This window comes from Panicum hallii, chromosome 8 (genome assembly GCF_002211085.1).
Source record: "Panicum hallii strain FIL2 chromosome 8, PHallii_v3.1, whole genome shotgun sequence".
Lineage (NCBI taxonomy): Eukaryota > Viridiplantae > Streptophyta > Magnoliopsida > Poales > Poaceae > Panicum > Panicum hallii.
The window spans coordinates 23,299,819-23,371,907 of record NC_038049.1 but is presented as its reverse complement, the minus strand read 5'-3'; the positions used below and the strand labels follow the sequence as shown (position 1 = coordinate 23,371,907).

At 43.9% G+C, this 72,089-nt stretch overlaps 1 protein-coding gene across 1 annotated transcript; it reads right to left on the bottom strand.

Annotated features, from left to right (window-relative positions):
* Positions 1-56,701: 56,701 nt before the first annotated feature.
* LOC112903687 lies at positions 56,702-60,715 on the bottom strand. Its single transcript, XM_025972913.1, has 4 exons — positions 60,571-60,715; positions 59,537-60,241; positions 57,736-57,896; positions 56,702-56,731 (listed from the first exon to the last, which is right to left on the bottom strand). The coding sequence occupies exons 1-4, from the start codon at positions 60,713-60,715 to the stop codon at positions 56,720-56,722; spliced, it is 1,023 nt and encodes a 340-aa protein (XP_025828698.1). The 3' UTR covers positions 56,702-56,719.
* Between the last annotated feature and the right edge of the window lie 11,374 nt (positions 60,716-72,089).

Sequence of the window (72,089 nt, the reverse complement as noted above, 5' to 3'; positions counted from 1 at the left end):
TGATTAGTGGGATGTACCTTTGGTGGCTTTGGCTTGGTTTTCAGTGGTCTCATGATTAATCCTGATTAATTATTATGTAACCTGGGTTATGGTAATTCATCCACTTGTAGTAAATAGCTTTAATAAAATTTTCCAAGATTAAAAGCTAATGCAGTTGAGTCAGCTAACCCTAGAGCCTCATAATTCGTGTTATACTTGTTGAGTACAAGTTGTGTACTCACACTTGCCTTCTCTACTCTTCTGTTCTCTCTGGGATATCTTCGACTGCTGCTTAGTACCAGGCGATGTGGAGGACTACATCAGCGGACTCGACGATTTCTAAGCGTTGTCTCCCAGCCGACGTCCCTGTGGCGCCCTATTCTTCATGTATTTATTTTACGCTTCCGCATTCCTTGAACTGATTCTTGATTCAGTTGTAATAAAGATGTTCATTTATAATTTATACGCTTTTATTTCGAGATACGTGTTGTGATATCTTGATGATTCTGTTGTACATATGCGTGACTTGATCCTGGCGCATATATGATTGCTCGATTTATGTTCTTATAAATCGGGTGTGACACACATATCATAAAGCCTCAAGACGATTGAGCTATACCCCGACGATGCAACCCCTCTTGCCTTTTTGGTAAGATTATCATAAGCTAAAGTTTCTAATTAATTAGCCAAGATCAGAGCCATGTAATATTGTGGTTGCACTATTTTCCTGGGTAGTTCTCCATGTTCCAATTAATGCAATGATCTTAATTATCACCATAAAAGTATTCCAGAACATGAGTAAACCAGTGTAGTATGATTTTCAGGTTATCCTATGACATTTCAGGTATTTGGGAGCAAGACACACTAGGTTTAGTGTAAAGTGGTGTTTATTTTTGTGAATGTGTTTAAAACTTAAATGCAAGTAAAAGGGTATTTTTGTAATTATGGAAAATTAGGGTTCTTTTGTAAATGTGTTTGAAGGTAGGGTAATTTCAAATTGTATGAAGGTTAGTTTTATAAAGGCAAGTATTTACTTTTAAACCACTGTAAAAAGTAGAATTATCCTAAGGTTGCATTTGGAATGTGAATTTTAAATAGGTTTTATGTGAAATTTGATAGTTTGTCGGATTTTGAAATAGTTTCAAAATCCTAACTCTTTTGAAGCTAACCCTTAAAGCAAAGTTGTAGTTATTTCTAAACTCTACATTTTTTCTTTTGGGCATATCTTCATTTGGGATATGGTTTGAAAGAAAATCATACTTTACAGTGAATCCCTTGAACTTTTGAAAAATTGCGAACAAGTCCCCGTCATTTTCCTCTCTCTCCCCTCCCTCTTTGTTTCACTGATGCACCGCCCGCCGCCCCTCGCCGGCGATCTCCCGGGCTGCCAGCTACCCCTCGCCGCCCTAACCGCACCACCTGGCCCTCCAGCTCGCCCGCCCACTGCTCGCCCGACCCCCGCTGGCTTTTCCCCGCCCTGCCACGTCGTGCCGCCGTCGTCCGCAGCCACCAGGCCACACCACCGGCCACCACCAGCTGCTCCCTGCTTGCCCATGACTTCTCTTGGTCTTGCAGCGCGTCCAGGAGCCTTCCTCAACTTCTTTTCCCTCCTCGCGCGGCCGCATTTCACCTCCTCATTTTCTTCTCCGCTCGACTACCGTCGCCACAGCTCCGCCGCAGTCCTGCTCGCCGCCGTTAGCCACCTGTACCACCCCACAACCACAATCCCGTGCTCCACCGGCACCACTACATCCCACTAAAGCTCCTTGACCAGCTCTTCTCCATCCCCTCGCGCTCACGCAACCAGAACGCCGCGCCGGCAATCCTGTCCACCACCGCCGGTCGGCCTCATCGTCGTCCTGATGCTCCGCCCTCTCTTGGCCCTCACCGAGCTCACCACCAGCACTACATCTATGCATAGAAGCTTCCTGGACACTTTCCCATCACCTTCCTACACTCCGTCCGCCGGAACGCCGCCGCCGCATCGGGACCTCGCCGCGCCGGCTCGGTCCTCCGTCGATCCGCCGTCTCTGCACCTTCCTTCTTCGATTCCTGCCACCCTCGAGCCCGCTGTGAGCTCCTGAACCTTTTCCCCCACTTCCCCCTCGCCGCCGGTGAGCCTCCTCGCCGGAATTTGATCGCCGTCGTGCTGTCCCTTGGTTCAAACCGACCAGGGACCCAATTGCAAGTGTTCTTTTCTTTCTAGGGTCTTTTCTGTGAAAATATTAAAAATTGTCAAACTAGTTCTGTTATACTCTAGGAGTTTAGTTCTACAACTTTTGTTACTAAAGTTTAGTTTGAAACTTAATATTTTAAGTTCTATTTTAAATTCTATCAAAAGTGAATCTTTTAGGTATCTTTTACATGTTAGCTTTATTTCATGTAATTTTTGGTATGCAACTTGTATGTGATATGAGTGAACTTATGTGCAAATTTCACCATTAGTATTGCACTCTAACTTGAACAAATGGTGCAAAGTAAGCTTGAAATGAAGTAAATTTATTCAAGCCTGTTACTAATACTTTTATTTTTAAATCTTTTTACCATGTGTTGTTCTGATGTTGAGTAATTCCTAATAAATTTTGAACAATTTTATAGCACTGTTTAACTTAAGGTTTTGATTTAAACTTGAAATTTGAATTTAATTCAAATAACTTAGTTTCTGCTTTCAAACATTTATGAAAAATTTATGGCAAGCTCATCTAATAGAAGTAAATACAATTACCAAAATTCAAAGCTAGAGCCTCTGTAGATTTCAAACTAAAAATAAAATTTTTTATGTTAAGTTTAAATTTGTTCATTTTTATACCACTATTCTGTTAGGTTTAAAAATATAAAAAATTAATAGAAGTCTTGTATTAGCTTCAGATGTGTGTAGTTAAATTCCTAGCCTGAGTACTCCTTTGTTTGAAGCTATAGAAATTAATTATGATGCTAGTAAAGTTAATTGGTTTAAATTATAATAAGTAAATTTGAATTCTTGGAATTCAAATCCATTGTTTTGTGATGTATTGAGTGTGAGTTTTTGGATTGCAACTTAATCGTGAAGGAAAGTTATTGACTTAATAATCACTTAATTTAAATCATTGCATATCATGTAGAATCGACGACGCTTGAAGACGGAACCTACGAATTGGTCCCGGAACCCGAGCAGGGTATATCTGAAGACCAAGTGAACGTCACCGAGGATCTTACTGAAGCCCCGAACCAAAGTTCGGAAGTTGTTGACATTCCTGACCCCAGCCCCACCCAAGAAGGCAAGCCCCGGTGCATAACCCAGTTTTTCAAATTATGCACTTATTATGTTATATATCTATATTGGGCATTAAGTTTTAGGAGTTGTAATGAAACCCTAGATGCATGAAACTTAGGAACCTATGTAATGTTTTTCCGAGTCTTTACCGAATAGGTGCTCTACTAATAGGATCGGCAGAAGTCGAGTGATTTCCTGTCACTCGCGGGATATAGGAGATGATTGTTTATCTTTCTGCAATCACTATAAGGATAACGGACGGGGTTATGTGTGATATCATGACTTGAAAGAATACCCCATCTGTGTTGATTTAAGTTTGATAAGGTCGCAGTGTGTGGTAGTGGTGGTCAAGTGTTTGAAAGTACTAGCCACATACCGTAAATATGGTACGCTGTAAGCCTATTACCTGATTGGCCCAGCAAGTGGACTTACCCTGCCACTCGAATTTTGGTTTTTGTCACACACACGCATCGATGCGTGGGAATACGTTCCACGTAGCGAACGGGAGTACGACCGTACAGTTGCGTTGTAGGCGTACGTCCCGCACAGTGAATGTGCGTATGATCCTACAATCGCTTGTGGTGGCCCTGATCCACGACCTGGAATAACATGGGAATGGTTGCCCGGAAAGTTAAGTTTCCGAGCGTGTGAGTTAGGAACCCTTGTAAGGTTGTGAAATTTGATTCAGAATTGTCCGTTTCTTGCGGAGATTGAGACTACTTGATACTTCTACCACATAGAGTAATAACAGTAACAGTTAATGGAATAATTTTGATGTATGCTTAATATCTACCTTGCTTGAGTAGTATAGGTGCTTACCTACAATGGTTAAAAGAAACTAGAATCTGAAAGCTAATATATAAAAGTAAGGACATACTCTTTGTTGCTTTTCAGCAAAAGAAAACTAGAGCCATTTAAGCTATCATGGTCTAGTTATGGGCTAAGTATACCCAATGTCGGGTAAGCCTTGCTGAGTATTAGTATGCTCAGCCTTACTAGTAATATGGATAGTCTGACTTGGCCGGGCACTGTTCCGATTGGCTGGTCCGTGGAATGGGATTCGTCCCCGACCGGCAATGACCTTTCAATGTAACGCCATGCGTTGGGCTAAGTATGGTGCCTACCTCTGCAACGTATGTAGTCGCGTTGTTGCTTTCGCTACTAACTCTGAATACTGCTTGGTAAACTTGAAGTTTCAAATAATGCTTGTATAAATTTGTATTAGCTAGGATGAAATAAAACCCCTGTGTAATAGTGTTTAATTATCCTGTGGTGTAAAAGTTGCCAGCTGTTGTAAGGCTGGACTCATCTTTGTACAAGGTAAATCTACATCGATCCTGTGTAACCGTGGTTGAATAGGGCGCTTGAGCCGGAATAATTCAAGCCGTTCTGCCACAGCTGGTATCAAAGCTATAGGTTTACGCTTACAGCCAGTACTAGTGATATAAGGGTGCCCAGGATTGCAGCAGCTCTTAAAAATGCTTTCAGAATAAAAAATTTGTTTAACAAAAGAGTTTATAATTCTGTTGGACTCGTTAAGGTTTGTGCTTAGATCGTAAAGCCCTAAGGGTTTATATTGGAGTTATCAGTGGCTACTAATATATATATATATATATATATATAGTACTACTCTAACTTCCAGCACTACATTTCTGTAAAAACTTACTTTCGAGCACAATCAACTTTATATTTTGTAACGACGCATTCGACGATGAGGTAAGAGGGTAAGGATCCTCAGCCAACTAAGAGAGCTTGGCCTTCCCATCGGTGATGTGAACCGAACGCTGTTTCTCAAGCAGTGGCTTACTTGAGATGTTGCCAATATACCAACGATAAGTTGATTATATTGGGAGTATATGGTTAGGCACAGGGTATGGTGATCGCTGTTCATACTCCCATTTCATACGGTACCCCCGTGAATACGTTGCAGATGTAACGTATGTTAACGTCGTCCGTACGGCGGAAATTGTACGGATACTATTTCTATAGTGAACAGTAATGTTTGGGGACGCTTTCATGATGTGCTGGCATGAAAGGTTTGTGATATACAACTGTGGTTTCTGCAAGTACATTAACCATGATTAATAGGTTAAGATGAATAGGGTTTATCGACTAGTTATTATAGAGAGAGACGTATGTATTGTGACACCGAAATTAACCACATAAGTCCAAAAATATTTGGCAGTTGTTTTTGGTTGTGAGGTCGAGTAGTACGTGCATGCATAATCCATGATCAAACAAAGTGAATGCATTGAATGTGTTGTTCTTTTAAGAACATCCATAGTGTTGTCTATCCGCAGTACAGTCTCGATATGATCCTTGCAACAGCCTTAGTTGAGTGTCTCGGCATCTCTTGTTTCATTCTCAAAGATCTATAGCATCCATTTGAATTCCAGCCTTTACTGTTACCAGAATCGGTTGTCTCGTTCCATTGACCTTGTGAGTTCTCGGCAGGGTAGTTGCATTTTAGCCATCCCATGCATCTAACTCACATTTATCGTCCCAGTCTATTCAACTATTTGTTGAAAACCTTCAATCTCACCATTTGAATTCTTGCTTCAGATGGCGGAATTTCCAAAGATCTTTTGGGACCACGAGGGACATGCTTGTACCAATGCCTTGCATTGGGAGGGTTTTCCACGTCTTTTGTGGGAGTCACTTCAATTATTTTGCTACACCGAGCCCCCGCAATATGATGGAGTTGAGTATAGTGAAGAGGGTGTTCCTCGGTGCAGAGTGAAGATGACTATCCCTCAACATCCTTTTCGTTCTCTGTGGCAGCCCATCGAGATTATTGTGGTTGGTTTTCGCCTCATTGACACTATAGAAGTTGCAGCCCTTGAAGCTTTCAACATTTTCTGCGACCAATATCCAGAAGAAGTTGCCGCGTATCCTATTGGCCTATTTCCTGCTATGGATTCTCGTGACCCCGAGTGGGTTTTCCGAGTATCACATTGTGGCCATTTGCTGGGAGATCTGGCCGAAGAGACGTTATGTACTATGATCAGATTCATGAATGCATAGCACCACTATCAGATACTTCAGCACCGCGGTATGAACCAACTGGCCAGCATAGCTCAAAGTCAACATAGAAATATTGACCAACAGGTTACTCAAATTGAAGAGCTCCAAGCCACGATCACTACTAAAGATGAGGTTATCGCACAGCAAGACGAATGTGGCAGAACCAACCTGAATTACACCAGCTCAAGTACGCAAGTCTGCTCTTGCAGGCTCCAACGTGCTTCAAACGGTATAATCCTTTGGCCTGTCGGGTAACGTCCTGATAAACCACCGATTGCAGGATCAAACAAGGTACCTCGCATGAAGACGAGTCCAGAGATACGAGAGCCATCACATTTTACATCACAGGCAAAGATATTACATGAGAGTTCAAAGTAACATCAGTTTTTTAACTGATGGCAATTATTACAAAACAGTCTTAATCTTTGAGTAAAAGTAGCGGAGTTTATAACTCGGGCTCTGTACACGTCGCCAGCTCAGATATCATGCTAGCCCTAGCATGATATCATTCAGAGGGGTCTGCGTTGGTCGGGGACGGGTCCCACTCCATGGACCAACCATCAGGCAGAGGGTAGGGCCACGGTACAGGAAGAGATGAGTCGTCAGGAGGATTACCTGAACAAAAGTTACAAGGCAAGACTGAGTATTCTAATACTTAGCAAGGCTTACCCGTTCATGGTATACTGAGCCATGTAACTAGACTTATGAAGGCTTTTAGCTTTGGGTAAAGTTTTCAGCTGAAAAGCAATAAAAAGTAGGTCCTTAATTTTAACTTTTAGCTTTCAAATTCTATGTGATTATCCATTCTAAATAAACACCTATAGCTAATCAAGCATGGTAGAATCTTTAGTGAAACATTATCTTTGATAGCCATACCGTTACTCTTGTTACTCTATGTGGTAAAGGGATCAAGCAGTCTCAATCTCCGCGAGAAATGGATGATTCCTGAATCGAATTTCAGCCTTGCAAGGGTAAACCTAACTCACATTCTTGGAACATCCAACGATTGTTCCAAAGCAACCGTTTGCCTTTCATTCCGACTCGTGGATCAGAGCCACCACAAGCGATTGCAGAACCATACGCACTTCCAAAGTGCAGGACGTACGCCTGTAGCGTGACTACATGACCATACTCCTGGTTGCCCAGCAACACGTATTCCCACACGTCGAATCGAGTAACAGGAAGAACCAAAATACGAGTGGTGGGAGGTATGTCCACTCCTCGGGCCGATTGGTTACTAGGCTTACTGCTTACCATATTTCACAGCATGTGGCTAGTACTTTCAAATGCTTAACCACCGCTACCACACACTGCGACCTTATCAAATTCAACAACATAGACGGGGTATCATCTCAACCATGATACCTCACAAAACTCCCGTCCGTCATCCTTATAGAGACTGTAGAAATATAAACATTATAACTCCTATAAAGCTCGCGAGTGACAGGCAATCACTCGACTTCTGCCGGTCTTATTAGCATAGCTGCCATTCGGACTCAAGTTCTAGTGTTCAGTACATCAATTCCTGGAATTATGCAACTAGGGTTCCAAGCAATTCCTAAGAACTTAATGCATGGAATTACATAAATAGATATAGATTGCAGTACAATTAAAATAGTGAGTTATGTCCGGGGCTTGCCTTCTTGCGTAGGGTTGGGGGCAGTAGTGTCAAAGTTTTCCGAACTTTGGTTCGGAGCTTCAGTTAGGCCTTCGACGGCGCTCTCGGGGTCTTCAGAAACTTCTACGGTTTGATCCGAGATCAGTTCGTAATCACCGTCAGCGAGAGTAGTCGGATCTACATGATATGCAAAGATGTAAATTAAGGGATGCATATTCTTTTATTTTATTTCACGATAAAGTTGCAATCCAAACAGCTAACACACAAGAACTCATGAAACAAAAGGGGGTTTCAGTCTTGAATCATCATTTATATTTAACTTATGACTATAGTATTGAATTTACTGAAAACAGGAATTAAAACATTTAAGTTTAGATTCAATTCCCAATTTAGATTCAAATCTTAGGTAAATAGTATTATAAAGTCTTGAAAATTTAATCATAGACTAATTATCCACATATTAGATTATGACAAAAAGATCTAATTAATTAAGCTTCAATGGACATGCTTAACTAATTCCATTTCAATTCAAATTTGAATTGCCCAATTTTAAAAGAACTCAAGCTACAAACAATACTAAGTTTGAAAATTTTACACCAGTTCATACATAATCCATAGAAATTACATACCAAAAATCATAAGTAGCAAAGTTAGTATGTAGAGGCTATGCATATTAAACTCTTTTACCTTAGATTTAAAATAGATTAAAAAATACTTAGTTTCAAACCAAACTTCTTTAATAAAAGTTGTAGAGTTTGAAATCTAGTTTCCAACAAAATTAGTTTGACAATTTTTGGAATTTCCTACAAATTTCTATCAATTTTACAAGCTAACTGCATGGCTCACATGGAATAGCAGAAATGTTTACACAGAGGTCCCTAGTGGTACTGTTTCTCTGAGTCTTATGGTTTGCAAACAGCCCCCTGGGCTTTTGCTCCTTCTAACCCGAGGTCCTCGGCCAGAGGTGAAAAGGGGGGGGGGCAGTGGTTGGGCGGCCATGTCCGGCGAGGAAGGTCGCCGGCGGTGAGGTCTGAGGGGAGGGAGAGGTACCACGGGGTCCTTGTACATCTTTAGCTGCACAGGATCGGAAGAGGGCGGCCTGTTGTGGCAGTGCAGCAGAGACCAGCGGCCGGCGGTGGGGGAAAAACGTCGGGGACTGTACTCCGGTGCCCTTGGGTGGCGAAGGAGTGGTCGAAAAGCTTCCTGGCGGTGTGAGGAGGCTCGGTGCGGGGTCAATTGGAATTGGGGGAGACCGGAAAGGGATGTCCCACGGCGAGGCCGAAGGCGGCGGCAGCACTCGTCGGAAACAGGGCTCCGACTGAAATTGGAGAGCACTAAGGGGTCGGTGAGCACAAATAGGGAACGGGGAAGCTCGCGCGGTGGTCGATGGGAGCGAGGGGTGCCTGGTGGCGGCTGCCCACGGCAATGCCGAGCATTGTCGGAGTGGAAGGAGAGGGGCGGCAGTGGGGTTTAGGTCGGGCGCTCGGGAATTGGCAAAGGAACTGGAGGAATGGAATGTAGGGACTCATGTAGTGCTGGTGCGCGTGAGAGTTAGAAGTCCGGGGCTTCGCTGTGAGCTCTCCACGGCGGCAGTGAGGTGGCGGCCGACGGGTGCTCGGGGAAGCCGTGGCGCGCACGGGGCAGGATAGCGAGGAGGAGCTACAGCGGCGGGCAAGGTTAGGGTGACGCGTGGGGAGGAGGGGAGCAGGAGATGAACGGCGGCGACGATGGCAGAGCGGCGGCCAGGGCGAAAGCTCTGCGCCGGCGGCAGAACAGGGGAGCAGAGCTGGAGAAGGGGCTCAGAGGAAGAAGAAGAGAGGGAAAAGGTCCGAAGGACTGATTTAAAATTTTCAAAAAGTTCAAGGGCCTCTCGGTAAACTAAAAATTCCCACTGATATAGAGATCAAATGAAGGAAAGTCCAAAATGAAAGTTGTAGAGTTTTTCAAGCTCTACAATATAGCTTTAGGGATCAAATTCAAAAACTCAAAGTTTGTAGCTTTACATGATAGGTTTTGAATAAAGGTGAAATTTGAATTACCTTTGTCCTTACCAAAGTGAATTTGACCAAATTTTAAACACATTTGTAAAAGTTCATGGAAGGTCATGATGACTTGTACTCTTACATATTAGCCCTCATGTAAATATGAAAGTTACTCTTACACATCAACTATTTTGCATAAAAGACCCTATGGCTTTTGTTTTATTTACACTTGGGTCCCTGTTTTTACTCAAAGGCTTATTTTCCTGAGAATTTAATCTACCTTTTACATTTCCTTCCTTATGGTAACATAATTTTAACACCTAGCATTATATTTCCCCTAGGTTTTAATGCTATCTTCCACTTCACCCTATTTACATTCAAGGACCTATATTTTATAGAAATTAGAGATATACCCCTAGCCTTTTGTACTATCCACATATAACATAGCAAGCATGCCTATTTCACACTAGAGTCTAGTGTCTATATCTCTTATACCTGAATGTCACAACGAAACCATCACCCGCCGTGAGGATCAGATCCTCGGCAGTGATACAGTGATTATCCAGCGCAACACCATTATTGAGTTCCTCCAGGAGCAAGTCCACAACCTCACCCTTGAGCTAGACGATGCCATCGCCCACATCAATGTGCTCCATGAGTAACCGGCACCTCCTTATGTACCTGAGGAGCCTGAAAGTGAAGATGAAGAAGAAGACCCGGAAGAGATTGAAAGAGTTTCTGATCTTGATTCCGAGCATGGAGATCCCAAACCTAATCCTCAGCCCAATTGTTCTTATTCTGGCAGCCAGTTGTCTGTGGGCAACCTCGACGATTTCTAGCCTTTTTCAAATCATCGACCTTCTAGATGCACTCAGTGTAGGATAGTGTGACATAGGGAGTGAGCAGTCTAGTTTGACCTAAGGGCCACTTATTGTATTATATGTGGCATGTGTAGGCATGGCTTGATTGTAATTGGTAGACTACCAAGATGTAACATAATGACCACCATTTATGATCTATAACCTGAGTTCCTGTCCGGTTATCTTTTGAGCTATCAATCTGTTGCACTATCTCCATATGTTTTATTTTTATGTGGTATATTTTTGAAAATGGAAGCAAGTATTGATGATTTCTAACTGATATCTTCCATTCTTCAGATGGTTGGCGCTACGCGTGGAACCCCTGAAAGTTTCAGGCCGGACCAGGCTAGCGGTTCCCAACAACCACCCCCAGCACCACCAAATCTAGCAGAAGTGATGGCACAGCAGACTGAACTACTTAATCAGCTAGTGCAGGCATAGATGAACCAATACCATCACCAGCATCGAGGTCGAGATGAACCTCCATCGGCTAGTTATCAAGATTTCTTCAGCACCCAGCTGCCACTTTTCCACAAGACTGAAGAGCCTCTCGACGCCGATGCATGGCTCTGTACTATTGAGTCCAAGTTTGCGCTACTATCCGCACCATGTTCAGAAGCAAATAAGGCACTTTTTGCAGCACAACATCTTCGCGGCACTGCCCGCATTTGGTGGGATCATTATTATGCCATGCAGCCAGAGGGACATGTAGTCACATGGGAAGAGTTTGGGACTGCCTTTACGGCGCATCATATTCCTGAAGGACTTATTGAGCGAAAGCTCAATGAATTGTTAGCTCTTACTTAGGGAACCCACACCGTAATGCAGTACGCACAGGCTTTCAATCACCTATGTCAGTATGTGGGTTACCATGCAAACACTGATGCCAAAAAGCGAGATCATTTCTGTCGTGGCCTGAACACCAAGCTCAAGGAACGACTGAATCTTGTTAAGACAAACACCTTCAATGAGCCGGTCAACATGGCGATTACTCAGGAAGATTGCATTTCAGCCCATAGGGCTGAGAAGAAGCGAAAGATACCCACTGGACCCTCGAGTGTTCAACCCCCGAGGTATCGGTTAGTCCAGAATACAGCTACACGAGCCCCGCCCCGAAATAATCCATCAGGAAGATGGATCACCATACCTCCTCAGCAGTCTAGATTCAACCGGCCGCCTATACCGCAACCTCAGCAGCAGTTTAGTCCAAGGCCGAACTTACCGTAGTTCAACCAGGGAAACAACAAAAATCGTTGTTTCAATTACAGCAGCTCATCGCATTTTGTCAGGAATTGCCCTCAACCTAGGAAATCATTCCAAGGACAGACGTCCATCCCAAGCAGCAAGGGCTAGGGATGTCCTCTAGCTTGATCCCTTCTACAGCATAGGTACAAGAGTTGATACACTTCCGTTGTGAAAGATAGAGAATGGTAGTGCCTTGGTAGGGTGAGTCTATTTCAACTACTCGGGAAGAGATATCTAATGATACTCGGTGCCTAGTCATCCAATCCATGCCTAGTAGGATATCCATTCCTTCTAGATCTAACACAAGTAAATTTGTCTTTATCAGATTGCTACCCAACTGAATTGGCACATTTCACAATGGAAGTGTATCAACTCTTGTACCTATGTGAGTACCCAGATGTTTTTCCGGATGATTTGCCTGGGATGCCTCCAGATAGGGACATTGAATTCATTATAGAGCTACAGCCCGGCATAGCCCCCATCTCAAAGAGGCCATATCGTATGCCACCTAATGAGCTGGCAGAATTGAAAATTCAACTTCGAGACCTCCTTGATAAAGGTTTTATTCATCCAAGTGCTTCACCATGGGGATGCCCAGCCCTATTCGTGAAGAAAAAGGACAATAGTCTAAGACTATGTGTAGACTATCACCCTCTCAATGCGGTAACCATCAAAAACAAATATCCTCTTCCCCGCACTGACATCCTGTTCGATCAATTAGCCGGAGCCAAGATATTCTCTAAAATTGACCTTCGCTCTGGATATCATCAGATGAAGATTAAGTCTAGTGACATTCCAAAAACGGCATTTTCCACCAGATATCTGGATATGTCTTTTGGTCTTACCAATGCACCAGCATATTTCATGTATCTTATGAACTCAGTCTTCATGCCCGAGCTCGATAAATTTGTTGTGGTATTTATCGATGATATTCTGATCTATTCCAAAAACCTAGAAGATCATACAGGATATCTCCATGTCGTTCTTCAGAGATTGAGAGACCATCGTTTGTATGCCAAATTCTCCAAATGTGAGTTTTGGTTGGATACCGTTAAATTTCTAGGTCACACCATCTCCAGTGACGGCATATACGTCGATCCGAGTAAAGTACAGGAAGTACTAGATTGGAAGCCCCCCACTTCAGTCCATCAATCCGTAGTTTTATTGGTCTAGCTGGCTATTGTCATCGTTTCATCCCTGACTTCTCTAGAATAGCCAAGCCCATGACAGAATTACTGAAGAAAGGAGTTAAATTCTCCTGGAATGAGAAATGTGAAGAAGCATTCCACACCTTAAGAGCACATCTCACTACTGCTCCTGTTTTGGCTCAACCAGATAATTCCAAACCTTTTGATGTTTATTGTGATGCTTCAGGCATCGGACTTGTTTGTGTACTTATGCAAGACAACCGAGTAATTGCTTATGCATCACGAGCACTCAGGACTCATGAATAGAACTATCCTACACATGATCTTGAACTTACAGCTGTTATTCATGCACTTAAGATTTGGAGACATCATCCGATGGGTACTAAGTGCAACATTTATAATGACCATAAGAGCCTCAAGTACATTTTTACGCAAGCAGATCTAAATATGAGGCAAAGATGTTGGTTAGAACTTATAAAGGATTATAATCTAGAAGTGCACTATCATCCAGGCAAGGCCAATGTGGTTGCGGATGCACTTAGCCGCAAGGCGCACTGCTCTTGCTTATCAGTAGAAACCTTTAGTGAAACTCTCTACTAGGAAATGAGAAAACTCAATCTCGAGATAATTCCTCGAGGAAGTTTAAATCATATCACAGTTGAGGCTACACTTAAGGATAGCATCGTCATGGCACAACAGCATGATGAAGGTGTCAAAATCATCAAGCAGATGCTAGCCCAAGGAGAAGAAAAGTACAAGTGTTTTCAAGTGGATCACAAGGGGATTTTATGGTTCAATGGGCGTATTGTTCTACCCAAGGACCACCGGCTTGGGATCAAAAATGCGATGATGCATTCCACAATCTCAGAGATCATCTTACTATTGCTCCAGTTTTGGCTCAACCTGATGTGTCAAAACCCTTTGACATCTATTGTGATGCATTAGGAACTGGACTTGGTTGTGTGCTCATGCAAAACCACCGAGTAATCGCATATGCATCACGGGCACTCAGAGTTCATGAACCGAACTATCCTACTCATGATCTCGAACTAGCAGCTGTCATTCATGCCTTGAAAATTTGGAGACATCTTCTAATGGGTGCAAAGTGTCATATATATACCGACCACAAAAGCCTCAAATATATCTTTACCCAAGCAGATTTGAATATGAGACAAAGACGCTGGTTAGAACTGATCAAGGATTATGATCTAGAGGTACATTATCATCCAGGCAAAGCCAATGTCATTGCAGATGCCCTCAGTTGCAAAGCACATTGTTCTTGCTTATCTGTTGAAGCTTTCAACGAAACTCTTTGTTGGGAAATGAGAAAGCTTAATCTAGAAATCATTCCCCAAGGTGACTTGAACCATCTTTCAGTTGAAGCCACGCTTAGGGATGACATTGTTCTAGCTTAGCAGCGTAGTAAGGGAGTTAGAATCATTAAGCAAGAGATAACACAAGGAGAAGGGAAATATAAATGCTTCCAAGTGGATCCAGAAGGAGTATTATGGTTCAACGAACGTATCGTTGTACCCAAGGACCATAAGCTTCGTAAACAGATATTGGACGAAGCTCACCTGTCCAAATTCTCTATGCACCCTGGCAGTACGAAAATGTACCAAGATCTGAAACAAAACTTTTGGTGGACTCGTATGAGGCGAGAAATTGCCAAGTATGTCTCAGAATGTGATATCTGCCAAAGAGTCAAAGCCAGTCATCTGAAAACTGCTGGTATCCTTCAACCTCTACCCATTCCCTCTTGGAAGTGGGAGGATATCAGTATGGATTTTATTGTTGGTCTGCCTAATACTTCTCTGAGACATGACTCTATTTGGGTAATCGTGGATCGATTAACCAAAACTGCACATTTCCTTCCTGTGCACACTACGTATATTGCCAAAAAGTATGCCGAGATTTACCTAGAGCAAATTGTTCGTCTTCATGGGATACCTAAGATGATAATTTCTGATCGTTGAGCACAATTCATTGCTCGGTTCTGGGAGCAACTTCAAGATGCTCTTGGAACTAAGTTAATTCGAAGCTCTGCATATCATCCTCAAACGGATGGACAAACTGAACGAGTCAATCAGATTCTGGAAGATATGCTTAGAGCCTGTGTCCTTCAGTACGACAAGAAATGGGACAAATGCTTGTCGCTGGCAGAATTCTCTTACAACAATAGCTATCAGACCAGTCTCAAAATGGCCCCGTTCGAAGCATTATACAGTCGCCGCTGCCGAACTCCTTTGAGTTGGTCACAAACCGACGAACGTAAAATCTTTGGACCCGATCTAGTCATTGAAGCAGAAGATAAAGTGAAGATTATACAGATGAATCTGAAGGCAGCCCAATCTCGATAGAAAAGCTACACTGATATACGAAGAAGACCTTTACAGTTTCAAATCGGAGACTTCGTATATCTTCGAGTCTCTCCTACCTGAGGTGTTCAAAGGTTCGGCGTAAAAGGAAAACTTGCTCCTCGATACTCGGACCCTTTGAAATCCTTGAAATCTGTGGACTCGTAGCTTGCCGTCTTCAACTTCCTTCTCAGTTAGCGGCCATTCATAATATCTTCCATGTGTTACAACTTAGGAAGTGTGTTAAGCTTCCTACCGAAATCATCGATTCCCAAGCCATCGAAATCGAACCTGATTTGACCTATACAGAACATCCACTCAAAGTGTTAGACACCAAAGAAAGAAGCACTAGGAGAGAAACCACTAGAATGTTCAAAATTCAATGGAATCATCACACCGAAGAAGAAGCGACCTGGGAAACCGAATCTTATCTTCAGCATAAGTTCCCGGACTTCTTCCAAGCCAACTTCCAAAATTAATCATCCAAATTCCTCTGTTCCGGAATCTCGGGACGAGATTCTTTTTAGGGGGGAAGGCTGCGACATTCAATTAATTGGAAAACATGGACACTAGGTTTTAGTATGATATATGTATGCTTACTATGGTATATGTGGGTAGTACAAAAAGGCTAGGGGTATATCTGTAATTTCTATAAAATATAGGCCCTTAAGTGTTATTTGGGTGAAATGGAAGGTAGCACTAGAACCTAGGAGAAAAATAATACTAAGTGCTAAATTTGTATCTTTATAGGAAGGAAAGTGTAAAAGGGAGGTTAAATCTTAAGAAAAATGGGGTTTTGTGTGAAGATAGGGACCTAGGTGCGATTAAAACAAAAACCATAGGGCTTTTATGTAAAATAGTTGATGTGTAAAAGTAGCTCTTATGTTTATTTGAGGGCTAATGTGTAAGAGTATAAGTCATCATGATCTTCCATGAACTTTTGCAAATGTGTTTAAAATTTGATCAAATTCACTTTGGTAAGGACCAAGGTAATTCAAATTTTACCTTTATCCAAAATCTATCTTGTAAAGCTGCAAACTTTGAGTTTTTGAACTTGAGCCCTAAAGCATTTTTGTAGAGCTTGAAAAACTCTACAACTTTTATTTTGGGCACTTTCTCATTTGAGCTTTAGATCAACGGGGAATTTTACTTTACAGAGAAGTCCCTGAATCTTTTCAATTTTACACATGAGTCCTTGGACTTTTCCCCCTCTCATCTTCTTCCTCTGAGCCCCTACTGCCCTCTGCTCCCCTTCTCTGCTTCCTACTGCCGCCGATGCAGCACCCCCCCCGGCCGCCGCCGTGCAGGGCGGCGCCATCCACCTCCTGCTCTCCCTCGCCACGCGTCGCCCTGTCCCACCTCCCACCGCCCGTGTTACCCTCGCTGGCCATCCCTCGCCCTTCCACATCGGGCAGACACTCCCGAGCGACCGCCATGCTTTTCCGACGAGCTTCCGTCGCCGTCCTTCCTTCCCTCTTCAATTCCTTTTGCCCAGAGATGTGTGAAGCCATCCGCCAACCATTCCTCCACTTCCCAAGCAGACCCCGCACCTATCCTCGCCGGATTTTGGCGTTTTGCTTCGGTTCCGAGTGCCACCGTCGACCTGCTCTGGTGGGCAGCTTTCTCCCGGCCCTTTGGGTCCGTTCTGGGTAGCTTATGGGGATAAGGGCGAGTGGTAGATCGTGGTTGAGCAGGTTGGGAGGTTGCTCCGTGCCTTGGGCGGCCGGAACGCGTGCTGCCACCATGGCCGAGCTGTGGCCATGGGGCGCCGCCGTCGAGCCGCGAGCTCCGGCTGTACCGAGGCTTGGCTGGGCTTGGGGCATGCTCTGGGAGCGATGGTGGTGCTCCCTAGCCGTCTTTTTGGGAGTCTATGGCCCTGGCATCGCCGGCCACCATGGCTGGGACTTGACTCGTCGCCGGCCGCAACGTTCCTGGTCAGCAAGGGGAAAAAGGGGTGGAGGTAGGGATGCCCTTGCGTGGGTCTGTACGCGGGATTGCCGTGTGGCCGGGCTCCGTCTCGGGCAGGGTCACAGGCGGGAGCAGGCCGCCGCGCCTACCTCGGCGTTCGGCCTGTGGCCATGGGATGGGGGGGGAGAAGAAGCAGAGGAGGCCCCACCTGTAAGAAGAGAGCAGAGAGGGAGGGGTGGATGTATAAAGGAGAAAGAAGTCCCAGGGGGGTTTTCTGCAAATAGCTTTAGTTAGGTTTCTTTCAAATGGCTGAAACATGTTTAAACTCAGTATAAATTGCAGAAATATCCAAAAATTGCAAAACTAGTTTTGTTGGAAACTAGATTTCGAACCCTACAACTTTTATTAATGAGGTTCAGTTTGAAACTAAATACTTTTGTGTCTATTTTAAATCTAAAATTGAGAGGTATTTTGTATTTAACTTCTACACCTTAGCTTTATTTCTTATGATTCTTAGTATGTAACTTCTATAGGCTATGTGTAACCTTGTGTAAAAGTTTCAAACTTAGCTTTGTTTTGTAGCTCAACTTATTTTGAATTTAGGGCAATTCAAATTTTGAAATGAAATGAAATTAGTGAAATGTGTTCCTTAGGCTCAGTTAATTAGATCTTTTACCATAACCTAATGTGTTGATGATTAGTATATAATTAATTTTTCAAAACTTTATGATCCTATTTACCTAAGTTTTGAATTTAAACTTGGAATTTAAATTCAAATCCAAATGTTCTAGTTCTTGTTTGCAATAAATTCAGTACTATAATCATGACTCAATTATGAATGGTAATTCAAGCCTAAACCCCTTTTATTTCATGAACTCATGTGTGTTGACTCTGTTGGATTGCAACCTTGTTGTGATGTAAGATCTTAAATTCAAATCTCGTTTTACTTAAATTGTTGCATATCATATAGAACCAACGATGCTCGACGACGGAGATTGCGAGTTGGTCTTAGGGCAAGACCAAGGGTGTTCTGAAGACCCAACACAAGTCATCGAGGAACTAACTGAAGCCCCGAACCAAAGTTCGGAAGCCTCTAACACTCCTGCCCCCAACCCCACTCAAGAAGGCAAGCCCCGATGCATATCCCAGTATTTCAGTTTATTACAATTTCATTATTATATTATATATCTTGCATTACGTCTAGGAGTTGAAATGAAACCCTAGTTGCATAAAATCTTAGGAATCCAATGTATTGTACCCGAGTCCTTATCGCTTAGATGCTCTGCTAAATAGGGCCGGTAAAAGTCGGGTGATTTCCTGTCACGCGCGCGATATAGGAGTTGCTTGCTTACAATTCTGCAACCACTATAAGGATGATGGACAGGGTCATTTGTTGTATCATGACCTGAAGGTTTACCCTGTCTGTTGTGTTAAAAGTGGTTAAGGTTGAAATGTGTGGTAGTGGTGGCTAAGCGTTTGAAAGTACTTGCCACATGCCGCGAAATATGGAAGCGGTAAGCCTAGTACCCGCATGGCCCGGCAAATGGACATGTCTCCACCACTCGACTTTTATTTTATGTTTACACGCATCGACGTGTGGGAGTACGTTCTGCAAGGCAGATAGGAATACGGGATCATGTAGTCGCGCTATAGACGTATGTCCTGCACAATTGGTGTGCGTACGGTCCTGCAGTCGCTTGTGGTGGCCCTGATCCATAACCCGGAATATGAGGGAAACGGTTGCTTCGGCTCAATCTTTGGGTGTTCCAAGCGTGTGTGTTAGGTTTACCTTGCAAGGTTGAAATTCGATTCAGGAATCGTCTGTTTCTCGCGGAGATTGAGACTGCTTATCCCTTTTACCACATAGAGTAAGAAGTGTAACTAATGATGGAACAATTATGATGGATGATAATCTCTATCTTGCTTGTTTAGTATAGGTGCTTACCTAGAATGGATAGTCAACTATAATCTGAAAGCTAAAATTTGAAAAATAGGTCATACTCTTTGTTGCTTTTCAGCTGAAAATAAACTCAGAACCTTTATAATGCCTTCATGAGTCTAGTTACGGGCTAAAGTATACCCAAACTCGGGCAAGCCTTGCTGGGTATTAGAATGCTCAGCCTTGCTAGTATCTGTTTCAGGTTTAACTTTCGAGAATCCCATGGACAACCCTGCATGGCCAACGTCTGTTCCTTTTGGCTGGTCCGTGGAGTGGAATCCGTCCCCGGCTGGCAGTGACCCTCCTGAATGACACCGAGCTTTGGGCTGAGTACGGTGTCAACTTTCGTGATGTGTGTAGCCACGTGTTTATTTGTTACTTCCACTGTAAACCTGGACAAGCTGTTAAGCTTGTCGTTTGAACACTGTTTGTATAAGTTTTACTATCAGTTTGGAACAAGGTTTGTAATAATATTTGTATATCTATAAATTAAAAGTTGATGAGCTGTTCTGTGATTGTAAACTCGCCTTCGTGCGAGGTAAACCTGCTTCGATCCTGTTGAACCGTGGTTGTATCGGGCGGAGACCCGACAGATCAACAGATTGTTCCGTTTGAAGTGCGTTGAGTTAATGCCAGCTGTATAGCGATCATTAGCGCACTTGAGCCGGAATAATTCAGATGGTTCTACCACAGTAATGGCTCCTTGACATGGTGAATTAATCTCAATAACTCGGGAAGAAATATCTAGCAGTACTCTATGTTCAGTCATCCAATTCGTCCCAAGTATAACATCAATACCCTCTAAGTTTAGCAAAACCAAATCAGTTTTGATTATTTTGCTGGCTAACTAAATTGGTACACTTCTAATCATTTGATCGGAAGTGATCTTGCCTCCAGGAGTAGAAATCATATATGAACCCTGGGTGTGACAAAGATCAAGTCCTATTCGGGTACCACAGTTGTTACTAATAAAACTATGAGTTGCTCCTGAATCAAATAATGTAACAACTGGTTTATGGTGAATAGAGAATGTACCCGACATGACAGGGGCTCCGTCCGGAAGTTCTGCAAGAGTGGTGAAGTTAATTCGCCCTTGCCGGACTTGCATTATCGGCCTTTTACCCTTGTTCTGGTTACCCTGATTGGAACTTTGTCCTTGGTTAGGTTTCTTGGGCCGCGGACAATCCCTAATAAAATGAGCCGTACTCCCACAATTGAAACAGCGATAATTGCTGCCTTTCTGTGGGACTTGTTGCACATTTGGCCTTGGGCCGGATTGCTGTGGTTGTTGCGGAGGTACGGGAGGTCTATACCTTCCTTGTTGTTGGGGCGGCCTGAGAACCAGTCTGCCAAATGGGGCATTCCTCTGTGGCGCTCTGATTTGTGTATTAGGAACAACCCGATACCTCGGTGATTGAGCACTCGAGGGTCCAGTAGGAGTCTTTCTTTTCTTCTCAGCACGATGTGCCAGGATACAATCCTCCTGGGTTAAGGCCATATTAACCAGCTCACTAAAATTATTAGCCCTAACAAGATTCAGGCGCTCCTTGAGCTTGGTATTAAGGCCACGACGAAAGCGGTCTTGTTTCTTGGCATCATTGTCTGCGTGATAACCTGCATATTGGCACGGATGATTAAAAGTCTGTGCATACTGCAATACCGTATTAGAACCTTGGGTAAGTGCCAAGAACTCGTTCAACTTTCGCTCCAGCAATCCTTCAGGAATATAATGTGCCCTGAAGGCAGTCCGAAATTCATTCCAGGAGATGACATGTCCTGCAGGCTCCATGGCGTAGAAATTATCCCACCATATACGAGCAGCACCGCGAAGTTGCTGGGCAGCAAAAGAAACTTTACTCGAGTCCGCACAAGGTATAGTCAAGAGGGTGAACTTCGATTCGATGATATGAAGCCAGGCATCAGCATCCAAAGGTTCTTCAGCCTTACTAAAAAACGGAGGTTGGGTACTGAGAAAGTCCTGATAGCTAGCCACTGGAGGATTGAGGTCATCACGACCTCCTCGGGACTGTTGACGTTGTTGGTTCTGCTGTGCTTGTACTAGCAGATTGAGGAGTTCAGTTTGCCGCGCCATTACCTCGGCTAGGTTGGGAGGTGGCGGTGGCGGTTGTTGAGAACCACTGGCCTGTTCTGCCCAGAAGCCTTCCGGGGTTCCACGCGTGGCTCCAACCATCTGAAATAAAGGAGACGTCCGTTATTAACCACATGACCTTACTCCCAATTTTAGAAGATACAATATTCAAATAAACAATGCACATATTCCATTCAATCATCTCATTTCAGAACATAAAGATAGGGAACAAGAGGATAAAACACGAGGCTTATATTACAACGTAGACTTTGATGGTTCTCCACATCATACATCCAAAGGATCCATACACCGGCCATCTATGTTACAACAAATGGCGCAAGGTCTAAGTAAGTTACGCACTACCTAAGGCATTACACTTCTCACAGGTTACATCTAAAAAAAAGTTGACGATTTGACAACTAAAAATTGTCGAAGTTGCCTACAGAAGACTGACTGCTAGAAGAGGAATGGTGGGGGCTAAGAACAGGGTCCCCATGCTCAGAGTCAAGCTCCGAGACTCCCTCAATCTCCTTTGGATCTTCTTCTTCAGCCTCAGGTACTGCGGGTGCGACGGGAGGTATTGGTGGCTGCTGCAGTTCTTCAAGATGAACCTAGGCATCATTAGCTTCAAGGATCAGATCATGGATTTGTTCCTGAAGGAACTCAATGATAGTATTACGCTGGGTGATTATATGATCACTTTTGTTGATCTGATCTTCTCGATGAAGGATGGTCTCATCCCGCGCTGCGATGATCTCATCCTTCTGAGTCACCAAGGCTCGAAGTTGATCAACTTGAGTGATTTGTCTATCAGCCTCCCTATAGTGACTTCGCGCAGCATTGATCAACTGACCCATTTCATGACGCCGTAGCAGTTGATAATGATACTGCACATTCATAAACCGCATCATACCTCGAAGTGCTTCTTCCGTTGGACCTTCCAATTTTTGACTCTCAGGGACTACCCCGAGATTCCATTCTGGCTCGTTGGGATTTGTCGTAGAAAATAAACCAATGGGCTGTCCTGCGACTTCCCTGGGATGCTGATTCTAGAAAAGATAAATTGCTTCCAATGCTGCTCCTTCAATGGTATCAACTATTCGATAACCCATCATGTTAACTTCAATGGGTTGCCATTGTGAGCGAAAAGGATGTTGAGGAATGGTCATTCTGACTCGAGCTCGATGAACGCCTTCTTCTTGATATTCAACTGCATCATACCGCGGAGGCTCTGTATAGCAGAATGACCTTAAAGATTCTCAAAGTAAGCAAGGGAAACCCTCCCAGTGTAGGGCATTTGTATGGAGATGCCCAGCCGGATCCCAAAAGACATTAGGAGGGGCTGCCATCTGCAACAAGACTGCAAATGGTGAGACTTTTTACCTTGCTGATAAATCACAAGATAAAAGGAAGCGAGATAATCAATTCTGACAACAGCAAAGACTGGAAATCAGATGGATGCCTAAGGTACTTACGATACTCAACTTAGAACTACTATAAAAATCCCATTAACCCATTCTAAAGATAAAAAACATACTATTCATCCTTATCAGAATTAAACATACATTGCATTCTTTTGTTTGTCAAGGGATTATGCATGCACGTACTATTCGTTCTCTCAACCAAAAACAACTGCCGAATATCTTCGGACTTACGCAATTAGTTTTGGTGGCATAACTCATACGACACTCCCTAATAACTAGTCAATAAATCCTACTCGTCCTAACCTCTTAATCGTGGTTAGTGTACCTGCAGAAGACCACAATATATATCCAATAAACCTTTCATGCCAGCATGTCATGAAAGCGTCCCCAATTATTACTGTTCACTATAGAAACAGCATCTGTACCATTACCGCCGTACAGACAACGTTAGCATACGTTATCGAAACAACGTATTCACGGGGGTACCGCAACATGCGGGGGTATGAACAGCGATCACCATACCCTGCGCCGAACCATATACTCCCAATATAATCAACCGAAGTTGGTATATTGGCAGCATCTTAAGTAGGCCACTGCTTGAGAAACAGCGTTCGGTTCGCATCACCGACGGGAAGGCTAACTCCCTAGTTAGCTGAGGATCCTTACCTCCTTACCTCACCATCGAAGGTGTCATTACAGAATGTAAAGTTGGGTTGTGCATGAATTTAAGTTGTGAATGAAAAGTAATGCTGGTAGTTAGAGTTATATATATATACTATAGCCACCTCTAATTCCCTTAAACATCACCCTAGGGCTTTACGTACTAAGCACAACCTTAACGAATCAACGTAGTTTTGCAATATACTTGGTTAATCAAATTTTATACTAAAAGTATTTTTAAGGCATGTCACATCTCCAATGTACACTTGTTAGCTCTGATACCAGCTGTGGCAGAACCAACGTGCTTCAAACGGTATAATCCTTTGGCCAGTCGGGTAACGTCCCGATAAACCACCGGTTGCAGGATCAAACAAGGTACCTCGCACGAAGACGAGTCCAGAGATACGAGAGCCATCACAGTTTACATCACAGGCAAAGATATTACATGAGAGTTCAAAGTAACATCAGTTTTTTAACTGATGGCAATTATTACAAAATAGTCTTAAGCTTTGAGTAAAAGTAGCGGAGTTTATAACACGGGCTCTATACACGTCGCCAGCTCAGATATCATGCCAGCCCTGGCATGATATCATTCGGAGGGGTCTGCGTTGGCTAGGGACGGGTCCCACTCCACGGACCAACCATCAGGCAGAGGGTAGGGCCACGGTACGGGCAGAGCTGAGTCGTCAGGAGGATTACCTGAACAAAAGTTACAAGGCAAGACTGAGTATTCTAATACTCAGCAAGGCTTACCCGTTCATGGTATACTTAGCCATGTAACTAGACTTATGAAGGCTTTTAGTTTTGGGTAAAGTTTTCAGCTGAAAAGCAACAAAAAGTATGTCCTTAATTTCAACTTTTAGCTTTCAAATTCTATGTGATTATCCATTCTAAATAAGCACCTATAGCTAATCAAGCATGGTAGAATCTTTAGTCAAACATTATCTTTGATAGCCATACCGTTACTCTTGTTACTCTATGTGGTAAAGGGATCAAGCAGTCTCAATCTCCGCGAGAAACGGACAATTCCTGAATCGAATTTCAGCCTTGCAAGGGTAAACCTAACTCACACGCTTGGAACATCCAACGATTGTTCCAAAGCAACCATTTGCCTTACATTCCGACTCGTGGATCAGAGCCACCACAAGCGACTGCAGGACCATACGCACTTCCAAAGTGCAGGACGTACGCCTGTAGCGCGACTACATGACCGTACTCCTGGTTGCCCAGCAACACGTATTCCCACACATCGAATTGAGTAACAGGAAGAACCAAAATACGAGTGGTGGGAGGTATGTCCACTCCTCGGGCCGATTGGTTACTAGGCTTACCGCTTACCATATTTCACGGCATGTGGCTAGTACTTTCAAATGCTTAACCACCGCTACCACACACTGCGACCTTATCAAATTCAACAACACAGACGGGGTATCATCTCAACCATGATACCTCACAAAACTCCTGTCCGTCATCCTTATAGTGACTGCAGAAATATAAACATTACAACTCCTATAAAGCTCGCGAGTGACAGGCAATCACTCGACTTCTGCCGGTCTTATTAGCATAGCTGCCATTCGGACTCAAGTTCTAGTGTTCAGTACATCAATTCCTGGAATTATGCAACTAGGGTTCCAAGCAATTCCTAAGAACTTAATGCATGGAATTACATAAATAGATATAGATTGCAGTACAATTAAAATAGTGAGTTATGTCCGGGGCTTGCCTTCTTGCGTAGGGTTGGGGGCAGTAGTGTCAAAGTTTTCCGAACTTTGGTTCGGAGCTTCAGTTAGGCCTTCGACGGCGCTCTCGGGGTCTTCAGAAACTTCTACGGTTTGATCCGAGATCAGTTCGTAATCACCGTCGGCGAGAGTAGTCGGATCTACATGATATGCAAAGATGTAAATTAAGGGATGCATATTCTTTTATTTTATTTCACGATAAAGTTACAATCCAAACAGCTAACACACAAGAACTCATGAAACAAAAGGGGGTTTCAGTCTTGAATCATCATTTATATTTAACTTATGACTATAGTTTTGAATTTACTGAAAACAGGAATTAAAACATTTAAGTTTAGATTCAATTCCCAATTTAGATTCAAATCTTAGGTAAATAGTATTATGAAGTCTTGAAAATTTAATCATAGACTAATTATCCACATATTAGATTATGACAAAAAGATCTAATTAATTAAGCTTCAATGGACATGCTTAACTAATTCCATTTCAATTCAAATTTGAATTGCCCAATTTTAAAAGAACTCAAGCTACAAAACAATACTAAGTTTAAAAATTTTACACCAGTTCATACATAATCCATAGAAATTACATACCAAAAATCATAAGTAGCAAAGTTAGTATGTAGAGGCTATGCATATTAAACTCTTTTACCTTAGATTTAAAATAGATTCAAAAATACTTAGTTTCAAACCAAACTTCTTTAATAAAAGTTATAGGGTTTGAAATCTAGTTTCCAACAAAATTGGTTTGATAATTTTTGGAATTTCCTACAAACTTCTATCAATTTTACAAGCTAACTGCATGGCTCACATGGAATAACAGAAATGTTTACACAGAGGTCCCTAGTGGTACTATTTCTCTGAGTCTTATGGTTTGCAAACAGCCCCCTGGGCTTTTGCTCCTTCTAACCTGAGGTCCTCGGCCAGAGGTGAAAAGGGGGGCAATGGTTGGGCGGCCATGTCCGGCGAGGAAGGTTGCTGGCAGTGAGGTCTGAGGGGAGGGAGAGGTACCACGGGGTCCTTGTACACCTTTAGCTGCACGGGATCGGAAGAGGGCGGCCTGTTGTGGCAGTGCAGCAGAGACCGGCGGCCGGCGGTGGGGGAGAAACGTCGGGGACTGTACTCCGGTGCCCTTGGGTGGCGAAGGAGTGGTCGAAAAGCTTCCTGGCGGTGTGAGGAGGCTCGGTGCCGGGTCAATTGGAATTGGTGGAGACCGGAAAGGGATGTCCCACGGCGAGGCCGAAGGCGGCGGCGGCGCTCGTCGGTAACAGGGCTCCGACTGAAATTGGAGAGCACTAAGGGGTCGGTGAGCACAAACTGGGAACGGGGAAGCTCGCACGGTGGTCGATGGGAGCGAGGGGTGCTTGGTGGCGGCTGCCCACGGCAATGCCGAGCGTTGCCGGAGTGGAAGGAGAGGGGCGGCAGTGGAGTTTGGGTCGGGCGCTAGAGAATTGGCAAAGGAACTGGAGGAATGGAATGTAGGGACTCATGTAGTCCGAGGCTTCGCTGTGAGCTCTCCACGACGGTGGTGAGGTGGCGGCCGACGGGTGCTCGGGGAAGCCGTGGCGCGCGCGGGGCAGGACAGCGAGGAGGAGCTACAGCGGCGGGCAAGGTTAGGGTGACGCGTGGGGAGGAGGGGAGCAGGAGATGAACGGCGGCGACGATGGCAGAGCGGCGGCTAGGGGGAAAGCTCTGCGCCGGCGGCAGAACAGGGGAGCAGAGGTGCAGAAGGGGCTCAGAGGAAGAAGAAGAGAGGGAAAAGGTCCGGAGGACTGATTTAAAATTTTCAAAAAGTTCAAGGGCCTCTCGGTAAACTAAAAATTCCCACAGATATAGAGATCAAATGAAGGAAAGCCCAAAATGAAAGTTGTAGAGTTTTTCAGGCTCTACAATATAGCTTTAGGGCTCAAATTCAAAAACTCAAAGTTTGTAGCTTTACATGATAGGTTTTGAATAAAGGTGAAATTTGAATTACCTTTGTCCTTACCAAAGTGAATTTGACCAAATTTTAAACACATTTGTAAAAGTTCATGGAAGGTCATGATGACTTGTACTCTTACATATTAGCCCTCAGGTAAACATGAAAGTTACTCTTACACATCAACTATTTTGCATAAAAGACCCTATGGCTTTTATTTTATTTACACTTGGGTCCCTGTTTTTACTCAAAGGCTTATTTTCCTAAGAATTTAATCTACCTTTTACATTTCCTTCCTTATGGTAACATAATTTTAACACCTAGCATTATATTTCCCCTAGGTTTTAATGCTATCTTCCACTTCACCCTATTTACATTCAAGGACCTATATTTTATAGAAATTACAGATATACCCCTAGCCTTTTGTACTATCCACATATAACATAGCAAGCATGCCTATTTCACACTAGAGTCTAGTGTCTATATCTCTTATTACCTGAATGTCACAATGAAACCATCACCCGCCGTATGGATCAGATCCTCGGGAGTGATATAGTGATTATCCAGCGCAACCCCATTATTGAGTTCCTCCAGGAGCAAGTCCACAACCTCACCCTTGAGCTAGACGATGCCATCGCCCACATCAATGTGCTCCATGAGTAGCCGGCACCTCCTTATGTACCTGAGGAGCCTGAAAGTGAAGATGAAGAAGAAGACCCGGAAGAGATTGAAAGAGTTTCTGATCTTGATTCCAAGCATGGAGATCCCAAACCTAATCCTCAGCCCAATTGTTCTTATTCTGGCAGCCAGTCGTCTGTGGGCAACCTCGACGATTTCTAGCCTTTTTCAAATCATCGACCTTCTAGATGCACTCAGTGTAGGATAGTGTGACATAGGGAGTGAGTAGTCTAGTTTGACCTAAGGGCCACTTATTGTATTATATGTGGCATGTGTAGGCATGGCTTGATTGTAATTGGTAGACTACCAAGATGTAACGTAATGACCACCAGTTATGATCTATAACCTGAGTTCCTGTTCGGTTATCTTTTGAGCTATCAATCTGTTGCACTATCTCCATATGTTTTATTTTTGTGCGGTATATTTCTGAAAATGGAAGCAAGTATTGATGATTTCTAATGGATATCTTCCATTCTTCAGATGGTTGGTGCTACGCGTGGAACCCCTGAAGATTTCAGGCCGGACCAGGCTAACGGTTCCCAACAACCACCCCCAGCACCACCAAATCTAGCAGAAGTGATGGCACAGCAGACTGAACTACTTAATCAGCTAGTGCAGGCACAGATGAACCAATACCATCACCAGCATCAAGGTCGGGATGAACCTCCATCTGCTAGTTATCAAGATTTCTTCAGCACCCAGCCGCCACTTTTCCACAAGACTGAAGAGCCTCTCGACGCTGATGCATGGCTCTGTACTATTGAGTCCAAGTTTGCGCTACTATCCGCACCATGTTCAGAAGCAAATAAGGCACTTTTTGCATTACAGCATCTTCACGGCACTGCCCGCATTTGGTGGGATCATTATTATGCCATGCAGCCAGAAGGACATGTAGTCACATGGGAAGAGTTTGGGACTGCCTTTACGGCGCATCATATTCCTGAAGGTCTTATTGAGCGGAAGCTCAATGAATTCTTAGCTCTTACTTAGGGAACCCACATCATAATGTAGTATGCACAGGCTTTCAATCACCTATGTTAGTATGCGGGTTACCATGCAAACACTGATGCCAAGAAGTGAGATCATTTCTGTCGTGGCCTAAACACCAAGCTCAAGGAACGACTGAATCTTGTTAAGACAAACATCTTCAATGAGCTGGTCAACATGGCGATTACTCAGGAAGATTGCATTTCAGCCCATAGGGCTGAGAAGAAGCGAAAGATACCCACTGGACCCTCGAGTGTTCAACCTCCGAGGTATCGGTTAGTCCAGAATACAGCTACACGAGCCCCGCCCCGAAATAATCCATCAGGAAGATGGATCACCAGACCTCCTCAGCAGTCTAGATTCAACCGGCCGCCTGTACCGCAACCTTAGCAACAGTTTAGTCCAAGGCCGAACTTACCGCAGTTCAACCAGGGAAACAACAACAATCGTTGTTTCAATTACAGCAGCTCATCGCATTTTGTCAGGAATTGCCCTCAACCTAGGAAATCATTCCAAGGACAGACATCCAACCCAAGCAGCAAGGGCTAGGGATGTCCTCTAGCTTGATCCCTTCTACAGCATAGGTACAAGAGTTGATACACTTCCGTTGTGAAAGATAGAGAATGGTAGTGCCTTGGTAGGGTGAGTCTATTTCAACTACTCGGGAAGAGATATCTAATGATACTCGGTGCCTAGTCATCCAATCCATGCCTAGTAGGATATCCATTCCTTCTAGATCTAACACAAGTAAATCTGTCTTTATCAGATTGCTACCCAACTGAATTGGCATATTTCACAACGGAAGTGTATCAACTCTTGTACCTATGTGAGTACCTAGATGTTTTTCCGGATGATTTGCCTGGGATGCCTCCAGATAGGGACATTGAATTCATTATAGAGCTATAGCCCGGCATAGCCCCCATCTCAAAGAGGCCATATCGTATGCCACCTAATGAGCTGGCAGAATTGAAAATTCAACTTCGAGACCTCCTTGATAAAGGTTTTATTCGTCCAAGTGCTTCACCATGGGGATGCCCAGCCCTATTCGTGAAGAAAAAGGACAATAGTCTAAGACTATGTGTAGACTATCACCCTCTCAATGCGGTAACCATCAAAAACAAATATCCTCTTCCCCGCACTGACATCCTGTTCGATCAATTAGCCGGAGCCAAGATATTCTCTAAAATTGACCTTCGCTCTGGATATCATCAGATGAAGATTAAGTCTAGTGACATTCCAAAAACAGCATTTTCCACCAGATATCTGGATATGTCTTTTGGTCTTACCAATGCACCAGTATATTTCATGTATCTTATGAACTCAGTCTTCATGCCCGAGCTCGATAAATTTGTTATGGTATTTATCGATGATATTCTGATCTATTCCAAAAACCTAGAAGATCATACAGGATCTCTCCATGTCGTTCTTCAGAGATTGAGAGACCATCGTTTGTATGCCAAATTCTCCAAATGTGAGTTTTGGTTGGATACCGTTAAATTTCTAGGTCACACCATCTCCAGTGACGGCATATACGTCGATCTGAGTAAAGTACAGGAAGTACTAGATTGGAAGCCCCCTACTTCAGTCCATCAATCCGTAGTTTTATTGGTCTAGCTGGCTATTGTCATCGTTTCATCCCTGACTTCTCTAGAATAGCCAAGCCCATGACAGAATTACTGAAGAAAGGAGTTAAATTCTCCTAGAATGAGAAATGTGAACAAGCATTCCACACCTTAAGAGCACATCTCACTACTGCTCCTGTTTTGGCTCAACCAGATAATTCCAAACCTTTTGATGTTTATTGTGATGCTTCAGGCATTGGACTTGTTTGTGTACTTATGCAAGACAACCGAGTAATTGCTTATGCATCGCGAGCACTCAGGACTCATGAATAGAACTATCCTACACATGATCTTGAACTTACAGCTGTTATTCATGCACTTAAGATTTGGAGACATCATCCGATGGGTACTAAGTGCAACATTTATAATGACCATAAGAGCCTCAAGTACATTTTTACGCAAGCAGATCTAAATATGAGGCAAAGATGTTGGTTAGAACTTATAAAGGATTATAATCTAGAAGTGCACTATCATCCAGGTAAGGCCAATGTGGTTGCGGATGCACTTAGCCGCAAGGCGCACTGCTCTTGCTTATCAGTAGAAACCTTTAGTGAAACTCTCTACTGGGAAATGAGAAAACTCAATCTCGAGATCATTCCTCAAGGAAGTTTAAATCATATCACAGTTGAGGCTACACTTAAGGATAGCATCGTCATGGCACAATAGCATGATGAAGGTGTCAAAATCATCAAGCAGATGCTAGCCCAAGGAGAAGAAAAGTACAAGTGTTTCCAAGTGGATCACAAGGGGATTTTATGGTTCAATGGGCGTATTGTTGTACCCAAGGACCACCGGCTTCGCAAGCAGATATTGGATGAGGCACATCTATCCAAGTTTTCCATGCACCCCGGCAGTACCAAGATTTGAGACAGAACTTTTGGTGGACTCGCATGAAAAAAGAAATTGCAAGATATGTCTCTGAGTGTGATATTTGTCAAAGAGTTAAAGCCAGTCACTTAAAGGTTGCTGGTGTTCTTCAACCATTACCCATTCCTTCTTGGAAGTGGGAAGATATCAGTATGGATTTTATTGTTGGTTTACCCAACACTTCCCAAAGGCATGATTCTATATGGGTAATCGTTGATCGATTAACCAAAACCGCCCATTTCCTTCCCGTGCATACTACTTACAATGCTAAAAAGCATGCCGAGATCTATCTAGACCAAATCGTTCGTCTCCATGGAGTACCTAAGACGATCATTTCTGATCGTGGAGCACAGTTCATTGCTTGTTTTTGGGAGCAACTTCAACATTCTCTTGGAACCAAGTTAATTTGAAGTTCCGCATATCATCCTCAGACAGACGGGCAAACAGAAAGAATAAATCAAATCCTAGAAGATATGATTAGAGCCTGTGTAATCCAGTACGACAAGAATTGGGACAAATGCTTATCTTTGGCGGAATTTTCCAACAATAATAGTTATCAATTGAGTCTCAAGATGGCTCCATTTGAAGCATTATACGGTCGCCGATGCCAAACACCTTTGAATTGGTCTCAAACCGGCGAACGTAAAATTTTTGGACCTGATCTTGTCACTGAAGGAGAAGAAAAAGTGAAGACCATCCAGTATAATCTAAAAGTAGCCCAATCTCAACAAAAGAGTTATGCGGACAAACGAAGAAAACCATTGCAATTTAAAGTTGGTGATTCCGTATATCTCCGAGTATCTCCTACCAGAGGTATTCAATGGTTCGGCATAAAAGGAAAACTCGCTCCTCGATATGTTGGACCTTTTGAAATTCTCAAAGTCTATGGACCCGTAGCTTATTGTCTTCAACTTCCTCCTCAACTAGCAGCCGTTCATAATGTCTTCCATGTGTCCCAACTTAGGAAGTGTATCAAAACCCCTACTGAGATCATCGATTCACAAGCCATCGAAATTGAATCAGATTTATCATATACTGAGCATCCAATCAGAATACTGGATACCAAGGAAAGAAGCCCAAGAAGAGAGACTGTCAGGATGTTTAAAATTCAGTGGAACCATCACACCGAAGAAGAAGTGACTTGGGAAACCGAGTCATATCTTCAACGCAACTTTCCAGACTTTCTTAAAGCCAATCCACATATCTAATCATCCGATTTCATCTTGTTCCGGAATCTCGGGACAAGATTCTTTTTAGGGGGGAAGGCTGTAACATTTCAGGTATTTGGGAGCAAGACACACTAGGTTTAGTGTAAAGTGGTGTTTATTTTTGTGAATGTGTTTAAAACTTAAATGCAAGTAAAAGGGTGTTTTTGTAATTATGGAAAAATTAAGGTTCTTTTGCTAAATGTGTTTGAAGGTAGGGTAATTTCAAATTGGATGAAGGTTAGTTTTATAAAGGCAAGTATTTACTTTTAAACCACTGTAAGAAGTAGAATTATCCTAATGTTGCATTTGGAATGTGAATTTTAAATAGGTTTTATGTGAAATTTGATAGTTCATCGGATTTTGAAATAGTTTCAAAACCCTAACTCTTTTGAAGCTGACCCTTAAAGCAAAGTTCTAGTTCTTTTTAAACTCTACACTTTTGCTTTCGGGCATATCTTCATTTGGGATATGGTTTGAAAGAAAATCTTACTTTACAGTGATCCCCTTGAACTTTTGAAAGATTGCGAACAAGTCCCCGTCGTTTTCCTCTCTCTCTCTCCCCTCCCTCTTTGTTTCACTGATGCACCGCCCGCCGCCCCTCGCCGGCGATCTCCCGGGCTGCCAGCATCGCCGCCCTAACTGCACCACCTGGCCCTCCAGCTCACCCGCCCATCGCTCGCCCGACCCCCGCTGGCTTTTCCCCGCCCTGCCACGTCGTGCCGCCGTCGGCCGCAGCCGCCACGCCGCACCACCGGCCGCCAGCAGCTGCTCCCCACTCACCCGTGACTTCTCTTGGTCTTGCAGCGTGTCCAGGAGCCTTCCTCGACTTCTTTTCCCTCCTCGCGCAGCCGCATTTCACCTCCTCATTTTCTTCTCCGCTCGACTACCGTCGCCACAGCTCCGTCGCAGTCCTGCTCGCCGCCGTTAGCCACCTCCGCCGCCCCACAACCACAATCCCGTGCTCCACCGGCACCACTACATCCCACTAACGCTCCCTGACCAGCTTTTCTCCATCCCCTCACGCTCACGCAACCAGAACGCTGCACCGGCAGTCCTGTCCACCGCCGCCGCTCGGACTCACCGTCGTCCCGACGCTCCGCCCTCTCTTGGCCCTCACCGAGCTCACCACCAGCACTACATCTACACGTAGAAGCTTCCTGGCCACTTTCCTGTCGCCTTCCTGCACTCCGGCCACTGGAACACCGCCGCCGCCTTGGTACCTCGCCGTGCCGGCTCGGTCCTCCGTCGAACCGCCGTCTCTGCACCTTCCTTCTTTGATTCCTGCCACCCCCGATCCTGCAGTGAGCTCCCGAACCTTTTCCCCCACTTTCCCCTCGCCGCCGGTGAGCCTCCTCGCTGGAATTTGATTGCCGTCGTACTGTCCCTTGGTTCAAACCGACCAGGGACCCAATTGCAAGTGTTCTTTTCTTTCTAGGGTCTTTTCTGCGAAAATATCAGTACCCCCTCAATTCAAATCAGCCAGCTTTGAAAATCGATAGAAATTTGTACAAAAAATTCAAAAATTGTCAAACCAGTTCTGTTATACTCTAGGAGTTTAGTTCTACAACTTTTGTTACTAGAGTTTAGTTTGAAACTTAATATTTTAAGTTCTATTTTAAATTCTATCAAAAGTGAATCTTTTAGGTATCTTTTACATGTTAGCTTTATTTCATGTAATTTTTGGTATGCAACTTGTATGTGATATGAGTGAATTTGTGTGCAAATTTCACTATCAGTACTGCACTCTAACTTGAACCCATTTAAATTGGTGCAAAGTAAGCTTGAAATGAAGTAAATTTATTCAAGCATGTTACTGATGCTTTTATTCTTAAATCTTTTTATCATGTGTCGTTCTGATGTTGAGTAATTCCTAGTAAATTTTGAATAATTTTATAGCACTGTTTAACTTAAGGTTTTGATTTAAACTTGAAATTTGAATTTAATTCAAATAACTTAGTTTTTGCTTTCAAAAATTTATGAAAACTTTATGGCAAGCTCATCTGATAGAAGTAAACACAATCACCAAAATTCAAAGCCAGAGCCTCTGTAGATTTCAAACTAAATATAAAACCTATTATCTTAAGTTTAAATTTGTTCATTTTTATACCACTATTCTGTTAGGTTTAAAAATATGAAAAATTAACAGAAGTCTTGTATTAACTTCAGATGTTCGTAGTTAAATTCCTAGCCTCAGTACTCCTATGTTTGAAGCTATAGAAATTAATTATGATGCTAGTAAAGTTAATTGGTTTAAATTATAATAAGTAAATTTGAATTCTTGGAATTCAAATCCATTGTTTTGTGATGTATTGAATGTGAGTTTTTGGATTGCAACTTTATCGTGCAGGAAAGTTATTGACTTAATAATCACTTAATTTAAATCATTGCATATCATGTAGAATCGACGACGCTTGAAGACGGAACCTACGAATTACTCCCGGAACCCGAGCAGGGTATATCTGAAGACCAAGTGAACGTCGCCGAGGATCTTACTGAAGCCCCGAACCAAAGTTCAAAAGTTGTTGACTTTCCTGACCCCAGCCCCACCCAAGAAGGCAAGCCCCGGTGCATAACCCAGTTTTTCAAATTATGCACTTATTATGTTATATATCTATATTGGGCATTAAGTTTAGGAGTTGTAATGAAACCCTAGATGTATGAAACTTAGGAACCTATGTAATGTTTTTCTAAGTCTTTACTGAATAGATGCTCTTCTAATAGGACCAGCAGAAGTTGAGTGATTTCCTGTCACTCGCGCGATATAAGAGTTGATTGTTTATCTTTCTGCAATCACTATAAGGATAAGGGACGGGGTTATGTGCGATATCATGACTTGAAAGAATACCCCGTCTGTGTTGATTTAAGTTTGATAAGGTTGCAATGTGTGGTAGTGGTGGTCAAGTGTTTGAATGTACTAGCCACATACTGTAAATATGGTACGCGGTAAGCCTATTACCTGATTGGCCCGGCAAGTGGACTTACTCCACCACTCGAATTTTGGTTTTTGTCACACACATGCACCGACGTGTGGGAATACGTTTCGCGTAGCGGACGGGAGTACAACCATACAGTCGCACTATAGGCATACGTCCCGCATAGTGAATGTGCGTATGGTCCTATAATCGCTTGTGGTGACCCTGATCCATGACCTGGAATAAGATGGGAACGGTTGCCCGGAAAGTTAAGTTTCCGAGCGTGTGAGTTAGGATCCCTTGCAAGGTTGTGAAATTCGATTCAAAATCGTCCGTTTCTTGCAGAGATTCGAGTCAGAATAATTCAAGCGGTTCTGCCACATATCCAACCAAAATCTAAGTAAAAGCAACTAGCATAGCTACAACATAAATATAATAATCCAGGTTTAATGAAGGAAGTTCAAAAGAAACTAGGCAGATTCTTAGTTTGGGATCCATCATATACTAGACACATGCATGCATATAAAGTAAATGTGTGTATTTGTAAAGTCATTGGGATTGGAGTACGATCAAGAACCACCTGCCTTCATCAAAGAACTGCTGCTGCTTGGGAATGTCTTCAAAGCTCTGCTCTTGTGGACCCTCGAACTGCGCACCGTCTATCATAACACACAAGTACATACAAATAAACAAATACAATAAATAAAAAACAATACACCAAATAATATAAATGGATCAAAACATCATTATAAAGCTACTGTATACGTCGTAAGGGTCGTGTGAGCGTGAGAATTGATGAAAACGGAGTTAAAACGGAGAAGTTCCGGCTAAAACATGATTCTAGGGGCTTATTTGTAGAAGATTTGAAACTAGAAGGGCTCTGGGCAAAGAAACCGAGGACTAGAACATAATTAAACCTTAGATCTAGGGTTTAGATTGCAAAATAGAGGGGTTAGGGAAGGCGGGTTCTATTTTAGAAAAGGATAGGGGCCTAAACAGAATAAAAAGGATCTATTCGTGAATAATTTTGAACTGCCGTGGACTGCGGGTTGATTTCTACGAAACTCAGGGGTTAAAGCGCAAAATTGCCTCGAGTTGACCGGTATCGGATTGTTTGGCCACAGTCTAGATTAGATCTAATCTAGACTGTCAGATCTGGATCGGGCGGCGGAGCACGGCTGGCGTCTCGGGCGGGGCGGCGCTGGTCCCCGGCGGCGAGGGGAAGCGGCGGTGGGCGGCGGCGGCTCACCGGATAAACGCGCAAACGTGTTTCCAGCCATGGCTTAGGCTCTAGTTTAGCCTAGGAGCAAGAGAGTGAGAAGGGGTGACGGTGGCCGGAGATGGCGGCTGGCGGCGATGTACGGCTCGTGGCGACGGCTAGCAATTGGGCGCACGGGAAAGCGAGGAAAACGGGGGATAACCGACTGGCAACGATCCTTACCCCACAGCGGAGCTTCTGTGGCGGCTTGTGGTGGCAAAAGAGCAGTGGAGCAGTGAGAGCGTCAGTGACCGAAGCGCGGAGGCGGCGGTGGCAGAAAAAGCTCGTGCAGCTAGGGTTTTGGGCGAAGGCGGCGGCTGCGGCTTGGGGAAAACCCTAGGGCACAAGGCGGCTAGGGTCTTGGCATGCGGGTCCAAGGTCCACGCGGTGCGGGACAGCACCGGGTGCCAACCGGACTCGGACTCGAGTCCGAGTTTGGCTCGAGGAAGAAGACGGCCCCAACAGGTGGGGTCCGCCTGTTAGCGAGAGAAGGGGGAAGGGGAGAGGTAGCAGGCCACGTGGGCGGACTGGGCCGGAGAAGCAGGCCGCACGGTGGAGGGAGGAAGAAGGAACTGTGATATGCACACGCCTAGGCAGCACGTGTAGCAAGTTGTTGTGGCCCGATCTTCTCGTAGGATCTGCGAACTTGATAAATTGTCGCTGCGTGACCTGGTGAAGAGGCAGCGCATCGCGAGGCTGTCCACGCGATGAACTACCGAGACAATCACCCTTCCACGTATCAACGAAACAGCCCACGTAATCACGCCCTATAGACGTGAAGGCAGGAACTGGGTGAACCGCAGTTCGGCATTCTACAACTCCCTCAGGAATCGAAAGAACAAATGTTGCAAGCCTCTCAAGACTCACGCATAAACAAAACTCCACGAGTTTGTGTATTCTGAATTCAATAAAATAAGATCTATCTTTTCATTGTCTAGTACAGGATATATATATAGAGATAGGGGCGTTCAGCTTTGAGTAAATGGCTGCATGCAATGCTCTAGTGGATTTCGTGGCTGGCTCGCGCATCTTTTCAACTTCTGGCAGCAGTTACTAAAATGAGCATAACTCCTTATTAGGACATCCAAATAATGAATCATTTGATGGGCTGGAAAGTAGACTTGAAGATGCTTCCATCCACTTATAGAACACCATCTAACTCCTTGTGTTCTGTCCGCAGTGATGCTTGGAATTCGTACCATGTGTCAGTCATCTAGCTTCTGGTTGCATTCCCATGCTAAGGTGATGAACCACCATTTTATTCATGCACACCATAGGCTTCTTGGTACAGATGTCCACAGGCTTGAATCCATCTTGATCCCATGCTGTTTCATACACTCCATCATTCCTAAGGACATTGAAACAAGAACTCAAAAGCATAGGCTCATTCAACATAGACTGATTATTAAACATAAGGTTAGCGTTCACCTGAGAATGAATTTCCTTCTGCAATTGTTTAGCTCTACTCCTTGTAATTGGACCAGCTATATCAAGTGGAGTTTCATTTGAAGATGAGTGAATGCTAGGCATATCCTCATTAGCCTCCCCCTCTTGAGAAGGAGTCGTCCTCGACTCAGGCTCACCAACAAATGGAAGCAAGTCTTTGACATTGAATGTTGTACTCACATTGGAATATTCAGGTGGCAACTCAATTTTGTAAGCATTATCATTTATCTTTTGGAGAACCTTGAACGGATCATCACCCCGAGGACATAACTTACTCTTACACTATTGGGGAAAGCGATCCTTTCGTAGATGCAACCATACAAGATCTCCTGGCTGAAATCTAACCTTCTTCTTACCTTTGTTTGCTTGCTTTGCATATTGTGCTGATTTCTTCTCAATATTCTTTCTTGTCTCCGCATGTAACCGCTTGATAAAGTCTGATCTTTTTGTGGCATCCAAGTTAACTTGTTCCTGTAATGGTAAAGGCAAAAGATCCATGGGAGTATGCGGTTTAAACCCATAAACTATTTCAAATGGACAAGAGTTTGTTGTGGAATGGACTGCCCTGTTATAAGCAAATTCAACATGTGGAAAGCAGTCTACCCAGAGCTTCAAATTCTTTTTCAACACAGCACGCAACATGGATGACAAGTTACGGTTGACAACTTCAGTTTGCCCATCCGTTTGTGGATGACAAGTGGTTGAAAATAACAACTTTGTGCCAAGCTTAGCCCACAATGTCTTCCAAAAGTAGCTGAGAAATTTTGTATCCCGGTCTGAAACAATAGTCTTTGGAACTCCATGTAAACAAACAATCTCCCTGAAAACAAATCAGCAACGTGTGAAGCATCATCACTCTTATGACAGGGGATAAAATGTGCCATTTTAGAAAATCGATCTACAACAACAAAAATAGAATCCCTCCCCATCTGAGACCGAGGTAACCCCAGAACAAAGTCCATAGATATATCTTCCCAAGGTACATGTGGAATAGGTAATGGAGTATATAAGCCATGGGGATTGAGGCGGGACTTAGCTTTCAATCAAATGATGCAGCACCCAACGTGCCGGTGGACATCACGTCGCATATGTGGCCAAAAGAAATGATCAGAGAGCATGTCCAATGTCTTTTTGACACCAAAATGATCAGCTAGTCCACCTGCATGTGCTTCCTGCAAAAGAACTTGATGAATCGAACAAGCTAGAATGCATATTTTGCTAGTCCGAAACAAGAAGCCATCATGCACATAATATTTATCCCAACCTTTTCCATCAATGCAACGAGAGAAAGGTTCTTTAAAATCAGCATCAGCAGCATAAAGTGTTTTAATGGATTCCAAACCAAGCACTTTTGTATCTAGTTGTGTAATCAACGCACATCTTCTAGACAACGCATCGGCAACAATGTTATCTTTATCACGCTTATGTTTGATAACATAGGGAAACGTTTCAATGAACTCAATCCATTTAGCATGTCGACGGTTCAGCTTGCCTTGACTTTTAAGATATTTCAAAGCTTCATGATCAGAATGGATTACAAATTCTTTAGGTAACAAGTAATATTGCCAAACTTCCAAAATGCGAACTAAGGCATAAAGCTCTTTGTCATAAACCGAGTAATTCAGATGTGGACCATTTAGTTTTTTAGAAAAGTAGGCAACAGGTTTACCTTCTTGCAGCAGTACACCTCCTATGCCAATACCACTTGCATCACATTCGATCTCAAATGTCTTACCAAAATCAGGAAGTTGTAGCAGCGGTGCTTCACAAAGCTTTGTTTTCAGCTCATTGAAGGCTTGGTCTTGTTCATCTCCCCACTTGAATGGAACATCCTTCTTTGTAAAATTATTGAGGGGTGTAGCGATCATGCTGAAATCTTTAACAACCTGCAAGACCATGAAAGCTTCGAACTTGGCTCACATTTACCGGTGTAGGCCAATCCTTTATTGCTTTAACCTTCTCTTCATCAACCTGAATACCATCTGCGGAAACAACAAAGCCAAGGAAAACAACACGGTCTGTGCAAAAGGTGCACTTAGCAATGTTGCCATACAATTTCTCTTCCCTCAAAACAGCAAGTACTTGATGGATATGATCAAGATGTTCATCAAATGATTTGCTATAGATCAGAATATCATCAAAATAAATAACTACAAACTTGCCAATGAAAGCTCGTAAAACATGATTCATTAAGCGCATAAAAGTTGAAGGAGCATTTGTCAAGCCAAATGGCATCACAAGCCATTCATAGAGACCAAATTTAGTTTTAAACGCTGTTTTCCATTCATCACCAAGTTTCATGCGGATTTGATGATAACCACTACGCAAATCTATCTTGGTGAAAATGATAGAACCACTCAATTCATCTAACATGTCATCAAGTCGTGGAATGGGATGGCGATATCGAACAGTTATAGCATTGATAGTACGACAATCAACACACATGCGCCAAGAGCCATCTTTCTTTGGGACTAAAAGAACGGGAACTGCACATGGTGATAAGGATTCACGAACATACCCTTTGTCCAAAAGCTCTTCTACCTGTCGCTGAATTTCCTTTGTTTCTTCAGGATTGGTGCGGTTGGCTGGACGATTTGGAGGCGAAGCACCTGGTACCAAATCAATTTGATGCTCAATTCCATGGAGTGGAGGAAGTCCAGCTGGTATCTTATCAGAAAAACATCTTCGAAGTCCTGTAAGAGATCAAGAACAACACTAGGCAGCGATGAAGGTAAATCGTGAGTTGAAAGTAGGACCTCCTTGTGCAAGAGCACAAAGAATGGGGCTGTGGTGTTTCTCACTTCTCTTAAATCACTCTTGCTCACAAAGAGACACTCAGTGTGGCGTGGCTATTTAGGATTGGCATGAGGCTTTATGTGGCTGGATGGGTTAGAATTCTCTCCCTTACTTGGGTTGGGGGTCTCACTCAATTTTCTTTTGTCTGATTCCTCTCTTTTCTTGTGAGCCATATCTGAAGTATGTATCTCCTCTGGAGATAATGGAACAAGAACCACCTTCTTGTCATTGTGAATGAAAGTGTATTTGTTAGACCGTCCAAAATGCACCGAGTCCACATCAAATTGCCAGGGCCGACCAAGCAGCAAATGGCATGCTTGCATGGGGACAATATCACAATCCACCTCTCCATGATAATCACCAATGGAAAATGACAAATGAATCATGGCTGAAACCTTAACTGTCCTGGAATTATTCAGCCATTGCATATGGTACGGATGTGGATGGCGACGTGGCTGCAAAACCAAGCTTCTCAACAAGCAAAGCACTAACAATATTATTGCAGCTCCCACCATCTATGATGAAACGACACACTTGGCCTTGCACTCTGCATCGGGACTAAAATAAATTATGGCGTTGTCCTTGTTCAGCAGCAACAAACTGAGTGGAAAGAACTCTCCTAACCACCAAAGAAGGAGATGGTGTATTCATTGTAGAAGGCTCGAAGTCAGGAAAATCAGCAAGCAACTCATCAAAATCAGCACTAGTAATCTCGTCAGAAGATGGAGAAATAACATCTTGTAACATGTCATTGTGAGCAAAAGTTGGAATAGGTTGAATCGCTAAACAATTCAGACCTAGCTCAAATGTACCATCCTCTGCTGAATACTCACAAGTGTCAAGATTAAAATCTGAAAATACATTGGTAAACTCGTCCTCCTCTTCACTTTGTGAATCATAAGAACCATCAGCAAGGGCAATAATAGTACGACGATTGGGACATTCAGCTTGTTTATGCCCATGACCACCACACTTAAAACACTCAATCTTGCTTGTCTTGCGTTGGGTGGCTGCAGTAGAAGAAGTGGGCTGATTTGAACTCATAGCTTTACCTTTCGTATCCAATTGTTTGGAAGAAGGTGGAATGGATCTATTTGTTCCACGAGATGAGGATTTGGGCGTGTTGGGAATGACGCCATGAAGCATTGTATTTGTAAGACGTAGCAACTTGTCGTTCAGCCCTCTTTGCAAAATGAACCAACTCAGTGAGACAAGTGTAATTTGTCATATCCACTTTATCAGCAATGGATTTATTGAGGCCAACCATAAACCGGGCCATTGTGGATTCCTCATCTTCAGTTATCCCTGTACGAAGTAAACACATTTCCAATTCTTGAAAATATTCATCAACAGTACGAGTACCTTGCACAAGACGTTTTAGCTTCAAATGTAGGTCACGAGAATAATATGCAGGAACAAAACGACGTCGCATTTCCATCTTCATGTCTTCCCAAGTTATACGAACATGCCCAACTCTTTGATATTCAGTACGGACCTGATTCCACCAAGTTATGGCATAGCCTTTAAACTCAATGGCTGCAAGCTTTGCCTTCTTTTCAGCAGGGTATTCATACAAATCAAATAGTTCCTCAATGTGTTCATCATAATGAGGTGGATGCTCCCCGTGTTGCTGCTGTAGTGATCGTTGAAGCGCTTGCATCCCTTGCATCAATTGTTGCATTTGTGCACGCACTTCATAAATTTCTTGTGCAGAAATAGTGTGAGAAGGGGAATCTTCATTTCCTACCATGTTAGTAACAAAGGGAGAAAGTAATAGGACAAAATATATGTGGAATCACTCCCTCACCTAAGTTGCTGAATATAAAGGAAAAGATGCACAAAGAAAGGAAACAAGATGTAGGAAGTGGATAGATGAACACCAATTGCACCAAACGAAACTTGTTGCTGCCCAATCCCCTTTTTGGTGTGCTGAACACAATTCTCTTTTATTTCTTTTCTTTCCTTTTTTTGAACAAGAACTCGTTGTTTTCAGTCCTTGTTTTGACCAATATACATCTTTTCTTTTAACATTTGTGACAACACAGCACAACTTTCAATTGAGGGGGCGCACAAGGATCAACCAAGATGGATGGTGCAGCACAAAAACAAGAAACTCGGGAGGGGAATATGTGGTGGGTAGAAAACAAGGGTGGGACGGGTGGGTATTTTTTTTGGTTATATATATGCAGCAAGCAATGACGATCAGATCAAGGATAGGATGGAACAAAGATAACAGCTAGAACGATCAGGGAAAAAAAATTCAGCAACTAGACAAATCTTGAAGGATTAAAACTCGATAAAGCAAACTACAAAATCAGTAGCACATATGAATTTGGGCTGTAGGTTTTCTTTTTGGCTATTAGTGGACAGTAGGTATATAAAATCTATCCTACCAGAAACAAGAACAATCCTACTGAGGAAATGGAGGCTTTGATACCAGATGATATGCACACGCCTAGGCAGCACGTGTAGCAAGTTGTTATGGCCCGATCTTCTCGTAGGATCTGCGAACTTGATAAATTGTCGCTGCATGACCTGGTGAAGAGGCAGCGCACCGCGAGGCTGTCCACGCGACGAACTACCGAGACAATCACCCTTCCACGTATCAACGAAATAGCCCACGCAATCACGCCCTATATCCGTGAAGGCACGAACTGGGTGAACCGCAGTTCGGCGTTCTACAACTCCCTCAGGAATCGAAAGAACAAATGTTGCAAGCCTCTCAAGACTCACGCATAAACAAAACTCCACGAGTTTGTGTATTCTGAATTCAATAAAATAAGATCTGTCTTTTCATTGTCTAGTACAAGATATATATAGAGATAGGGGCGTTCAGCTTTGAGTAAATGGCTGCATGCGATGCTCTAGTGGATTTCGTGGCTGGTTCGCGCGTCTTTTCAGCTTCTGGCAGCTGTTACTAAAATGAGCATAACTCCTTATTAGGACATCCAAATAATGAATTGTTTGATGGGCTGGAAAGTGTGGCAGAACCAACCTGAATTATACCGGCTCAAGTACGCGAGTCCATTCCAGAGGGCTCCGACGTACTTCAAACGGTATAATCCCTTGGCCTGTCGGGTAACGTCCCGATAAACCACCGATACACAGGATCAAATAAGGTTACCTCACACGAAGGTGAGTCCAGAGATACAATCACCATCATAATTTATATTATAGGAAATTACATTACAAGAGTTTATAAAAGTAGTACAAAGTTTCAATTTTAGAGAAAACAATACAAACTGTTTAAGCTATGATTTTTAGCAGCGGAAAACATACGCGATGATCTACAGCACGTCGACAAGATGGATGTCATGCTAAGCCCGGGCACGACATCACTCGATTTCACCAGTGCTGGCCGGGGACGGATCCCATTCCACGGACCAATCATCTGGAAGAGCACAGGGCCAAGGCAAGGAAAGAGTAGGGTCTTCATAGATATCACCTGAAAAAAACATTCAACTAGCAAGGCTGAGTATACTAATACTCAGCAAGGCTTACCCGTCTCATGGTATACTTAGCCATGTAACTAGACTTATGAAGGCTTTTAGCTTTGGGTATAGTTTTCAGCTGAAAAGCAACAAAGAGTAGATCCTTAATGTCAGCTTTTAGCTTTCAAGTTCTATGTGATTATTCAGTCTAGATGAGCACCTAAAGCTATTCAAGCATGGTAAAAATCTTTAGTCAAACATCATCTTTGATAACCATATAATTGCTCTTGTTACTCTATGTGGTAAAGGGGATAAGCAGTCTCATTTCATCGTGAGAGGCGGACGATTCTGAATCGAGATTCAACCCTTGCAAGGTAAACCTAACACACACGCTTGGAACACCACAGGGTAATTCCGAAGCAACCGTTTGCCTTTCATTCCGACTCGTGGATCAGTGCCACCACAAGCGACTGCAGGTCATACGCACTACAAAAGTGCAGGACGTACGTCTGTAGCGCGACTACAAAACCCGTACTCCTGGTTGCCCAGCAACACATATGCCTACACGTCGAACAAAGTAACCAAAAGAAGCAAATACATGTGGTGGGTGGTATGTCCACTCCTCGGGCCGATCGGTTACTAGGCTTACCGCTTACCATATTTCACGGCATGTGGCTAGTACTTTCAAACGCTTAACCACCGCTACCACACACTGCGACCTTAACAAATTCATCAACACAGACGGGGCATCATCTTGACCATGATACCTCATAAAACTCCCGTCCGGTATCCTTATAGTGAAAACAGGAATGTAAACATTACAATTCCTATATCGCGCGAGTGACAGGAAATCACTCGACTTCTACCGGTCCTATAAGCAGAGCAGCTAGTCGGACTCGAGTTCTAGTGTTCAATACATTGGTCCCTAGAACAATGCAACTAAGGTTTCCAAATAACTCCTAAGAACCTAATGCATACAGATATATAAATAACATAGGTTGCAATGTAATAAAGTAGGGGTTATGTCCGGAGCTTGCCTTTACTGGTGGGGCTGAAGTCAGTAAAGTTAAGATCTTCCGAACTTTGGTTCGGGGCTTCCGATAATTCCGCGACGAAGTTCCCGGGGTCTTCAGAATAACCTCCTTCTGATTCCGGGATTAGCTGGTAATTTCCGTTGGCGAGAGTGGTCGAATCTATATGATATGCAAGATGGAGTTCAATGAATGCATACACTCTCATTTCAATTCACAATAAAGTTGCAATCTAAATAAAAGATCATTTCATTTCGACAAACAACCTAACTACCTTGTACTGGGCAGTCATTTATCGAGTATTAACTAAACTAACTAGTCTCGTTAGGCAACAGGGGGTTACCCTAAACATCTATACTAACTTCATTAGGTAGCATGTTTGTTTATTTAATTAGTTGGTGTATAGGTCTTGGCCTTAACCGATGAGGATGAATCAGGTTTAGCTGACTGATGTGCTTTGGTCGTGTCTAATAGAGGCGTGTCTACTGTACAATCTTAGTGATCTAGGGTTGTGTACTTTGGTCTGGGTAGCCGATTGACAGGTGCACTGGTTTTCTAATTGATCGATGAAAACATCGATCACTTTAGTAGAGGGATGTTTTCTAAAGCGGCTGTGTCCTAACTAATCTGTGTGAGCATCGGCGTACTTAACTGATCGCGTGCGTATCGGCATAGCGGATTTATGCTTTAGCAAAACTAGTCGATCGGTGATTTGATCTTCTAGCCGATTTAGTGTATCGGCACATTCGCTGATTTATACATCGAGTGGAATTAGTCGAGTGATGTATCGGCATAGCTAGTTGATTAGTGCGAGTAACTAGCTGATAGTGTATTGGTAGACTAGTTGAACTATGTATCCGTACGGTTTGGGCCTCGGCGTGCTCAGCCGATTGGTGGGTCGGCTGTGTAGCTGGTTTTCATCCTTAATGTTCTCTTACATCTATTGGGTACATCAGCCGTGTAGCTGATTGTTCTATTATGCACTAACTGTGCCTTATTGAGATGCGCTTAAGTGTTAAGCTAGATAACTAGGTGTGGTTGCATCGACTTGATCACGTCAGTATAACAATCAATTGTCATACAGCCGATGGGGTTATCTAAGTTAGACCTATTTCAAGAATTAGGTGTAACAGAACACTAATATTAAACTAGGTTGGTGAGACCATAAGTGTAGACTTAGACTAAAAAGGATGTGGTTGAGGGTATGTAACCGGTAAGCATATGGCCGATCTCTCAGCCGATAAATCGGCTGATAACAGTGTGTGGACAAGGATGGGAAAACTAAGGATTGACCGGCCATATTTGACCGCTATGGGAAACAACTGAAATCAGCTTGGATTAGCCTAAAGCAAGAATCCTAAGATCTAGCGTGAAAACTTAGATAAAGCGGTTATTTAACAAAGGTTCACACCTAGCCGATTCACACTTTAATTCGACAGAGTACCTAGTCGATAGGTGTGGCCATCGGCTAGCCATAATCTACAGGGCATCGGCATCGGCTGTCGATTGTGTGCGTATTGGCTATTTCAGAAGGCTGTCTACAGTGTTGATCGGATTTGGCCGATCTGGTGTGAATCGGCTGTCAGCCGATTATCAGGTGCTGAACCGGCTGCGTTCAGCCGATTGGTCGATTTGACATCGGTGGTACTGTGCCGGTGTATTTATCAGTTGCTTTTAGCTGATAATGTGGGCATCGTCGGATCTAGTCCGTGAGTGCATCGGCTCTTGCCAAAATGTGTTAAGACATCAACTAGTTTTCCGATTTGGGTTTTCTATATCGGCTATATCGTGCCGATTAAATGCTTGAAGTGTTAACTTAAACAACTATTTGTGCACAACAGCTCGACTACTTTTCGGCAAGATTAGCCGATAGGTATGTAGTCGATAAGTGTATTCTAAAGGTATGGGATTGATAAAAACCGGGGTGTGCTGATCGGGATATGCCGATTGGGGGTATAGCCGATCGGAAGGTGCCGATCAGGTGTAGTCGATCGGAGTGTGCCGATCGGATGTGTTGATCTGGGTGGGCTGATTGAGGGGTGCCGATTAGGCATGTGCCGATTTGGGTTATAGCTTACAGAAAAGGTCCTAGCAAGATTAAAATCTACAAACAAACATTTCATCAATACAACACAAAGGCACTTAAATTCCATAGCTAATAAGCAGGAAAAGACTTGAAGATTTTTACACAAGGCTAAACACGAGGCACACAAGCTATATTTCAAAAATTAGCTGCAATCCAAAAGGTTAACACTCAAGAACTCATGGTACAAAAAGGAAACTTAAGCTCTGAATCATTTACCTTCAATTCATGATTATAGCATTGATTTAATAGGAATTAAAATATTTCAATTTTAAAATTAAATTCAAATTGGAATGTGAAGCTTGGATAATTAGGGTTATAAAGTTTTGAAAATTTAAACACAAATCAATTGTATACTTAAAAGATTTTAACCACAAGATCTAATTAGTTAGACTTTACCGAATAGACTAGACTTAGCTAATTCTACTATAAAACAAATTGAATTACTCAACTTAAAAGAATTTAAATTACAAAACAAACTTAGGTTTGAAAATTCTATATCGATTCATACTTAATCTATAAAAATTTGCATAACAAAAATCATGATCTACAAAGTTAACATGTAGAAGCTATGAATATTACTTTCCCTTATCTTAGATTTAATATAGATTCTAAACTATTTAGTTTCATATCAAACTCATTTAATAGAAGTTGTAGAGCTTAAAATCTAGTTTCTAACAAAACAGGTTTTGCAATTTTTGGAATTTCCTACTGTTTCCTATTGAATTTACAAGTTAACAGCGCTTCTCACATGAAATAGCAAACATTCTTACATATAGGTCCCCACACAGCACTATTTCTGTGAGTCTATAACTTGCAGAAAACACCCTGACCTTGTCTCAATTGTTGCACAAAGTCCTTCCTGTGAGCTTGAAACAGAGGCGCGGTGGGGCTCGGTTCCAGTGGGAGGAGGTCATGCCGAGGGCCGGGAAGGTCGAGCAGTACACCGGGAACTCCTTTTGGTGATCAGGAAGCAAGGAGAATGGTCACAAGGGAGACATCGGCGTGGGGGGGGGAAAACTCAGAGGAGCAGAGCAGCTCCGGCCGTGCGCTCCGCCGCCTGCACCTGGCCGAGCCGCTCGCGCCTAAGCTACACCGCCACGCCGCAGCTGCCGCGTCCCTGCACGCTGCGCCGAGCCGCGCCGCCAGCGCTACCGCCCGCTGCGCCTCCGCCCGCGCGTCTGCGCTCTGCCGCTCGCCCTCCTGGGCCGGGCCGCCTGGCCTGGGGCTGGCTCCGCGCTCCGCGCGCCGCCGCCTGGGCCGCTGGCTCTCACGCACGCGCAGCGCCCAGCCGAGCCACCGCCAGCCCGCGCGCCTCCAGCTCCCGCCGCTAGCCGCCGCTAGCCGCCGCTAGCCGCGCGTCCCAGCGCCGGCCCGCGCGCTGAGCTTCCGCTCGCCCCGCGCCTGGGCCCAGCCGAGCCAGCGCTCGCTCCTGCCGTCGCCGCTGTGTGCGCTCGCCCACGCGCCAAGCCGCCGCCTGGAGCCTGGCGCTGTGAGTGGGGGAGGAATTCAACGGAAGGAAGAACAGAGGGAGGTGGAGGAAGAAAAGAGTTACTGGGATGCTGCTGCCTCCGGTGAACAAAAAAGAATGGGCGCCAGAGGAGAAGGAGCTGAGTGACGCGTGGAGTTTTTTTGCAGCAGGAGGTGGCAAGGGTGGGGGAACAGCGGTGAACTGTAGCAGCAGGAGGTGGCGATCGGAACAGCGGTGAATTGCAGAGCGGTGAAACAGAGCAGCGCCGGAGGAGAAAGACATTTGGGATTTTCCGAGGACTTGTTTGTAATTTTAGAAATCTACAGGGACCTCTTGGTAAAAACAAATTTAACTACTGTTCTAAGGCTCAAACATAAATGTGACCAAAATGAAAGTTGTACAAATTTTCGAACTCTACAACTTTATTTTAGGGTTTGATCTCCAAAACTTAAAATATGAAGTTTTATTTTAAGACCTGGACTAAATTTGAATTTTATAATATCTTTGTCATTATTAGTATAAATTATATATAACCTTGGGCCTATTCGCAATTTGCTAAGTAAGTCATAATTACTTACATTATTACCCTTTGACCTCTAGTAATTTTTGGAAAGTTACTTTTGTGAATCACCTATTTTGCATAAAAGGACCTGTACTTTTGTAAAATTACATACATACCCCTATTTCCTCAACTTTACTCAAATTTTTACACGATTTGACTCATACACTTCTAATGTAGCTGTTGGGTAAAAATATAGATTTTTACAAAACATAAAGTAAGAAAAATATATTTGCAAAACTAATCTTCACTTATTTTGAAGTTCCTTCTTATCAAATTACATTTTGCAAAAACAACCCTAGTTTTTCCATAATTACGAAAATACCCTTTTTACTTAAGATTTTCAAAAACTTCATACAAACACACAAAAGTTTTACACTAACAAGCATACACTTCACACTATCAAAATATAAGTCTAACATTACAAATACACGAACTATCACAGAAAGTAGACTTGAAGATGCTTCCATCCACTTATAGAACACCATCTAACTCCTTGTATTCTGTCCGCAGTGATGCTTGGAATTCGTACCATGTGTCAGTCATCTAGCTTCTGGTTGCATTCCCATGCTAAGGTGATGAACCACCATTTTATTCATGCACACCATAGGCTTCTTGGTTCAGATGTCCACAGGCTTGAATCCATCTTGATCCCATGCTAGTTCATACAGTCCATCATTCCTAAGGACATTGAAACAAGAACTCAAAAGCATAGGCTCATTCAACATAGACTGATTATTAAACATAAGGTTAGCGTTCACCTGAGAATGAATTTCCTTCTGCAATTGTTTAGCTCTACTCCTTGTAATTGGACCAGCTATATCAAGTGGAGTTTCATTTGAAGATGAGAATGCTAGGCATGTCCTCATTAAACTGGGCTGGGCCTGCGCGTGGGAAGAGAAGGAAAAGAAAGAAGGCCAGCTAGGCCATGCGGGAGGAGGGGAGCGGGAGGAAAAAGGCCGGGTTGGGCTGGGCCGCAAGGAAGAAACGAGAGAGAAAAAAGAAAAAGAGATAATGGGCCAGGTCCAATGAGAAAAAGAGGGAGAAAAAGAATTGCATTCAAATGCATTTGAATTTAAATTTGAAATTTAAATTCAAATGGAAGGCAAACAATAAAATAATGCAATACGGCATGGAATGCACAAAACCTATATTTCCTTATATTACTTTTTATGGTTAAGTAAATTACTATTAATTCATGGTAAATGCTCTAAAATCAAAATGATGGAATAAAAACCTTATGGATCCTAAAAGAAATCTAGCAAAATTTATTTAGATTTCTAATTTGAAAATTAGAGTGTTACTGTGGCAGAACCAACCTGAATTATACCGGCTCAAGTACGTGAATCCAATCCTGAGAGCTCTAACGTGCTTCAAACGGTATAATCCCTTTGCCTGTCGGGTAACATCCCGATAAACCACCGAACACAGGATCAAATAAGGTTACTTGACACGAAGGTGAGTCCAGAGATACAGTCACCATCACATTTTACATCACAAGGAAATTACTTTACAAGAGTTTCTAAAAGCAATACGAAGTTCCAAATTTAGAAAAGTTATTACAAACTTGTGGCAGAACCAACCTGAATTATACCGGCTCAAGTACGCGAGTCCACTTCCGAGGGCTCCAACGTGCTTCAAATGGTATAATCCCTTGGCCTGTCGGGTAACGTCCCGATAAACCACCGATACACAGGATCAATAAGGTTACCTCACACGAAGGTGAGTCCAGAGATACAGTCACCATCACATTTTTACATTACAGGGAATTATATTCCAAGAGTTTCAAATGAAGTATGAAATTTCAAATCTAGAGAAAAGATTACAAACCGTTAAAGCTATAATTTTTAGCAGCGGAAAACATACGCGACGATTACAACACGTCGTCAAGACGGATGTCATGCTAAGCCCGGGCACGACATCACTCGATATCACCAGTGTTGGCCGATGACGGATCCCATTCCACGGACCAACCTTCTGGGAGAGCATAGGGCCAAGGCAAGGGAAGAGTAGAGTCTTCAAGACATTACCTGCAAAACATATAACTAGCAAGGCTGAGTATACTAATACTCAGCAAGGCTTACCCGGGATTGGGTATACTTTAGCCCATAACTAGACTTATGAAGGCTTGTAAGGGTTCTGGGTTTAGCTTCAGCTGAAAAGCAACTAAGAATAGATCCTTATTTTCAACTTTTAGCTTTCAAGTTCTATGTGATTATCCATTCTAGATAAGCACTTATAACTAAGCAATCAAGGTAGAGCTCTTTATCTCAACCATCAGTATTACTCATCATATAGTTGCTCTTGTTACTCTATGTGATAAAGGGATTAAGTAGTCTCAATCATCGTGAGAGGCGGACGATTCTGAATCGAATTTAACCTTGCAAGGTAAACCTAACTCACACGCTTGGAACATCCAACGATAGTACCGAAGCAACCGTTTGCCTTTCATTCCGACTCGTGGACAGGTCCACCACAAGCGACTGCAGGAACATACACACTACCAAAGTGCAGGACATACGTCTGTAGCGCGACTACAAAACCTGTATTTCTGGTTGCCCTTGCAACACGTATTTCCCCAATCGAACATAAGTAACCAGAAGAAGCAAGACGAGTGGTGGGAGGTATGTCCACTCCTCGGGCCGATTGGTTACTAGGTTTACCGCTTACCATATTTCATGGCATGTGGCTAGTACTTTCAAATGCTTAACCACCGCTAACACACACTGCGGCCTTATCCAATTCAACAACACAGACGGGGTATCATCTCAACCATGATACTTCACAAAACTCCCGTCCGGCATCCTTATAGTGATAACAGGAATGTAAACATTACAACTCCTATATCGTGCGAGTGACAGGAAATCACCCGACTTCTACCGGCCCTATTAGCATAGCAGCTAGTCGGACTCAAGTGCTAGTATCCATCACATTGGTTCCTAGGAGAATGCAACTAGGGTTTCAAGCAATTCCTAAGAACTTAATGCATAGAATACGTAAATAGATATAGATTACAGTGTAATTAAAAATAGTAGGTTATGTCCGGGGCTTGCCTTTATTGGTGGGGCTGAAGTCAGTAAAGTTAAGATCTTCCGAACTTTGGTTCGGGGCTTCAGTTAATCCCTTGGTGACATTCACTCGGTCTTCAGGAACATCCTCTGTAGACTCCGGGGAGATCTTGTAGGTACCGTTGCCGAAGTAATCGTATCTACATGCAATGCGACATTACATTCAAAGTGCGCACATAAAACTACCTTACTTCTCAATACAGTTACAATCCAACACTCATATAACATACTATTCACATTACACCCAAAAAGATCTAAAACTAAACTTAGATAGAGCTTTAGGTGGACAACTAATTGGAATCGGCTGCTCGTTGAAGATCACAACAGAGCCGATTGGAAACAATGGGGGTTTAGCTGATGGAAAGGTGCATCGGTTTCCTAAGTGATCGATGAAAGCATCGATTACTTTAGTAGAGGGGTGATTCCTAAAGCAGTTGTGTCTTAACCGAGATGTGCTTAAGTGTTATCCTAGGTAACTAAGTGTGGTTGTGTTGACTCGATTACGTTAGCACAACTATTGAGTGACGTACAGCCGAGTGGAGTGTGGTTAACTGATAGAAGTGTGTGGATAAGGATGGGAAAACTAAAGATTGATCGGCTCCATTTGATCAATATGGAGAGCAACTGAAATCAGCTTGGATCGGCCAATAGCAAGAACACTAAGATTGAGTGTGCACCTCAGATTGATCAGCCACGTGGCAGCTGAGGTAGGACAGGACAACAGAAATGTTACCGGCAGTAGCCGATACTAGAAAGATAACAACCATTTCAGCTAACCAGCCGATGGTAGAAGTATCGACTGACAGCTGTTTCACAGGAACATCATAAACTCAAGGAAACGGATACTTAGCGGCTGAGCTAATAGACGCCACAGAAGCATAGCTGCAGAGATATATAAGCTAAGCAACAGATGCACATGAACTAACAAGGATCTTTATACGAGGAGAATCTTAAGGAAACTGCAATCAAGACGAGGATAACGTCTTGATGGCAGGGACATGAGCACTCGTATGAAAGGTTTGACGAGACATCACATATTTCTATTTAAGATCTATATTCTACGGCTTACTTTTCAGTTAAAATACAAGCATACAATATAGAGCATAATAAAACATTCATTCCCTAACATTTAACCTAGACCACAAATCAGGACTTTCAATTCAAGAGCACAACATAAAACTTGTAGAGTTTGACTTAGGATTTCAAACAAAACTGATTTTACATTTTTATGAACTTCCTACGAAAATCTATGAAATGTAGAAGTTCATCGATTAGAAATACAGAAAGCTTTGGAAATCTTACAGAAAACACCCTAGAACTTTCTAAAACTAAGCAATCAAGTCCCTGGTCGGGGACAACAGAGAACAGGAAATTAACGACGATATGCCGGCAAAGGAATCGCCGGCATTAAGAAGATTCAGTGGATTAGGGCAAACCTTGGGGTAGTCTTGGTTATGAAGGAGAACACGCGGAAAGTGAATTCCCGCGGTAAATAGGATTGGCGACGAGAAGTACTCGACGGTGATGAGATTCCGTGGGTGACGAAGAAGTTTGTCGGGGAGGGTTGCCGTGGGTGGAAGATGGCCTGTTGTCTCGCACGCGCTTGCTGAATCGAGTCGAGTTGGCCACTGACAAACACTTCCGCTCGCACTCGCGACCGCGCCCGTTCAATTCCGCTCAGACCTCCGGGTCTTGCAACTCCGCCGTCCTCTCCACATATCATCACTCTGCACATCGTCACCCTGCATGGTTATTCTTCTTCCTCCTGTTGCCGAGCCCGCACTCGCCTCGGCCTTACCGCGTCGCAGGGCCCTCCGCGACCATCCTTGCCAAGGTACAACCGTGCGCGACCTCTTTGCCCTTCGTGCGGGTCTGTCCCGAGCCGCCACGCTTCACCTCCGCCCGCGCATGCCCGAACCGCGTGCGTCCTTGGCCCGCATCGCGCTGCTGCTCACGCGTCTGAAACCGCCCTGCACGTCACTGCTCGCTCCGGGCTGTTCACCTCCGCTCGAGTCCTGCTCCTGCACTCACACGCTCACGCCGCCTGCATCTGTGCCGTGCTTGCTCCAGCCTTGCTGTGTCGTTCCCGCGCATCCACGCTCCAGCGCCCACTCTGCTCCACCGCGCACGTGCTGCTCGACCCGTGCACCCGCATCACCAGCCTTCGCTCCTGCCCTCGCCACTCCCGAATCGACGCGCTGCTTCCACTGCGCTGCGCTTCAACTCTTGTTCGCCCAACGCCCGCGAACCAGCGCCGTCTGCTCGCCTGAAGCCGTCGGCTTCGCTCCTGCGCTCGGCTCACGCGCGCCACCCGCGCGCACGCAACTTCCCTGCACATCATCGCCAGTTGCTCTTGCTCGCTCCGCGTCCGCGCGCAGCGCCGCGCCGCTCGCTCTTGCTCTGCCGCCACGTCGCGCTCCACCAGCTCCCGTACGCCACCGCGCGCACGCCATCGCCCTGCGCTGCTCGCTCCTGCGCACGCCGTCGCGCACGCCTCCCACGCGCCCACATCTGCGCGCTCCACATTCGCGCTTGCGCCACTCTGGCCGAGCCAGCGCTGTCTGCGACGTTCTGCTCTTGGGCCCTCCGTGCACACACCTGCCCAGCTCCACGCCCGCCGCCAGTGCCACGCCCGAGCCGCCCCTGCTCCGTTCACCGCCGTGCGTCAACTCGGGCCGCCGCGTCCCGCTTGCTGCCGCTCGCCTCCCACTCCACTTCCCAACCGAGCCGCCCGCCATGCCGCCCGAAGCCGCGCCTAGGCGCTCCTGCGGCCACCGCTCGGGGCCCACGCCTGCGCTCGCCGCCCTGGCTCCCGTGCGCGCCACACCAGCGCACGGTCCGCGCGTGCCGGCTCCGCACCTTGGTCCGCTGCCCACCCCGCGTCTGGGCCGCGCGCCGCCCCTGGGCCCGCCTAGCGCAGCGCCGCCCGCTCCGCTTCGCGCGCGCTCCCGCCTGCGCTCGCTCGCGCCGTCTACGTGTGCGCCGAGCCGCGCCCGCCGCCCAGCCCCGAGCGCTCGTGTGGGGCCGCCGCCACCCCAGGCGCCTGCTGCCGCCAGCGCTTGGCTGCCGTGTGCTATCTGCTTGGGCCGGCGGGAGAGAGAGAAAATGGTGGAGATAAGGATGGGAAATGGAACTGTGCTGCCGGTTGGGGAAAGAGATAAGGGCGCCAGAGATAAGGAAACAGAGGAGAAGGGGAAAAGAGATTTCCCAAGGACCTATGCGTAAATAAAGAAAACTGTGAGGGCCTGTCTGTAAAACAAAATTTTCCGTTGATTTAAAACCCAAATGAAGAAATGCCCAAAATAAAAGTTGGAGAGTTTTACAAACTCTACAACATTGCTTTAGGGCTCAATTTCAAAAACTCAAAACTTAAATTTTTACACGTGAATCTTTGAATAAAAGTCGGATTTGAGTTGCTTTTGTCCTAAAAGTGTAATTTTATAAAATTCAGGACCTAAATGCAAGTATTTATGACACGTCATAATGACGGGATAGACTCGTCATAATGATTGGATAGACGTGTCATGATGAGTTGCATCTTTTACACTTTAGTCCTAAGTAATTTTGAAAGTTACTTTTGTAAATCAAACATTTGCATAAAAGGACTTGTACTTTTATAAAATTACATAAATACCCTTATTTTCACCATTTTACCCAAAATTTTTACACAATTCAACACTTGCATTTCTAATGCAACTTTTGGATAAATATATATTTTTTTACAGGGAATAAAATAAGAAAAACATGTTTACAAAACCACTTTTCACTTATTTTGAAATTACCCTAATCCAAATACATTTTGCAAAAACAACCCTAGATTTTTCTATAATTATAAAAATAACCTTTTTATTTGCACTTTTAAATTTTCAAAAGTTTCACATAAACATACACAAGGTTTACACTTAACAAACACATATTTCACACTAACAAAATATATGCCTTGCATTACTAATACACAAACTGTCACAAAACTGTTAGAGTTATGGTTTTTAGCAGCGGAAAACATACGCGAGGATTACAGTACGTCGTCAAGACAGATGTCATGCTAAGCCCGGGCACGACATCACTCGGTATCACCAATGTTGGTCGGGAACGGATCCCATTCCACGGACCAACCTTCTGGAAGAGCACAGGGCCAAGGCAAGGGAAGAGTAGGGTCTTCAAGACATTACCTGCAAAACATATAACTAGCAAGGCTGAGTATACTAATACTCAGCAAGGCTTACCCGGGATTGGGTATACTTTAGCCTGTAACTAGACTCATGAAGGCATTGTAAAGGTTCTGGGTTTATTTTCAGCTAAAAAGCAATAAAGAGTATAACTTACTTTCAAGTTTTAGCTTTCAGATTCTAGCTTGATTAGCCATTCTAGGTAAGCACCTATAATAAACAAGCAAGATAGAGATTATCAACCATCAAGATTATTCCATCAACAATTACACTTTTGGCAGAATGAATAAGCAGTCTCAATCCTCGTGAGAGACGGACGATCCGAATCGAATTTAACCTTGCAAGGTAAACCTAACACACACGCTTGGAGTACCAACAGGGCGTTCCGAAGCAACCGTTTCCCTCATATTCCGGGTTATGGATCAGGGCCACCACAAGCGACTGCAGGACCGTACGCACACCAATTATGTAGGACATACATCTGTAGCGCGACTACAAAACCCGTATTCCTGTCTGCCATGCAGAACGTACTCCCACACGTCGGTGCGTGTAAACATAAAATAAAAAGTCGAGTGGTGGAGACAAGTCCATTTGCCGGGCCATTCGGGTACTAGGCTTACCGCTTACCATATTTCGCGGTATGTGGCTAGTACTTTCAAACGCTTAGCCACCACTACCACACATTTCGACCTTAAGACTTTTATCAAAACAGACAGGGTAATCCTCAGGTCATGATACAGCACATGACCCTGTCCATCATCCTTATAATGGTTGCAGAATTGTAAACATGCAACTCCTATATCGCGCGAGTGACAGGAAATCACCCGACTTTTACCGGCCCTATTTAGCAGAGCATCTAGCCGATATGGACTCAGGTTCAATACATTGGTTCCTAGTATCAATGCATCTAGGGTTTTCATTACAACTCCTAGACTTAATGCATAAGTATAGGTAAATAGACATAGATTGCAGTGTAAATAAAATAGTGGGATATGTCCAGAGCTTGCCTTTACTGGTGGGGCTGAAGTCAGGGATGTTAGTACTGTAACTTCCGAACTTTGGTTCGGGGCTTCAGATAATCCCTTGGTGACATTCACTTGGTCTTTAGGAATATCTTCTGCAGACTCCTGAGAGATCTTGTAGGTACTGTTTGCGGAAGTAGTCGTATCTACATGCAATGCAACATTTCATTTAAAGTGTGCACATAAAACTACCTTACTTCACAATACAGTTGCAATTCAGCACTCATTTAACACACTATTCACATAACAACCAAAAAGATCTAAAACTAAACTTAGATAGAGCTTTAGGTGGATAACTAATTAGAATCGGCTACTTGTTGAAGATTACAACAGAGCCGATGGGAATAACAGGGGTTTAGCCGATAAAATTGGCAAAGGAGGGAATTACCTACTTGCCTTAGGAAATCGGCTGATTTCCGTTTGGAAGAGAAAATGGCAGAAACGGTTTCGGTATATAAGCAGAAGAGGTTAGCCGATTTGAGTTCTCTTGGGGTCAAATCAGCTGATATGGATAGGAATGTTAGAGGTACAGTGCTTCAAGGATAGAACAAGGGAGGATCTTGCCGATTGGAATATCAGCATATCTTTGAGCTATCTACTTGGTTGGTGCATTGGTCTTGGCCTTAACCTATGAGGATGCATCAGGTTTAGCCGATTGATAGGTGCACCGGTTTTCCTAATTGATCGATGAAAGCATCGACTATTTTAACAGAGGGGTGATTCCTAAAGCAGCTGTGTCTTAACTGAGATGTGCTTAAGGGTTATCCTAGGTAACTAGGTGTGGTTGTATCGACTCGATTACATCAGCACAACTATTGAGTGACGTACAGCCGATTGGAGTGTGGTTGAAGGTATGTGACCGATAGATATAGATAGCCGATCTCTTAGTCGATAAATCGGCTGATAGAAGTGTGCGGATAAGGATGAGAAAACTAAGGATTGATCAGCCATATTTGATCGATATGGAAAACAACTAGAATCGGCTTGGATCGGCCGATAGCAAGAATTCGAAGATTGTGCGTGCCTCTTCGATACATCGACTATGTGCAGTCGATGTAGGACAGAACAAAAGAATTGTATCGGCAATAGCTGATACTAGAAAGATAACAATCATATCAGCTAACCAGCCGATGGTAGAAGCATCGACTGACAGCTGTTACACAGGAACATCATAGACTTTAAGGAAACGGATGCTTAGCGGCTGAGCTAATAGCCGACGCTAAAGCATAGCTGCATAGATGTATTGGATAACCAGCAGATACACACGGACTAACAAAAATCTTTATATGAAAAGGACCTTAAGGAAACTGCAATCAAGACGAGGATGATGCCTTGATGGCAGGGATATGAGCACTCGGGTGAAGGGTTTAACCAGATATCACACATCTATACTTGAGACATACATCCTATGATTTACCTTTCAGCTACAGTACATGCATATTACATAAGATACAAATAAAGCACACATTTCCTAATATTTAACCTATACCACACTTCAAAGACTTTCAACTCAAGATCATAACATAAAACTTGTAGTTTTTGACCTAGGGTTTCAAACAAAACCGATTTTGTATTTTTATGAACTTCTTACAAAATTCTATGAAATGTAGAAGTTCACTGATTTGAAATAAAGAAGGCTTTGGAAATTTTACAAAGAACACCCTAAAACTTTCTAAATCGAAGCAATTAAGTCCCTGGTCGGGGAAAACAGAGAATAGGAAGATAACGATGATATTTCGGCAAAGGAGTCGCCCGTATTAGGAAGATTTAGTGGATCGAGGCAAACCTTGGGTTAACCTTAGTTGTGAAGGAGAATGGGTGGAAAATGAATTCCCGCGATGAACAGAATCGACGATGAGAAGTACTTGACGGTGACGAGATTTCGTGGGTGACGAAGAAACTTGCCAGGGGATTGTAGTGGGTGAAGAATGACCGGAGGGGTATTCCTCACGGTGATCCGTGGCGACGATAGTCGACTTTGCCACGGCGATGATGTTGTGGCGAAGGGATCTGAAAAAACTCGATGGGGGTTCAGAAGTTTTCTTGAGGTGTTGTGGTCTTGCTCGGACGATCGATGAAGGGTAAGAGCTGCTGGATGTCGTAGACTCATGGAAGAAGCCGACAGGGCAGGATTGGTTCGCTATGCCGACTCCTTTGCGAACCTCAGGGTTTTCCTGCTCACGGCTAAGCCTTCTCTGCTCACGCACGTGTGCCGCTGAAACACGGCCGGCACACCCGCGCAGCTGCTCCTTCCGAATTCGCCGCGCTATAACCACCACCTTCGCTTCGCCACTTCTCCTTCCGGCTCGCCTCGCCAAAAGCGTAGCCGCATCACTATCTGTGGCCTCCGCCGCCCCACGCCGAGCACTCGACGTGGTCGAATCCTGGAAGGAAACCTTGGACGCCGTGCTGTTTGCAACCAAACTGCTGCCCAACCCGCCGCTACTGCTCCTCTGCTCTCTTGCGCGTGCTTCTGCCGCACGCACGCCCGCTCCTCACTACTTCTCCTCCTCTGCTGCCGGACCCGCGCTCGCCTCGGTCTTGCCGTGTCATTCCCGTGCACACCCGAACCGCGTGCGTTCTCGGCTCGCGTCATGTCTTGGTTACACTGCCCGTCTTCGCCTCGCACGCTGCCACACCGGTCCTCTTCTGCTCGCGCGCTGCCACAGCGCGAGCTTCGCTCCAGCGCCGCCTGGCCCGCGTGCTGCTCACGCGTTTGCTCCACGCTTCCCGCATGCCCGCGCAGCGCTCGCGTCAGCCGCTGCGAGTCCCTGCGCTGCCAGTCCCTTGCCACTCGCCTCCTGTCCAAACCCAGCGCACCTGACGCCTGCTTCAGCGCGCTTGCGCCGCGCGCTTCTCTGCGCCGCCGCCGCGCACACCGCTCCTCCCCCGCGCGCACCAACTGCAGCCGCCGCTTTCGTTCTGGCGCCGCTCGCCCATGCACGCCGCTGCGCGCCGCGCGCATCCAGCCCGCCAGCGTCGAGCCGGCCTCGCTCCGCTCCTGGGCCCTCCGCGCACACGCCTGCCCAGCCCCGCACGCCAGCTAGCGCCGCGCCTGCCGAGCCGCCTGCACCAGCCTCCGCGCCGAACCGCGGCGCCCGCTTCTCCCGCGGCCGGCCGCCCGAGCCGCGCGCGCTCGCGCAGCGCCCCGCGCCGCTGCCTGCGCCGCCCAGCGCCCGCGCGCCCGAGCCGCTCGCTCGGCTCCGCGCCTGCACCGCCTGGGTTCTGGCCGCCCAGCGCTTGCGCCTGCCGCAGCCCGCGCGCCCCTGTGCGCCTGCTGCGCGTCTGTGCCGGGCCCGCTCGCCGCCGGAGCCAGTTGCTCCCGTGCCGGCCCAGAGCAGCAGAGGGAGGAAGGAAGGGAGCGCCGCCCGTGGAGAAAAGAAAGGAGACGCCAGGGAAGGGATAAGGCAGAGAAAGAAGAAGAACAGAGAAGAAAGGGAATTAGAACTTCCCAAGGACTTATGCTCAATTTCAGAAAATTGCAGGGACTTGTCTGTAAAGCAAAATTTCCTATCAATCTAAAACCCTAATGAAGAAATGCCCAAAATGAAAGTTGGAGAGTTTTTCAAACTCTACAACATTGCTTTAGGGCTCAAGTTCAAAAACTCAAAACTTGTACCTTTACACGTGAAGTTTTGAATAAAAGTTGGATTTGAATTACTTTTGTCCTAAAGAGCGTAACTTTATAAAATTCCGGACCTAAATGCAAGCATTTATGACACGTCATGATGACGGGATAGACACGTCATAATGATTGGATAGACATGTCATGATGACTTGCATCTTTTACACTTTAGTCCTAATTAATTTTGAAAGTTACTTTTGTAAATCAAATATTTGCATAAAAGGACTTGTACTTTTATAAAATTACATAAATACACTTATTTTTACCATTTTACCCAAAATTTTTACACACTTCAACACACACATTTCAAATAAAACTTTTGGATAAATATATATTTTTATACAGGGGATAAAGTAAGAAAAACATGTTTGCAAAACCACCCTTCACTTATTTTGAAATTACCTCCTATCCAAATACATTTTGCAAAAACAGCCCTAAGTTTTTCTGTAATTACAGAAATACCCTTTTTACTTGCACTTTAAATTTTCAAAAGCTTCACATGAACATACATGAGCTTTATACTAACAAACACATAGTTCACACTAACAAAATATATTTCTAGCATTGCAAGTACACGAACTGTCACAGTTACATACTTGTCTATACCTGATGATGTATCATTGGACATCTTTTGCTCGGGTTTAGAGATGAAATCTTCCATGGACCTTGACATTGCAACTGGAGGTTCGTTTGCGCATAAAACTCTGACGGAAAGAACCTCTTAGGAAACTCTTAGGAATCCACATCGAGCCATGAGAGTTCCTCAGCAGCGAAATCCGAGCTTTCACCTTTCGCATCCCAAGATTCCTCTGTTGAGCCCTCTCCCGAACCACAAACACCAAAGGAAGAAGAAATTCAACCTCCAGAGTTCTCTTCCCGATTCGTGGATGCTCCTTTGGGAAACATTAAAAACACCTCGAATCATCTTAGGCACGAGAAGATTACGACATCGTTGTGTCTTTATGAGACCCTCGATGAAGTTTTACACCATGCAACCACAGTGGATTTGTCGAAGGAGGTGAAGGATACCTCCGAAGCAATTCGGATTAGCTCAACTTCCACAACCATACCTTGTACTATGAGGGGAATGTCATAAAAGCTCGTCATGACCCCACTGCCAAGGCTTGTATCATATCTGAATACCTCATGGACACTCTTGTGGGTGACAAGCCTCTAGCCCCGATCAACAAATACCTTAAAAGTCCCTCAGGACTCTTCTTTGAACGTCGGGGGGATCGCAAGGGACGTGCCAATCACCATAGTCAAAATTGAGGTGCGCTTAGATTTTCATGTCTATGATGTCATCAATTTTTATCTTCTCCTAGGCTACCCGCTAGAAAAACTTCTCAGTGCATCTCAAGGGAGCCTTGATGAAAAGCTTAGGGAACCGACTTCTGCCATCGCTACCTCTTGTTTAGAAAATCCTTTGGCGAAGCCTCATCCTGAGCAAAACCAGCTTGAGAAGGTGATGTATGGATCTCCATTTATATAATTCGAGCCTGTTCTCTTTGATGCTGCAAAACCTACCACTTCCGAAGAGTACGAATCAGAAGAAATCCTTCACCTTTGTGAAGATGAAATATCATCGTCACCCTCAATCGAGTTTGAGCCTCTTCCCGCTAACCCGAAGTACGTTGTTCTCAACCCTGATCGAGATCCAACCATAATTGTTCATGATGAATCTCTTGAGAAAGAGAATGCTAGGGCCATGGACTTTTGTGAGGCACCAACTTTGGAGTCCGAAGGAAAGGATTCCATAGATTAGTGTGGGAGCTTCATTCTTGAAATACCACAAGAACCATGCTCGTTTAATGCCTGTCCAGAGTTAGGCATGCGTTGTGCCCCATGCACACATGAGGACTACAACCACCTTAAGGTCCTCTCTTGTAAAATCTTTGGGAGGTTGGATGTAGATGCATATGTTTATCGTAAACATGCAAATTTCATGGATGCACCATAGCACTAACCTTGCAGCTAAAGCTTCAATAATACATCGAAAATTGCTAGTGAGAGGGGAACACATCACCAATGGTAGCTGCAAGAGGATGTTCCCATGGTCAAACTTGTGACCATAAACAAAGCACTACCGGGAGATGACCCGGGCGATCATTTGTTTTTCCTTTTGAATAAAAAACAAGAGCTTGTTCTAGGATGAAGTTTCCCTTCGGGTATTTTTGGTCACTAACCAGTTCAGGTGGAGATTAAAAAGAATGAAAGACAAGGGACACTAAGAACATGAGAGATACACCAACTACAACACCATGGTAACTCTTGGTGAGGGAACAATTATGAAGAGAAGCTTGAACTCCACACACTTGAGTTTTGTTTCTCAACAACGCAAACTCCAAGTATGTTGGGAGGTATGTGAGTATCCCAAGTAAGTTCTTCTCGTACCAGTTCTTGTCTTGGTTTGGAGACGGTGTTGGTTCTTGCATCTTGCTCTAAAAAAAGAGAAAAAATAAAAAAGGGGAGTTACCACGGCGGCAATGCAGAATTCTCAAAAGACAAAACGCCAAGGTAAGTACCCTCAAGTATGTCCTACTTTCGTCTTTAAACAAAGCCCTTCCGGGAGGTAGCCCGAGGTTCACCACTCTTATACTCATGCTTATCTCCATTTGAATATGGCTTGAACATGCTTTCATGCTTCCTTTATCTGTGCTTGTCTGCTCTGGTTTGAATATATACTGCAGCATATGTTCATAGGCCTTTTAAATTAAGTTTGATTGATAAACTTTAGAGTTAATACTTTCATGGATATTGGTTGTATATGTGGACTAACCCCTTTAGGAAAATCTTCAAATCCGAACAGGTAAGTCATTGAGCTCCATTCAAATGGGAAGGTAAGCTAAGGCATTGGATTCATGTTGCGCAATATACGAAGGAGATACATATCACTCTTCAAGGGTCCATCGTAAGTATATCATTTATTGCTTATGTTGACGCAATTTTAATCCAGCCTTGCTTGAGTAAATTTCATGGTGAAAATAAAAAAAACCAAAAATATTAGAGTTTGAATAAAGTAAGGCTACTTGGTTCTCGAATCAGCAAAGATTAAGGCTCCTTGGTTCTCGAGTCAACAAAGCCCCTTTTGTTTTCACCTTTTGTTTTTGAATAAAGCACCAGGTACAAGAACAAGTGTGGGGGAGATCTCTCGGAGTTTTGACGCACATACGCTCGAGATCACCCACAGACATGTGCACAAGACCGAAAGAACTAGCACGCAAAAGTCTTACGCGAAAGATCCTTTCTTTCTCTACTTTTATGTTTGGGAAATTTTATTTTAAAAAGAGAACCCTCCATAGCTTTACAAACTCCTCGTTTTCTCCTACCAAAGCCATATGTCGATCTCATAAAGAAACATATACATAAGTGCCTTGTTATCACTTTGAGCTTCATCAAATGTTGTGATCCTAGTGAGATGCTTTTCATACTTGGTTGATCAAGATCATGTACACTCCACAGGCTAAACTTCTACACTGGAAGTTAGTCATTCGATTCCATCCATCCAAAAAATAAAACTCCAAGTGTAATGATCTCTCTCTCCAGTACTCCTTAAAAGAAGCATGGGCTATATGAAAAAAAACAATATATAGATATATGGGAAAATACATGCTCAAAAGCATGGTGAAAAAAATATGGACACATGAAGGTCCAAGAAAAATATAGCCATGTCCTCGTGTCTCTCAAATAAAGGAGAGAGAGTTTCATAAAAGGAGTCTTTTATTTTTATCATCCACTTTCCATACACATGCACAATCTTGGTCAACTTGTATGATATGTTATCTCCATGGATCCAATCTTTGATTTTGCAATATATGTTAAACAAGTGCATGCTTCCAAATCTCCTACCATGAGCTCCACAAAAGTTATTTTTAGAAGTAGGATGAAAAGAGGCAATGCTTTGGTGAGGATACATACACACTGAGTGACTTGAGAGATCCTATGGAGGAGTAAAGCTATAGTTGGTCTTTTAAAAAATCTTTCAACCACCCAGTCATACAACAAAGAAGTGGAGGAGACTCAAGTCAATACCGTTCCACTCTTCAACTACCCAAACTATTATGGTAGACACATCAAGATTCGTAGGTAAAGGTGATGTTTGGAATAATCTGTATGCAGGTATCATATCAAAAGGACGTGGTGTTCCACCTTAGTCCTAACCTTTACTCGAGGATGAGCAAAGACTAAGTGTGGGGGATCTTGTTGATGCTCATTACGGACCATTTTTGACCATCAATTTGATAAGAAAATTGGGAGAACTAACACTTCCTGCAGGCATATTTATCCAAATAATGTCAAATTCCACATGTCCCTTGGAAAATATAGCTATGCAGAAATTTAGGCAAAAATAATGTCAAATTCCACATGTCCAAGGCACAAACACCAATCAATCATGAGCAAGCACGAGGATTGAAGGACCCACATGACAGCCCAAACACACTCCCAATCCAAGGCAACACCTCTCCGACCAATCAGAACGCACCGTTCAGCTTCACATGGATCAAAGGGCCCACCAGAGCATGAAACCGACGGAGGATTGCACCAAGTCATCTACCACAGACCTAAGGGCCCACCTGTCAGCCACCTAGCCACAGATTAGGCCGGTTGGAGCCCAACCTAGTTCGGTCGAACCGGGTTAGCACCACTGCCTTACCTCTTCCATGTGGCGCCTCCCCATTGCACCTAATGGTCGATTCCAGATGAATGCAGCTGAAGTGCCGGCCATGCAACCCCTTGGACACCCCTATATATATGAGGGGAGGGGCTCCTAAATGAAACACCAAATTCCTCTCTTGTGCTCTCACTTTCATACATGAGCTCTAGGCTCATTTCTAGAGGTGTTAGGAGTTAGGGAGAGAGTGAGGGGAAGTTGGGGAAGTGCGGGGGTTGTCAGCACTCTTTTCCAGCTTGTACCTCGATGGATGCTTATCAATCAAAGTAAGTGTTCGTGACTTCTTCTGTGCTTAGTTTCTTAGTTAAGTAATAGTTCTAGTTCCTTAGTTGTTTGCCGGATCAATAGTTTACTAGTTTAGTGGGTGCTCTAGTCTAAAGCTAAGGCTAGAGTTAGTAACGATAGTGTAGACGTGGTGTCTAGACTAGACTTACCTTTTGGTGTTGGTATATCCTATGGTTAGATGAGGTAGGTAGCAGGTGGTGACAGCCCGGTCTAGCGTAATCCTCCCTGTTCGGGTATATTCCAGTGCCGTATTACCGGAGCTCACCAGATTTTGTTATGTAGGAAGCCAGTAGCCCAATGCGAACAACTAGGATAGTTCTATCTTTTCTTTGATTCTTAGCCTTAGGAGTCCTCTCTACCCCTTGCCTCTAGCCAGTGTGGTGTCCTTAGATGAACCTAAACCTTAGAGAATATACACACATTCCTCACTAGGTACGATACCCCGGAATACTCTTGGGTGAAAGCTATAACGGTATCTATGCGCTTGCAGGTTTATTTGTGATCGTAAAAATACCCAACAGATGTGATCAAGTATTTTCTTTCCCGCCATTGGAGTTTTTTATGCGAACGAACCTCCAGCAGTGATGTCAAGATCTAGAGCAGAGGTCATGTCTAAACCCGCACAAAAGATGTGTAAGGACACTTGATCGGGTAAAGGCATGCTTTGGCTAATTTCTACAAAGTGTGAAAATCTAGCCTATGCTACTCTAAGGGACTCCTTCTCGAATTGCTCAAATGCAAGGATGTCACTCCATGGAGAAGGTGTGAGGGATAAAGGACAGAATGAGAGAGGAAAGTCATCTCAGATCCTTCCCTAATCACCATTCACATTTCCCATGTTGTGGGTGTACCATTGCTCCGCCCTCTCTGTGAGAGAGAAAGGAAACAACTTCCACCTCATGGTTTCTTGTGTTATGCCTGGGATAACCAGACATGAACATAGTTACTCGAATTCTCGCAGATGATCATGAGGATCTTCATCTTCGGCTTCGGAGAAGGGTTGATCCCAAACCAAGGCAATGTAACCAGGGTGAAGTTCAAAGCTAGAAGCTGTGGTAGGCTTAGAAGAGGGTTGTGGCTCTAAGAATTCACCATGAATGGTCGAAAGGTATGGACAAGGATAACCTTTCATGGGTAGCGGCAATGAAGGTAGCGGTAAGGAAAAACAAAAGATACAAGGATGCACTAGGTAGCGGGGGTAAAAGTAGAGGTAAAAAACAAAGGATATGATTTTTTTTTAAGATACGAGGACGAACTAGGTTTGAAGGCAATATAGCAACCGTTCCCCGGCAACGGCGCCAGAAATGCTTGTTGGTATTTCTTAACGTTCACAGAATAATCCGCAAGCGCATGGAGATACCGCTCTAGCACTTCACCCGTGAGTATTCAAGGGTATCATATTTCCACGAGGAATGGAGGTACTAGCCTTCTAACTAGTTCATCCAAGGACAAACAAAAGATAGGTAGGGGAGGATAGACAGGACTCCTTATGGTTTAAGAGTTTCTTGTAAAGATAAGCTCAACCTCTACTTGCTTACTTTGGGCACTGGTCTGACCCGTCTGCCAAGGATGCCCGGCTATTAGCTCTACTCCAAAACTGAACGTGGGGGAATTCACTAACCACGGCAAAGCCGTCATGGCAGACGAATAGATCTGTTAACACCCGACGTATACCCCTCGACACCGTGGGGCTTGCAGTAAACAACGGTAATCTAGAGCCTAGACACCACGTCTATGCTATCGACTACTGCTCTACCATGGACCAGGGTTATCTCGTCTTTATCAGGGGCCCTCTTCTACAGCAACCATCATAAGAATGGATGATGTGTCGGTGTTCTACCGCCAAGCCCACCAATGGATATCCCCGAGGTGGTGAGTTGTAGGTAAGGTGTCGCCGAGATCAGGAACTCGAACATGCAAGGAACATAAAGTTTAGACAGGTTCAGGCCGCCAAGAGCATAGTACCCTACATCCTGTGTGGTGGTTTGTATTGCCTTAGGTGTTGATTGGGTTGATCTTGATTGGAGGGGGTCCCTGCACGCCCTTATATAGTTTGGGGGACAGGGTTACAGATTAAGTAAGATAGTGGAACACGGGGTTTGGATTACTACACGAACACTGGTGGTCCTTACATCTTACATCAGGGCACTTTTACTACTACAAGTCATTCCATAAGTACACATGCCACATTTAATACAACAAGTGGCTCTAGATCTAGGTAGACTACTCACTACCCATGTCACATTTTTCTACACTAATTACAACTAGGATGTCACCAACTCAAACAAGACTAAAAGTCATCATAGTTGCCCACAGATGACTGACTGCCTAATGAGGAGTGATGGGGACTCAGGATAGGATCTCCATGCTCAGAATCGAGGTCTGAAACTCCCTCAACTTCCTCTGGATCTTCCTCTTCGGCTTCAGGTGCAGGTACAGCAGGAGGTGCTGGCTGCTGTTGGATTTCTTGGATTTGGGCTTCGGCATCATCAACCTCAAGGATGAGGTCGTGAATTTGTTCCTGGAGAAACTCAAAGATCGTGTTGCGTTGGGTGATCATTGCGTCACTCTTGTTGATTTGATCTTCCCGGTGATGAATAGTCTCCTCTCGGGCAGCGCTGGTTTCATCTTTCTCTGTCACCAAGGCTTGAAGCTGCGCAATCTGGGTGACTTGTCGGTCAGTATTCCTGAAGTGACCTTGCGTGATATTGATCAACTAACCCATACCATGACGTAGCAGAAGTTGATAATGATGTTGTACATTCATGAACCGCATAGTACCCTGAAGCGCTTCTTCCGTTGAGCCTTCCAACCTGTAACTTTTAGGGACTACCATGAGATTCCACTCAGGATCATTGGGATCTATTGTAGGGAATAGACCGATAGGCTGTCCTGCAACTTCCCTTGGATGCTGGTTGCAGAAAAGGTAGATGGCTTCCAGAGCTGCTCCCTCAATTGTATCAACTATCCGATAACCTACCACGTCAACTTCGATAGGTTGCCATTGGGAGCGGAAGGGATGTTGAGAAATAGTCATTCTGACTCGACATCGGTGAACACCTTCTTCCTGATACTCCACTGCACCATATTGTGGGGGCTCGATATAAAGGAACGAGCTTAGTGACTCCCAGAGAAGACGAGGAAAACCCTCCCAATGCAAGGCATTTGTGTGGAGATGCCCTGCCGGATCCTAAAAGACGTTTGAAGGGGCTGCCATCTGCAACAAGAATGCAAATGGTGAGATATGTTTACCCGGTTGAGAACTCACAAGGTAAACGGAACGAAACGATTGATTCTAATAACAGCAAAGACTGGAAATCAAATGGATGCTTAAGGTAGACAACACTCCATACATCTTAAAAGAACAACCCATATCATGCATTCACTTATTTAATGATGAATTATGCATGCACGTACTATTCGACCTCACAACCAAAACAACTACCGAATATTTTCGGACTTACGCGGTTAATTTCGGTGGCAAAACACATACGACTCTCTCTAATAACTAGTTGATAAATCCTATTCGTCCTAACCTCTTAATCGTGGTTAGTGTAGCTGCAGAAAACCCATATATATAACATGAACCTTTCATGGCAGCACGACATGAAAGCGTTCCTAAATAGTACTGTTCACTATAAAAACAGCATGTGTACCATTACCGCCGTACAGACAATGTTAACATACGTCGTTAAACAACGTATTCACGGGGGTACTGCAAAATGCGGGGGTATGAACAGCGATCGCCATACCCTGCGCCAAACCATATACTCCCAATATAACCAACCTAAGTTGATATATTGGCAGCATCTCAAGTAGGCCACTGCTTGAGAAACAGCGTTCGGTTCGCATCACCAACGGGAAGGCTAACTCCCCAGTTAGCTGAGATGAATATGTGTATTTTGTGCTGTGATTTAATTAGTAGATAATGGATAGTTTAATTAGATCTTTTGATCCATAGTAGTGCTGAGGCTTAAATTTGAAACATGAGATGTGTGTGCCATAAGTAAATCTGTGTAAAGTTTGGAGGCTCAACACAGCCCTCTAGCTATGATGTTTAGATAACTTTGCTTTATGTTTATAAAAGTTTCATAATTTAATTCCACATGCATCTCTTCACGTTTATAGCTGAAAATTTTACCTTAGCTTTGTTTCAGCATGTATAATCCAAGATAAAAGTTTGAGAGTCAGAACCCTAGTGTAGATTCAGTAATGAATTTAAGCTTAGATTCAAAGGAAACCCATGAATAATAGTTCTAGTTCATGAAAAATTATGAAAATAAAGTAGAATGATTCCTTTGCGTAGTGTGGCATGTCCACAAATTTTCAACCTATGATCATGTGTAGAACAGCCAGGATAAATAGAACTTGATATAGTAGTGTTATATTTGATTATTTTTGTAGCACTGTTTCTGTAGAAATAAAAATTAGATAAATTACAGTAAATATAATTAGGCTAAAGTAATGCTCAGCTAATTTGGTAGCTTCAATTTTGAAGTACATTGCTCTGTAAAATTCATTCAAAGTTATACATGTTGTTTAAGTAAACTAATTGTTCTGATTTATCTGTTGCATAAAATATTCTAAAAATTTAGGATAATGTTATTTTAATTAGATTTGTTTATCCTAATTTTTATACTATTAGTTTATATTCCTAACTTAAGGTTTGTTTAATTAATCAAAGTAAGTCTATAATTAAGTAATAACCTAAGGTTATAAAAAATAATTAGTTAGTAAAGTAAATAAAGATGTTAAGTGTAATTAGTTTGATTGTTTAAGATAACCAAACATGCTACCTAATATAGTTAGTTTAGATGTTTAGGGTAAGCAACCATGTTACTTAATGTAACTAGGTAGTTTAGTTAATACCCAATAAAGGACTGCCCAGTAAAGGGGAATTGTGTTGTTTGTTAGTATGTAATGTTAGTTTCCTTGGATTGCAACTTTATCATGAAGTGGAATGAAAGTGTATGCATCCATTGAACCACATCTTTACATATCATATAGACTCAACCACTCTCGCCGATGGAGACTACGAACTGATCCTAGAACTAGAAGGAGGTTATTCTGAAGACCCCAGGATTTTTGTCGAGGATTTCTCTGAAGCTCCGAACCAAAGTTCGGAAGATAATAAATTAACTAACCCCAGCCCTGCCAGGGAAGGCAAGCTCCGGACATAAACCCGCTACTTTATTTACACTGCAATCTACATTTATATTTATACTTGTGCATTAAGTTCTTAGGAGTTGTCTAGAAACCCTAGTTGCATATTCCTAGGAACCGATGTACTGAATACTAGAACTTGAGTCCGAATAGCTGCTATGCTATTAAGACCGGTCGAAGTCAAGTGATTGCCTGTCACTCGCGAGCTTTATAGGAATTGTAGTGTTTACATTCATGTAATCACTATAAGGATGACGGACGGGATTTATGTGAAGTATCATGGTTGAGATGATACCCCGTCTGTGTTGATGAATTTGGCTAAGGTCGCAGTGTGTGGTAGCGGTGGTTAACCGTTTGAAAGTACTAGCCACATGCAATGAAATATGGTAAGCGGTAGGCCTAGTAACCAATTGCCCGGCAAGTGGACATACCTCCCACACCTCGTATTTGGTTTTTTCGGTTACTCACTCTGACGTGTGGGAATACATGTTGCAGGGCAACCAGGAGTACGGTCATACAGTAGCGATGTAGACGTACGTCCTGCACATTGGATGTGCGTGTGGGAATACATTGCACAGTCGCTTGTGGTGGATC

What these genes read in the sequence shown, in the direction of transcription:
- LOC112903687 (XM_025972913.1), bottom strand. Translation starts at nt 60,715, where the DNA reads ATGCGCGCGGCGCGCAGCGGCGTGCATGGGCGAGCGGCGCCAGAACGA. An exon ending in CGCGCTGAAGCAGGCGTCAG is followed by an intron (nt 60,242 to 60,570) that starts GTGCGCTGGGTT and finishes AGTAGTGAGGAG; the next exon opens with CGGGCGTGCGTGCGGCAGAA. An exon ending in ACAACTAAGGTTAACCCAAG is followed by an intron (nt 57,897 to 59,536) that starts GTTTGCCTCGAT and finishes CATTGCATGTAG; the next exon opens with ATACGACTACTTCCGCAAAC.